The sequence below is a fragment of the Miscanthus floridulus genome, chromosome 1 (genome assembly GCF_019320115.1).
Source record: "Miscanthus floridulus cultivar M001 chromosome 1, ASM1932011v1, whole genome shotgun sequence".
NCBI lineage: Eukaryota > Viridiplantae > Streptophyta > Magnoliopsida > Poales > Poaceae > Miscanthus > Miscanthus floridulus.
The window spans coordinates 141,553,466-141,624,870 of NC_089580.1; the positions used below are offsets into that span (position 1 = coordinate 141,553,466).

The 71,405-nt window shown below is 47.0% G+C and overlaps 4 protein-coding genes and 1 pseudogene across 4 annotated transcripts; 3 read left to right on the forward strand and 2 right to left on the reverse strand.

Moving 5' to 3' along the window:
• Positions 1–7,918: 7,918 nt before the first annotated feature.
• LOC136542646 (U-box domain-containing protein 57-like) lies at positions 7,919–20,205 on the reverse strand. Its single transcript, XM_066535176.1, has 13 exons — positions 20,085–20,205; positions 19,791–19,913; positions 16,512–16,634; positions 11,172–11,228; positions 10,959–10,973; positions 10,756–10,847; positions 10,551–10,659; positions 10,379–10,447; positions 10,203–10,301; positions 9,913–10,000; positions 9,564–9,819; positions 8,780–9,515; positions 7,919–8,588 (listed from the first exon to the last, which is right to left on the reverse strand). The coding sequence occupies exons 1-13, from the start codon at positions 20,106–20,108 to the stop codon at positions 8,379–8,381; spliced, it is 2,001 nt and encodes a 666-aa protein (XP_066391273.1). The 5' UTR covers positions 20,109–20,205; the 3' UTR covers positions 7,919–8,378.
• Positions 20,206–39,902: 19,697 nt separating this feature from the next.
• Positions 39,903–41,918, forward strand: LOC136495825 (small ribosomal subunit protein eS19). Its single transcript, XM_066491645.1, has 4 exons — positions 39,903–40,102; positions 41,113–41,203; positions 41,292–41,475; positions 41,557–41,918. The coding sequence occupies exons 1-4, from the start codon at positions 40,013–40,015 to the stop codon at positions 41,627–41,629; spliced, it is 438 nt and encodes a 145-aa protein (XP_066347742.1). The 5' UTR covers positions 39,903–40,012; the 3' UTR covers positions 41,630–41,918.
• A 4,510-nt stretch (positions 41,919–46,428) lies between these two features.
• On the forward strand, positions 46,429–51,766 carry LOC136464374 (protein FAR1-RELATED SEQUENCE 5-like; annotated as a pseudogene).
• A 955-nt stretch (positions 51,767–52,721) lies between these two features.
• Positions 52,722–53,766, reverse strand: LOC136464385 (uncharacterized). Its single transcript, XM_066463344.1, has 2 exons — positions 53,476–53,766; positions 52,722–53,033 (listed from the first exon to the last, which is right to left on the reverse strand). The coding sequence occupies exons 1-2, from the start codon at positions 53,764–53,766 to the stop codon at positions 52,722–52,724; spliced, it is 603 nt and encodes a 200-aa protein (XP_066319441.1).
• A 5,154-nt stretch (positions 53,767–58,920) lies between these two features.
• On the forward strand, positions 58,921–59,301 carry LOC136464396 (uncharacterized). Its single transcript, XM_066463352.1, has one exon. It carries the CDS (start codon positions 58,921–58,923, stop codon positions 59,299–59,301), a length of 381 nt encoding a protein of 126 aa, XP_066319449.1.
• Positions 59,302–71,405: the final 12,104 nt, after the last annotated feature.

Genomic DNA, 71,405 nt, shown 5'->3' on the forward strand with positions numbered 1-71,405 from the left:
TCTCCCCTCCAATCGATCACAGGTTAGTACTGTACTAATTCACAGAGCATGCATGCGAGCCACCCGAGATCCTGCATCAGCATGTGCCCTTAATAAAGCTTTATGTCCATATCAATGGATATGGATCCTAAGCAAAATAGGAGTATAAAGTGAAACAGGTTATTAGGATAATTCTGATCTGTTGTGCGCTACTAGTAGTTAATATATACCCCCTCCTGTCAGCAAAGCTTCGGTTACGAAATAAAGGTACTCTATGTTTCTTGTTTATATAAAACATCAAAACTAAATTCGGAGGTGCCTCCTAATTAGCCTCTCATCCTCTCATCAAATTTAGTCTCATGCCCTTCCGTGCACAAAACATAGTCTTAGGGCTCGTTCGGTTAGCCGAATTCCACGGTTATATAAATTAGTCTAGCATTCCTGGTTATAACTGTTGCATGGCACGGTCCCTTCGAACCGAACAATGTCTTAATCTTTTCTGCCACTTCTTTCTTTTACTGCCGACAGCAAACATGTCCTGCAAAGTGTCTTAAGCACCACCCTCTGGCCAAGAGCTAGAGGACGGACCCACCGGACGATCTCTTCTTTCGGTGGCGTTAAGCTAAGGAGACCGTAGTGCGGGCCTAATATCTATCATACGTAGCCTGAGTTGTCAAGCACATGCAATTGAAGAAGCCTCATGAACCACAACCATATTGTTGGCTTCTAGCTCCCTATATGCCAATGCAAAGTGACACTGCTAGCTGATCTTTCGGGTCTACAGCAATCGCCACCATCAATAGGATCATATACTTGCAGTTAAGGAAGTTGCATCCACAAGTATCACCGGACAACAATGCTTGCAAGTTTCTTCTGACTGAGGCACTGAGCAAAGGTCCAAAACACACGTCGGAGCACATGTTTGGTGTCGCCATTGTCATAAATGAAATGCTTCTCACCGAAGCACGAAAACCATTTCATCATAGGGTTGTAGAAATCCATGACACACAATATCCTTGGAACCTAGTTGTATGCTTCCTTCCAGTCACCCGAATGCATCTCCAATTCCGGTTGCTTTCGCACGCCATGCCTTTTTCGTACTTCAATTGATGTCCACTAATCCCATATATAACTCAATTAGGTGGTGTTTGGTTGCCCCTCCTAAATTTTAGTCGTTGTCCCATCGAATGTTTAGACACATACATGGAGTATTAAATATAGACTAATTACGAAACTAATTGCATAGTTTGCGACTAATTTGCGAGACGAATCTTTTAAGCCTAATTAGTCCATAATTTGATAATGTGGTGCTACAGTAAACATGTGATCGATAATGACGGATTAATTAGGCTTAAAAATCCGTCTCGTGGAGTACTGACGGATTATGTAATTTGTTTTTTTTTATTAGTATCTGAACATCCCATGCAACATCCTCCCGACATAACTCCTAAATTTTAATCACCGGATCCAAATACCACCTTAGTGAGGACACAAGCATGTAGTGTCTGCATCAACAATGCCGATAATGCCATAGGCAATGTACCATGTTGTGTACCGAGAATTCTCTAAGTTGACCTCATTAGAGCCATAAATGTAAGTTTTTTTTTAGACTGTGTCACGGTATGGCCTATGATGCTTCACTGATAGACCTGTAAGAAGATATGCAATTTGTCCAATGTATCAAATACCACTCCCTTGATAATTACAACATCCTGTTGTCATAAGCCGACTTCCTTGCCAAAAAAAAACCCGATGACACATACGACCCTATTGTTAATTATGATATCCATATAATATGGTATGCTCTGAACCTTAACATGCACCGTCCTAAGTTGTCTCATCTCCTCGACTGTATAATTATGTGGCAACTCTATTTCATCATCTCATTCTAACTCATCCCCCACCCTCTTCCTCATTTATATCATCTTCCTCCTCAAGTGCATTCTCAACAATTTGTTCCACTCCCTCTTTGTCTCCATCATCATCTTCTTCCGAATCAAGAGAAATATCATCATCATCATCATCATCATCATCATCATCATCATCCATGCTGGTCTCAGCCTCAAATGTCCCTGCATCAAAGTCATTGTACATGTGAACGACGACATTTGTGTAAGCCCTATACCACCGAGGCCACTAGAGGAGACAACACTGATAGAAATTAAGTATGCTCCTCTAACAAGTTGGTCTCTTGAGTTAGGTTCTCCGTCGGCTTTTAACATTATCCCCCACTAGCTTTTCATTAACTCCAACGTCATGACTAGAGTCGACATGGTTTTTTCTATGCACATTCTCAACCACCATCCAATCTCTGTTGACAAGCTCATAACACATAAGGGCAAGTATAGTAATGAGGTGGAGGAAAGAGAAGAGGAGAGAGAAGAGAGGTAGGTTGTAAGCTTACACCCAGCCCATGCACAAACTCTAGAGATAGTTTGCAAATATCCTTACAGCCAGCAGTGGCGGATCCAGAAACGAGCTCCGCCCCGGGCTAACTAATATAAGGCTTAAAATTTTACTAGCCATACACTATTAGATATAACATATTTTTTAAAGAACACAAATAATTATATAATTCCCTAGATTCTAAGTGTTCAACCAATAGACTCAAACAATACGTAGAACATTGAAGGTAGAAAAGTACCAAATTAAGAGTCTTCCATGACAAAAAAAAGAACCATACATGTCTTCATGATTTAACACCACTTCCACTTGTACCGACATCCTCAATTCTACATAAAAATTTTCAACATCTCAGCCCTTTATAAAGCAAGATAACATTATGTATTGAAATAGACTAATACAAGTAAACGACATGCACCTTGAGCCCTCGTTTGGCAAATTCATCTTACGGTTTCTTAAGCCTTGAAAGCGCTTTAGAATTTTTTTCATCTTCAATCGACGCAAACAAATCCCGCTCAATATAGCACATCATGCTACTATTCAGCCAATCATCATTCATTTTATTTCTTCATTCGGTCTTGATAATATTCATAGCAGAGAAGGCTCTTTCAACTGTTGTTGTTGCCACCGGATCAAGTTCAACTAACTTCTGTACCTCAAAGTTGGCAAAAGAATCCCTCGGATCAAGACAAGCAACAATTCCTTTATCATTGACAAACCTACAAAAAGAAAAGAGAAAATAGTGTTACTTGAAAGCAACAAAACAAAACCAACGAAATAACCAAATGGAGAGGAGGTATATACCTCACAACCACAACCATTTGTTCCTTAATAGATGCATCACGAGCCTCATCAACAAGCACCGCAAACCAACGATATCCTATTTCATTTTTAATTAACTCACTTGTCTCCTCTGCACAAGCCCTAGCCAAATCTTTTTGAACCATTGTATTACTCATTTGATTATTCCCTGGAGCATTTTCACCGGTCACGAGTGTAGCCTTAGGATCCTCCTTAGGATCCTTCTTTCCCTGGAGCATTTTCACCGGTCACGAGTGTAGCCTTAGGATCCTTCTTTCTGTACCATTCAAGCATCTCCATAAAGTTCCATTTATTTCTTGATGTTTTAGACTCATCATGTCCATGAAAGGCTAGAGCTTGCAAAAGGAGAAATCTAGCAATGCCTAACATGATAGTTAAACGAGCTTTATATGCCTCCTCTTTCTGCTGCATTTGTAATAGTCCACACATGTTCAACACTTTTGCCTCTGATTTTTTAAATCAAGTGCACGCTTTCTTGCATTACTATAAAAGCCATCAATTGATTGAGCATGCTCCTTGAAAGAATCATTTGCATTCTTCCAATTTCTAAACCCAACTTTGGTGAATGTATCATTACTATGAAACCTAGCTTGTTGTGGCTTAAAGAGATAGCAATAAAAGCAATAAGCTGCATCCTTGGCTACACTGTACTCTAACCAATCAAATTGATCAAACCATGATCCAACAAATCCTCTTGATTGGTCTTTACCATCTTTTTTCGTTTTTGGAAACTTATGACCAGCTGACCTATATGGACCTATTTGTAGATATGCTCTCCTTGCCTCATCCCTAATGTCATGATGAAAATCATCAATTGGCTTCCGGTCTCCTGGATCAGCAACTATATCTCTCATAACAAGTTCAATCCGTAGTCTTTTTTGCTCAACCCGGCTCTCTATAGTATCGGCACTACTCTTTTTAGCATAGTATTTCTCCATTCTAAGGTATGAAATGTTGCAATTGCAAACTAAGACTCAAATACTCAATGACAGTCCTGCTCAATGAAATGAAATATTCATTACTTTGCAATGTAAAAGGTAGCAATCATGGAGCAATTTCAAAAGAAATGGCATCTGTCATTTGACCTGCTGCAGTGGCGAAGCAATTTCAGTAGGGGGCCGGCGTGGGGGTGTGGGCGCGCCGCGCGCGGCTGGCGGGGCGGCGGGGGGTGAGCCAGTGAGGGGCTGACCGGCGAGGCGTGACCTGGCGCGCGGCCGTGGGTGGCGGCGCGTGGCCGGTGGGGATGCGCCGTGCGCGTGGCCGGCGAGGAGCCACGGACTTGGGGGCTTGGGGTGGTCAGGAGTCGGGACGGGAGGGCGAGGCTGAAGGCGGATGGGAAGGGAGGCGCCAGGGTGGAGGCGGATGGGAGCCGGCCGAGTGCGATTGTGCGAACGGGAGCCGGGCTAGGGCGACGACCAGTTGCTGGGCTGACTTCTCCTCGGGGTGGGCTAATGGGCCAGGCAACCTTTTTATGCCATTTTTATGAAGGAACTTCCCACTGCTCTTGGGCCTCGCCCTGGGCAGCCCGGGGCCCAAATCCGGCCCTGATAGCCAGTAGCTGACTCTATCATGGACGTGGTTAGGGCGCGACCCGTCACACAAATGGAAAGCCCCACCCCCACCCCCACGCGAGCAACCAGCGCCCAATCCCATGATTCCCACCCCCGCTCCTCCATTTTCAGCAGCGCCCAATCTCCATCTACTGCCAGCCGCCACCGCTTGCTCAAAATCTGCTAACTGAAAATAGAAACTGAAATTACTAACTGAAATTGCTAACTAGAAATAGAAACTGAAATTACTAACTGAAAATAGAAACTAAGAGCATCTCCAAGGGTTCCCTAAAATCCTCCTAATCCTTATTTTTTAGAAAGATGAGGAAAAAACCCTCTCCAACAACTTCTAATATTTACTCCTAATCTTTTAGGACTGGGAAATTCCTTTCCCTTCAGCGTAACTTTATGCGGATGAAGCCACGCGCGGAGACGCCGTTCCCGCGGAGTCCTTCTTCCCGCGCCTTTGTCTTCCATCGGAAGCCACCGAGATGGGCCACCTAGGGGTCGCCGTGCTGGAGGCCGCCGCAGGCTCGGGCGTGGCGGAGGTTGAGCGGAGGCCGTCGGTACGCGGGATCGTGTGTGGCGGAGCTCGAGAGGAGGCGGGTGCCGACGCCCACGGGCCGACAGGAGGAGGCGGCGCTCTGCCCGATCTGCCTGGAGCCTGGCCCCGCGCTTCGCGGACGTGCCGGTGTGCCTGCTCGCTAGCCGCCGTGACCCGCGAGCTCGATGGCCTGGGCGTCGACACCGACGCACTCCGCCTGCTGGCACACCGTCTTCGACAACCACCTCGGCGTCGTGGTATGCTCGCGGGCTTAATTGGGAAGCCTCAAAAGCCACTCCATTGACGTAGAATCGTAGATGATACCTGATCCGTAGCTTCTTGCTGCTATACATCGATGATACCTGATCCGTATCATACACCACATTGCTGCTATACATCGATGATACCTGATCCGTATCATACACCACATTTCCACGCCTTGTTTCCAGCGTGGAGTTGATGACGATGGAGCCGTCGCAGCCCCGGACGAAGCAGAAGTGCCACCAAGGCGACGATGAGCGCCTGCTTGCTTGCGTGCAGGCTGGTGGTTGCCTGCTTGCCTGGTTGCTACCCGCCTGCTTGCTTGCATGGTACTGTATACATGCTCTGTTTGCTTGCCTGGTGGCCGGCCGCTGTTGCCTGCTTGCCTGGTTGTCGACCTGGTTGTCGACTGCTGGGCTAGGGCAACATGATGGATGCAGGCGGCGGCGGCGTGGATACGCGCGGCGATGAAGAGGTTCGCGTGGAAAAAAAGAAAACTGTAGAAAAAAAACGTCAAATGGGACCAGCATTTGATTTTTTAGAAGTTAAATATTATGAACTATTGAAGATGAACTTTTTTTCTCCTAAAACATTTTTAGAAGTTGGCAAACATAGACTTTTTAGAAGGAATATTTAGGGAACTCTTAGAGATGCTCTAAGGCCCTGTTTGGTTCCGAGCTCCTAAAAATTTTAGGCAGCCTTCTAAAACATCCTAAAAGAGTGCTTGATTCCACCTCCTAAAATTGACTAAAAACAATAAATGCACTGGTAAAAAGACCATGCAACCCTCCTCCTTACCCTTCCTCCTTCTCTGCATGCGTCTGGTACTTTTATCACCTACATGACGTGAGGGGTAGTGGGGGTCCAGGATGAACTTTAGGAGCTTTTAAAAGAGGTGGAGCTCCTAAAGTTTTTGGACCCTTCTAAATTTTTTATGAGCTTTTAGGAGAGGGTATTTGGTTCTTTAGGCAGAATTTAGGTAGATTTTAGCTCCTAAAGTTTTTAATAGGAGGAACCAAAACAAGGTCTAGAATGACAAACTGAACTAGCTGATTGTCTGCGACGGGACTGGATGGCCGGCAGACTACAAACAGCTACTCGACGGCCCTGACCCTGCGCTAACCGCAACGCCGCACCCTCCCACGCGCGTCACAGCCTACCCCAGCCGCAGTCGGTGTCGAGGAAGCAGGTGTGTGCAGTAGGCGCAGGCAGGGGCAGCAGCGGCAGGCGGCAACGACGGAGGCGGCGTGGCGTGGTATCTCTGGCGGGACTATCAGCGAGACAGGAGCGAGGGAGATTCATAGACGGCGAGGCGTACGAACTGACCTGCGACCACCACTCGCCGCGCTGCTGTCGCGCCACCACCCATCAGCTGAGCGCCGCCGGCCATTTGCCATATCCAACCGAGAGAAGAAAATTGAACCTTCTTTTTTTGGGGATTTCTAATTATTTGCCATCGATATGGTGACTGTCTATCTGATTGTCAGCTTTATCGTGCCAAATATAAATTTGTCCTAGAAAACAGTAACTCAGCTATAATTTTACCACTTTTGTTGAGGTGGCACGCCATTTTCTTTGACTACTATGTGAAACAAACAAATTAAACAATTCGTCTACAAAAAATAATAAAGGATAGTGTATCATAGATTATCTACAAAACATGCAAAAACATGAAGGCAACTAAACTACACTACCTGCAATACATAATCTATATCTAAACATATAAAGGACATGCAACTATTGTATGCGTACACATTACGGGAAAAGCCTAAATACCATTGTAGCAAAGGCTAAGATCTATCCGATCTTTTTGTTCTATTGCTTAGAACAACTCCACCAGATTAAGAAAGTGATCTCTTTCCGTATATTATTGTAAAAAGAGGTCTGAGAGGCAAAAAAAATAGCACTGACAGATCCCCTTTTCTATCTTGTTTCTCTAAAAAAATCAGATCCTCTCTCAGACCCTCAAAGAAATGAGAGAGCAATCCATCCCTTTTTTCCTTTCTATCCCACGCCGAGCCACACAACACGATACGCGATTCTCATCGCAGCCACCACGCTTCGTCTTCCATTCCAGGCTACCCGCTACCGTGCACCGCTCCTCTAAGCGAGATGTCACCACGCTGTCGCTCCTCTAGGCAGGCCGCCATCGTGCACTGCTCCTCCGTGCCACCTGCCACCGTCGTTGCAGCGGAGGAAGGACAAGAGAGAAAAGACATGCGAATCCTATGTATAAAGGGGGTGGAGATTTCTCAATCTGTTGGAGCACATCTTCCGCATAGCTTGTATTAGTTTTTCAGTCTCCTTTTAACCTGATATATGAGACTGAGTTTTCTCAATCTAGTAGAGTTGCTCTTAGAAATTCAAAACCATTGCATAACCTTAGGCGAGCGAGTTCAACTATTAAACTACCAAATACAACCTTGCTCAATCACAGCACCACAAGGGGAGTCCAAAATCGCCGGATTTCAGCCGATGGCAACAGCAGGCAAAGCTTGGTGGAACCCAAAGCGCTTCCATGCTGGCAGGCTGCACTAGGGTGGCACCCTTGCCGTGCCAGTGCATGTGGCACAGCGGCCACACCACAAGGGGAGTCCAAAGTTACAAGAGTTTAGTATTAAGATATTGATTACAAAAGGTTATAAAAAATCCTAGAATGTCATCCATGATTCAACACACGTCTACTGACTTTGTTATGTTGCTTGCAGATGGCTACCACTGCAAGGGTACAGATTTTTCTTGGCATCCAAAATCCGCTGGATTGAATTAACATAGTCAAGCTATGCACCTAAACGCAGCAAGTTCTATGGCAGAGTACCTTAGGGGTCCAGATTCTGTCCTTGTTGCCGCTGAAACTCAAGGTACTCTTGGATGCAAGACCGAAGGGCATGATTAGGGATGATATCTCGATTTGGAAGGGCGAGATTCGTCATCGGAGACCTACTGTTCCCACGATCAAGCCATTGCCTTATGGCTCCTGATTCATAGGTGAATCCATCAAATGCCACTTGAGGATCCTTCATGATCTCCTGAAAAATGCAAATGACCACTTCGTAAATGCACTTCAGTCTATTCAGAACTCTATGCAGGATTCTTAAGAAGAAGAAAAACACTGAACAGTCCAGGGGAAAGGGATTTCTTTGCATGGTGTAGAAAATAATTTCTCAGTAACTACCATTTGTCCCAACTGGTCTAATAAAGTGCTGGCAGAGTTAATTACCATGCGAATTGGACAGAAGAAGTGAGCCGGTGCAGAGCTTCCTCCAGAGGCTGATTGGAAGTAAGCCACAAGAGGCCTCGTGGCCATGGGCTCAATGACTTTCCAAACCTGTGTTAACAGATCAGGACGTTTCTCTGGTGTCATTTCCACGCAGCTCAGACCGAGGACTGCTAACTGCTTGGCCTGCGTGTAGGGCCAGTCCCCAGCTGATTTATCTATCATCAGATGCAAGCTGTCACTCTCCAGAGCTGACGCCACTTTCTTTGCTATAGACAGTGGAGACATTCCAGTCAAGAGACGCAGAATAATGACACCCAGTGAGTAGATATCAGATTGTGGCGTGAGCTCCCCCGTGGTGAGAAATTCCGGGTCCATGTATGGCAGCCTCACATTGAGGTTTGGTGGGAACGCTCCAGGCGCAAGAAACAGGTTGGACATACCAAAGTTGCAAAGCTTGCTTCTGTAATTGGCATCAATGAGGATGTTGCAAGGCCGGAAATCGCCATGGACCAAAGCACTGGGTTTATTTGCATGAAGGAATAGCAGCGTGCAGCAAACGTCACCAATGATTTGTGTACGTTTGCACCATGGCAGAGGTGGGGAGTTATTTGAGCTAACAATGCAGTCTTCAAGATTTCCATTCGGTAACCACTCGTATACTAGAGCAGAGGCTTCTGAGCATATTCCAATAATGGTGACTATGTTTGGATGTCTACATTTTTTTAAGAATAGAAACCTGCAATAACCAAGCATTAGAGAAAGGACTCATCTAAAGACAACAAACACACTCAGCAGACCTACCTCCTGTTGAAATAAGCTTTGGGAACATGATAGCTTGATTGCCACCATGGTCTTATGTACTATGCCTTTGTATACGCGCCCATATTCGGTGTCTCCAACCTTGCACACATCACTGAAATTCTCTGTCGCTTGTTCCAAATCCTCAAGGGAGAACTCGAGAATAATATGCCTGTTCTGATCACGTAACTCATCGACCTGTCGCAGTGCATTATCTCGTTCCTGTTTCAACTCATCACATTCTGCGTTACATAAATGGAAGTTATATGTTGCTGCTGCAAGTTTCTCTTCTAAATGCATATGAACCAAGATATGTTCTTGTGATATTGATCTACCTTTTTTTGCGTCCTTTTCACGACAAACCTGATTTTTTAACATAGCAGCAACCTCCTCTTCTAGAGCCTGTATCCTTATTTGTGGATCCTACATGTAATTATGGGAGTCATATTTATTCAAACCATTACAGCAGACAATGTCAAAGAAAAACACAACCATCTGGGCTCCCTCTGTAGTCTGTACAACCAAAGAAGGAAAGATCTAATGGTAAAGGAAGCATATAAGGGAGAACAAGATCTTGCCACACTAGGCAACAAACTGAAGATCAAGTTTTAGATAGAACAGGCACCTTCTGACCAAGAACATGCTTGAAGAACAATTCAACATTAGGATATTTGTCCTCTGAGTTGGCTGTTTTCTGGTAGCAAATAATGTCCCCATTTTCAATCTGAAAAGAGGGGGGGGGGGGGGGGTATATAAGGACACAAACAAATAGAAATGAGATGACAAGTACTATAAACAAACCTGACTATATGCAAAGGTACCATTAATGTCAATCCTCTCACACATCAACGTCGGTTCGAATTTTATTTCCTGCATGTTCAAGTGAGAAATCATTAAATATGATCGAGAATTACAACAAGACCATGTCAATTAGGATTAGGTTTATCTACTTTACAAAGGTATAAAACCAAACCTCATACAATTCAATTTCTTCGTATGCATGAAAACCAGCTAGAGTTCTTAGCTTTGGAAGAATACATGAAGGCCTTGACGAAGCTGTGACAAAGAGTGTGCCGACATATCTATTTTTCACATTCAAAACAATCAAATTGAGTGAAAGTTCTTAAGATTACCAAAGTAGGAAAAAAGAGAGGGGGCAGTCAATAAACCGCACTGACCGTAGCTGTCTTTGACCTGGGTCATACAGCTTTAGGAACACCAATATGTCGTCTTTGCTAATCATATTGCGCACACGAAGAGGATGAAGCACCTACAGTGAGCGCATATTAAGGAAAATTCAGTAAGCAGTAACTCATTGGATGGAGTGGGAAGCATTCTTTTAAAGAATCTTGATGTAACTCCCCGGGGGTCCAAAATTCACCAAAATACAGCCATCCTGCAGGACAGAAGAGCTAACCCAGAGTTACTATGTTTGAACCCTGTAGCATTTTTCTGCTAGTGCTGAACACTTCTTGGCCCATGTGTATAGCAGTGACCTGTAGGTATCTTGCTTCAGGGCTGGGCTTTAGCAAAACTTTTATCCTGGGATGCTACATAATGTATGAGAAAATATTTTTTGAAGTTAAAGTCTAACCTCCAAAAACAGATGCAGCTCACAAGCATTAGATTCTTCCGATGACTCCATTCCTACCTACAAAAGTGAATTTTCATAATCAATCTTTCATGAACGAAACAGATTATATAAATAGGTAACAACAAAAGGAAGCAAACAAAAAGGGCATGCATTGCCATCAAAATAAACCATATAAGGAACATATTAAACAAAGCTGGCATCTGACTACCAAGCTAACAAAACAGAAATTTCCATTCAAGAGTTGCTATGACCCAGTGCCAGGGAAAGAGTGGATGCACATGAGATGCAGCAGCAGGTGGCCACAAGGATTAATAAGACTAATTAGTTAGATTATCTATTGTTGTGATATTGCAATTTGCAACAGAACATAAACCCAAGGCTGTAGCTTCCCTGGTGGTAAGAGGTAAATTTGAATTCCACCTCAGTTGAATTAGAGACAGGCCTGAGGAGACAGGATGAGAGTTAAGCTTGAGTGCTGCTCTATGTATCTAGTTAAACTCTTAGCTATTTACTGTTTTCTGTCAAACTGTTTTCAGCTGCTGCAAGCCTAGTACTTAGAATATGCTCAGCATCCACTTTAATGGTTAGAATATGTTGTAGCAGGTAAGGTGTTTTTTCCTTGTAAACCAAGTTTGTTTTTCCCTATATAATGGAATAAGCGGCCTATGGCCAAGCTGCCCTCTGGCAGTTCGAAATCAGAGTTCCACTTTGTGTTACCTGGCCAACAATTGGTATCTAGACTCTAGAGCATAGGTTATCTTGAGAGTTGAGAGCCACCATGTCCAAATCTAACCACTCTAGTTTCTCTGGAGGATCTGCCGGCGCCAGAGCCCGCGCCGCCGCAGCCACCGGCACGGTTGTGCCAGATGCCGCTGCGGAGGCCACAGCAGCGTGTGTGGCTGAGACGGCCAGGCAGCCGCAGCCCAGGCTGCAGTGGCTGCTGCCGAGGCTCTGCGCGCGGAGATGGAGCAGCTGCCACCGCGTCGCGAGTCGCCATCACCTAAGCGACGTCGCGAGCGCCGTGGCCGATCACCGGTCGTGCATACTGTCTACAAGGATTCGGGAGCGGGGACGCCGTGGCCGATGCTCACCAAGACGAACTACCACGAGTGATCTCTGCTGATGAAGGTCAAGATGCAGGCCCTGGGATGCAGTCGAGGACGGCGTCGTCGATTTCCACAACGACCGGCGAGCACTCGAGGCTATCCTCACCGCCATTCCTCCAGAGCTGGGAGCTACCCTTGCCGACAAGGCCTCCGCCAAGCATGCGTGGGACTCCATCGCTGCGGCACGCGTCGGCGTTGATTGTGTCCGCCGGGGGACGTTGTAGCGGCTCCACCAAGGCTGGGATCACCCGACTTTCCACCCTGGTGAGGAAGTCGATGACTTTGCCCTTCGTCTTTCGGATGTAGCAGATGACCCGCCATGGCGATGACGACCTCACAGAGGCGCGGGCGGTGGAGAAGCTCCTGCGCGTTGTCACGACGAAGTACTCCCAGATCGCGCTGGCGATGGAGACGCTCCTCGACTTTGAGGATCTCACCATCGAGGAGGTGACAGGGAGGCTGAAGGGGGTGGATGATCGCGAGGAGGCGCCTCCCACCGAGCCGGTCACCATCGGCGGCAAGCTGCTGTACACCAAGGAGCAGTGGCTCGCTCGGCAGAAGGAGAAGGGGGAAGGCACCAACACGTCCAAGGAGCGTCACCGGCGTCCGCACAGCGGCAAGAAGGGCAAGCCCAAGGGCGATCGCGCTGGTGACCGTGACGGTGGCGGTTAAGGAATCAAGGCAGGTGTTGCCGGCGGCGAACGCAAGGCAGCCCGCGACGACATCTGCCTCAACTGCGGCGGAACGGGCCACTGGGCCAAGGAGTGCCGCCAGCCTCGACGCGAGCACGGTGGTGCAGCGCACATGGCGCAAGCAGAGGAGTTGTTCCTGGCTCACAGCTTCCTAGAGCTAGAGACAGGAGAGAGCAGAGGAAAGGCACAAACTTCAACCTTCTGCACCGTGCCCGCAGCCGCCAACCTCCACTTCAACGAATCGCGAGCCCGAGCCTTCCTCGGTACCGGCACCGGCGAGAAGCTCGACGACTGGTACCTTGATAGCAGCGCCACCCACCACATGACCGGCTGCCATGAGCTCTTCTTCGACATCGACTTCAATGTACGTGGCTCGGTCACGTTCGGCGATTCCTCAAGGGTGGAGATACAAGGCGTCGGCTCGATCGTGTTCGCGGGCAAGACTTGCGAGCACCGGTTGTTGCACGGTGTCTACTTCATCACGGCGCTGCGCAACTCGATCATGAGTCTCGAGCAGCTGGACGAGGGCGGATCAGAGGCGAAGATCGACATGGGCATCCTTTAGATTTGGGATCGGCGTGGTCGCTTCTCGTCAAGGTCCGCCGCAGTCCGAACCGCCTCTATGTCCTCCATCTTGAGGTGGCTCGGCCACTTTGCCTCGCCGCACGCGGAGACTATGAAGCGTGGCGCTGGCACGAAACGGTTCTGCCATCTCCACTTCGAGGTGCTGCACAAGCTGGGCAAGGGGGCTATGGCACGCGGGATGCCGGTGATCAACCACGTCGAGTAGCTCTGTGACACCTGCATCGCCACGAAGCAGAGGAGGCGCCCCTTCCCACGTCAAGCCCTGTACCGCACGTAGGAGCAACTCGAGCTTGTTCACGGCGACCTACGCGGGCCCGTGACGCCGGTGACTCCAGGCGGACGACGCTCCTTGTACTGGTGGACGACGCGTCCCGCTTCATGTGGGCGGTCCTTTTGCCGACCAAGGGAGCTGCTGAGCACGCCATCAAGCAAGTACAGGCAGCTACGGAGAAGGAGAGCGGTTGTAAGCTTCGAGTGCTGCGCACCGACAACAGCGGGGAATTCACTGCCGCAGAGTTCGGCGCCTACTACACCGATGAAGGCATTCAGTGCCACTTCTCCCCCCCCCCCTACTCGCCTTTAGCAGAACGTGGTGGTCGAGCGCCAGAATTAGACCGTGGTCGCAACGGCACGGGCGCTGCTGAAGCATAGAGGCATGCCAGCCGTGTATTGGGGGGAGGCAGTGATGACGGAAGTTCATCTACTTAATCGCTCACCGACCAAGAGCTTGCAAGGCAAGACCCCCTATTAGGCTTGGCATGGGCGCACACCGGTGGTCGGACATCTACGGACATTCAGCTGCATCGCCTACGTCAAGGAGCTGAACCAGCTAGGGAAGCTCGATGACCGTAGCAAGCTCGGCGTCTTCATCGGGTACGTAGAGGGGGCGCAGGCGTACCGCATCCTCGACTCGGTGACCTAGCGCGTGCATGTGGCGCGCGACGTCATCTTCGACGAAGGGCGCGGCTGGGATTAGACAAAGGTGGACCTCGGAGGCTCAGCATCGGCGGCGACTGACTTCGTCGTCGAGTATGCGTGGCCTGGAGGAGCAAGGGGAGCACAGAGTGCGCGTCCCAGCGGAACCTGGATCGTCCTCTCCGGCGTCGTCTTCATCACCAGCTCTGCTGCGCTCGCCGTCACCAAATCCGGGGGAGCCCGTAGGTTCATCGGCACTAGCGGCTACTCCACCAGCGCCATAGCCAGCCACTCCACCTGCGTCCCCGGCTGCTGCTTTCCCAGCTACGCTAGCTGCAACACCAGGACATGGCGGCAACCTCCGATCGAGTTCGCCACGCCGCTAAAGGATGACAAGGACCGTTCGGACGCCTACCACGACGACGAACCTCTCCTCTACCGCTACCACACGATCAGCCTCCACCAGCTCCAGCGCAGCGTGACTTCGATGTTCAGTTGCACCTGATGTTGCCGGCGAGCCTCCTACCTACGCCGAAGCTGAAGGCGATCCGGTGTGGCGCGTTGCAATGGAGCAGGAGCTCAAGTCCGTCGAGCAAAGCCGCACTTGGGAGCTGGTCAATCTATCCGACAGCCACTGCCCCATCACCCTGAAATGGGTGTTCAAGCTGAAGAAGGATGAGGCTGGGGCAGTGATCAAACACAAGGCACGACTAGTGGCGCACGGCTTCATCCAGCAAGAGGGGATCGACTACGACGACGCGTTTGCTTCGGTGGCGCGCATGGAGTCGGTCCGTGTCCTCCTCATGTTGGTGGCCAGGAGGGATGGCGCATCCACCACATGGATGTCAAGTCCGCCTTCCTCAACGGCGACCTAAGGAGGAGGTGTACGTGCGTCATCCACCAGGCTACGCTGTCGCCGGAGAAGAAGGCTAGGTGTACCGCTTGCGCAAGGCACTGTACGACCTGCGTCAGGCGCCGCGCGCCTGGAACACGAAGTTGGACGCCACGCTCAAGGACATGGGCTTCCAGCAGAGCGCGCACGAGGCGGCGGTGTACCGGTGGGCAGCGGGCGCTCTGTCCAACTCGTCAGCGTCTACGTCGATGACCTGATCATCACCGGCGCTAAAGAGGAGGTGGAGGCCTTCAAGGCACAAATGAAGGTGTTCGACATGAGTGACCTGGGCCTCCTCTGCTTCTACCTCAAAGTCGAAGTGCGCCAAGATGCCAGCAACATCACCATCCGCTAGACGCACTACACAGGAAACTGGACATGATAATGGGAGATTAGGCTGCATTGGGACCTCCATGGTGGAAAAACCACCATATAAAACTGACTTAGTGGAGAATTTGCACACGTGACACGTAGGGCCTCACATATCTTGTTTATGGTTCAGGTTACTAGAGGAACTGTCAAGCACATCAATCTTTTCCAAATATAGTTCCATACATGTGGGCACCCAATCCAACACATGTTCAGATCTCCATGATATTTTCTACCACTATGAAAGAACCTCTTCATTGTCTTGGACATAGTTGCGGGCCTCTTTGTCTACAGTAAAAAAATCAGGAACTATTAACAAAAACTAGATGGACATTCACCAGAAATTTTTTATAACATGCCAATCTTTTCTATACCAAATTTTGAATCCGTCGTGTAACAAACTCTAACCGGGTTGATCAATATGATATGAACAAAATGTGGGTCCCTTAACCAGGCGAGCAGGAGCACCATGTACTAGTAGTTATGACAAAGCTTTTAAACTTCTTTTACAAAAGCCTTAAACCTAACTTTTGACCAGTTGCAGAATATACCAGGACCCACAAGTAAGTATGGTTACTGGCGAGAATAACCAGTACACTGTAAGTAGAAATTCCCTTGGGTCTATTACTTTGTGACAATGCAGGCTCAACAAATCATTTGAATGAGGTGCTGGAGCAATGGAAGGAAGTCTTATTCTGACTCAAAAATATTAATTTATTATATTTATTAAAAGAACGACATAATTTATGCCAGAGAAAACAGACTTCAACCAGCAACATACAGATAGTTCCTCTTCATTGGGAGCTAAAGGCGTGCAAGGGCGGAATGTCCCATTTTGTTGTCGAACAAACAACCAGAGGCGTTGAGATTGAACTGGGATGCCAAATGCTTCAGCTAGTTGTTCCTGAGGAGCAAATCAAGCACTCAGTACTGTGGTTTTTTTTGAAAGGAAGTACTCTATCTATGAGCCACAAATAATGACAGAATCTAAGAATCATAAACATAATCAGACAGATTTATCTTTTTACAGCATATACAAGATAAACTGGAACACAAAATTAGGAGTGCATTTTTTAATCTTTGCTTGGGTCAAGTATTCATATGATGGAAAACAAACAATAATTTTCACAAATTTTAGTTAAAAAAATATAACTTCTGCAGACCAAAATATGGACCTAAGGTGACATATAAAGATCACATAATAGATCCACAATAAGGAGCATTATAAAGCGTAACAAAGAATTCCACTAAAGTATACCCAGCAAGCTCATGAGCATCAATCTCCTTTTTGTGTACAACAGCACAAGAAGTAAAAAATGGAACCATGAGCAATATGAAAAGATTTTAAAATTTCCATGATGTAATGTTGTGCGCGGTAGGATACTAGGATAAGTTAGTAAAGATGTAGATGACAACAGAAAGGTGTAACAAGCCCATTGCAATCTGGAAAGAATTGTATAAATTTCCACATAAGAAATATAAGATAATGAATTGAATTAAATTGCAAGAGATGTTTTGTGGCACAAGCATAGGCTTAAAACATACAGCTTTTTTTAAGCATACAGTTTCTTTTCTCGAACTTGAAACATACATTTTAGCATACAGTTTCTTTTCTCATTAGAGTATTTAAAAGGGCAGACCCAGTGCCGGAGGCTCCCACATGAGTGGGGTCTGGGGAAGGGAAAAACCGAGGCAAGCCTTCCCCCCACAAAATCTGCGGAGAGGCTGCTTCGAACCAACATGGTTAAATATGTTGTCCATATACCAGTACAACATTTTAGGTGAAAAAACTAACTAAATTTCAATTACAGAATCCCATCCTGTAGTCCAGGCAGTCTAATGAAATGAAGCTATGCATTAACATTAAATTATTTTCGGCTTGCAGAATTTATTTTTTTCTGCTGTGCTTGCAACAAACAAGGACCATAGGTAGGCAGATAGGTCAACACTTCAAGTACTTATCTAGGCGAATTATGTAAAATCAGATGATCACTATTGACAGTGATATCAGAAAAGCTATGTTGGTCTGATATAGGTTTAACTACCGCAAACATCAGCTTAACTTGTCAACTAGAGAAAAAATGAACATTAAAATTAGAACTAAAGAAACACTTCGATGTGAACTATAAATCAAGTACGCCACAAGATTCTCCTGAGGAAAAAAATAAATAATTTGACCAATAGCAGCTAGCATTATATAAGGACTACCCATATTTGCAAGCATGTAGCTCCAACCACACAAGGTGATAAGCATATGAATCAATTCACTAGTTTAGCATGCAAATAGAAAATAGAAAATACGAGTTAATACAATTGTCAGATATAAAACAACCAGTTGGTATTTTAATTCGTCCACATCTACAGGCAACAACAGCAACTTTGAAATATGAGGAACTTCTTTGGACTATAATATCACAATTTGCATAAAGCCGCAGAACCCAAACCATGTAAAGGGCCAAACAAACATGAATAATAGGTTGAAAAAAATATAAGCAGCATTGAGAGATGATTGGATGTGTGCCTTTAGGTAAATCTTGTTGCAGGCCACTCTTTTTATTTTGGAAGTGGGTTTATGTACATTTAGACCATGCTTAGTAAAGCTTGGTTTGTTGAATCGCATTATTAAAACAATGAGATCACTCATGGCATGTCACAACAGTAAAACAATACTACATTGGATGCCAGCAGCCTGGCACACCACATCATCTAGCACTAGCACAACACATGGCATATTGGCATGTGATATATCATGCCTATGTTGGCCCCTGAGGAGTCTGGGCACAGCCTGCCATATCCGTAATGTTTTAGCATCTCAAATTTTTAACAAATCTGCAGCAAGATATGGATCCATATTGAATACAGAATGAAATCTTACAGACTCAGTTGACAAAACTAGATGAGCAAACCAAAATTTAGGCTTCACTGAAAACACGCGCTGACCTTATAGTTCATTTAGACAAAAAAAGGAATAGTATAACTTGTCAACTTACAGGTGTTGCAGAACAGCAGAAATAATGTCCTCCCAAGTCACAAGATTAAGGCACTAAGAAGAGCAGCACTTATGAGTAAATTAGCAACTACTACATCACTATTTTGGTTTTTCAGGTTGCATAGCCAGATTGGCATATGGTCCCATGCTGTAAATTCCATTTTCTCCAGAGAGGAGTGTGATGCCCTTCTACAGAATTGATGGCCTATTCTTGGTTACTAATTTAGCAGTCAAACTACTTATGCAAAGTTACCTAATAGAGGACTAATCTAGGAATTGACCAGTGTCGATATGGCAGACTGTGCCTTCTATGGTTACCGATCATGAAACTTTTGAGTTGTTGTTGTTAGGACTTAGGATCACTATTTTCTACATACTATGTTTTTTTCCTTGGCACTATATTAATGATGATATTGGTCTGACAAACGAGTAGCATTGCATGATGAATATAAAGTACAAACAACCAAAGATTCGCAGCATGCCTAGTTCAGCTTAAATTTCATCTCCTAAACCAAAATATGTTTTAAGCTTAAGACCTAACCGTTGTGAGAGCACTTCTTTTGCATCTTAATCAGCAGTTACCTGCCTCAATGTTTTATACTGCTTATAACTGGGGGTTCGTTCCTACAATCCAGAATCTGCGCAGAGCAGTGCATGTTTTTCCAACTTAATAAAACGTAATAAAACGTAGTGTAATCTTATTAATTTTCTTTGTAACTTTCTTTGTTTCCTGATCCCTGTATTTGATACCTGTAACACTTAGTTTAGGCGCCGTTCGCTGGTCTGATTTTTTCAGACCAGCCGGCTGCTTCTCTCACAAATCACTGTGCATCTTTCAGCCGCTGCAGTATTTCTCTCGCATAACCAGCCAAGTTTCAGACCAGCCAGTTACCCCTCCTGTTTTCCCTAAAAAAAAAACTTAATAAAACGTAGGTAAGCAAGCAGAGGGCTTCCCGAAGAAGAAACTCCTAAAATAGAAAATCTAAAAGCCTAGCTAGTAGCAACCAAAATTGGAGGCTAAGTTCTCAGTCTCCGTCACCAGCACAGCTGTACAAGTATACAGGACGATACCTTGAAACGGCAGAGGGGCGTGTCTACCCCGACCAGGAAAGCCGGGACCCTGCTGAAATCGGCGAGATCAAAGTAGTGGCCATCATGCCCAATCTGCGAGCGCAAATCTTCTTCTCTCACCACCTGAGCAAGCCAAAAGTTGAATTGAGCGAAACCCGCGTTACGCAATGCTTTTTATGTCTCAAATAACCCGACATCCCAATCGATTTGCCTCAGTTCTTGTGCCGAACCAAGGCAGGAGCGAAGAAAACAGTAAGTCCATGGGAGATAAGAAAGAGGCGGGGATCGGCAAACCTTGACTGTGCAAAGGCGCGGCATGGTGGCGGCGAGGAGGGGACGACGACGATGGCCGCCGACGCCTGCTCGGTGTGGAATTCGCGTCTACCACCCGCGGAAGTCGTGTGTAGCTGCAACATAGGACAAGGACCTTTTGGCATTAGGAAATGGCCAAATGGGGTTTGGGGTTTCAAAATCCTAGGACTTTTTTTTAGAAAAAAAATCCTAGGACTTAGTATTAAGCCAATCTTAACAGAAAGTTCTGTTTGCTTCTTTTCAAGATTGCCACGTCAACAAAAAGGTTTAAGTTGATGAATAGAACCATCTCTTACAAGTTACAATATATATATATATATATATGTTATCTATATCCATATATATTTATAATCCTAAACCCCACTAGAGTTCTATATAATCTTTATGATTCTAAACTTCGCTAGAGTTCTATCTTGATACACAAGTTGCCCACCTCAACAGTTCACTATCAAATGCAGCTATTATCCACTAGCATCTGCAACTACGAGTGAGACACTATCCAACATGTATTTAGTTGTCCACCTCAACTTGTCATGACATCCCTTAACATTAATTTATAATAGTTTATCTATTCATATAAGGAATTATATATAGCATAATTTTATTTCATATCATTCAATTTTAACAGCAACATGTAGGTTATACTTCTAGTTTTATATTATTTCACAAGAATACATGGAATTGGACATAATCGAATAAGAATGAAATACTCTAGGCCTTAATGTAAGGTTCCATTAAGGGCCTATTTGGAGGTGCTCCGTGTCGCTTCGGCTTCGCAACTGTAGAGCCGCCAGAGCTCCAACAAGCTTCTTCATTTTCTTCGGTTTTTTGGCTCATAAACAGTGAGTTATGTGGCAGAATAGTGCGGAGTAACCAAGCATAAGGAACTAGAGGGCCTGGAAGCTGTGTGGGGCACTGAGTCTTAACAGCGTTGTATAGTTGTGCCTTTAAGACTTGTTTGAAACGCAGAAATTTCATATTGATTTAATTTCACACTAAAAATATATGAACATGATTTTTTTCCTCATGTTCCAAACAAATCTTTAGCCTTCATCAGCACAAGCTGCTTCGGACAATAAGGGCACCTCTAAGAGTAAAAAATCTTCCTATGGCTAAGATTCCAGCAGCAACACTGTATGAGACATGGTCTGGATACGCATGGGCTCGTGCCTCTTTCCGTGACCAGGCCGGCTCGCTTGAACTTATCAGCCGGCTTATCAGCTAGAATCTACAGTATTTTTCTCTCATAATAAAACAGCTTCAGCCGGTTTTAATACTAGCCGAACAGGCCCAAAAGAGATGACCAACCACATCATCATTCAATTGTTCCTTCACTTCTCAATTCTGTCATATATATAATCCTGGGTACATTTTAATTAGGAGCCCATTTTGTATTCTAAAATCAAATAAATCTTAAGACCTATTTAAGTGTGTTAAGTTCAGTCTTATATGGAACTCTAGCCGTCTGACGGACTTATGGACACAACTACGAGAACTGTGTATTGGCAATAGCAGGAGGATATTTTTTTAATTTTAACATTTTTTGGAAACTAATTTTAAATCTAATATGGTCGGGTTTTTTAAAAAAAAACTAACACTTTTGGCCGCGCCTATTGCCCTGGCGCGGTCAAATGCCTGTGCCGCGCCATGCATGGTGGCGTGGCAGAGGGCTGACGTGGCGGCGACCGGAATCGCTGACAGCTAACGGGGCAGCGCCTGCCGCGCCACCGATCTTGGCGCGGCACTGCCGCGCCCTGATCCGTGGCGCGGCAGAGCCGAATAAAACCGACCACTGCGGCCCGCGTCCGCCGGTGGCCGAGCAGCCGCCGTTGCCCGAGCAGCGTAGCAAGGCCGCTCGGCCGCCGCGCCCGCGTCCGCCCGCGCCAGCCCGCCGCCGAGCACGTCGGCCGCCGCGGCCGCGTCCACCCGCGCCAGCCAGCCCCCCGCCGAGCACGGCACGGCCGCTGGCCGCCCGGTGCGGCCGCCGAGCCCGCACGCCGACGCGCCACCCCCTCCGGCCACGCACGGCGGCTGCCCGCCGAGGACTGCGCCCGCGCCTCCCGGCCCGGTCTAGCGCGCTGCAGCGAGGTACTCCCCTAATAAAGTTAGTAAAATTATTAAAGTATAGTTAGTATAGTTAGTAAAGTTAGTTCGTTTAGTTAATATAGGTAATATAGTAAGTTAGTATATGTAGTAAAGTTAGGTAGTTTAGTTAGTACAGTTATTGAGTCTAGTTATACATTAGATTTAGTCTAATTAGTTATTGTAGTTAGCCTTGTATAGATGTTAATATTAGATTAGTTAGTATAGTTATAGTTAGAATATGTATTAATATTACTATAGACATTACGTACGACGATTTCGACGATTTGATGAAGTTTCTTGAAATGCTTTTACAGATGAATTGTTGTGTTAGAGTTTTGTATGGAGGAAGTGTTAGGAGAGAAGATGGTATATTTGAGGATATGGAAGAAGAATTGGAATGGTTTGATGAACCTCCTAGCTTCAATGACCTTTGTGTTCGTTTGAATGCAAAGTTTGATGGTGATTTCACACTGAAGGAGAGGTTTGATACTGGGAAGACTAGGGCACACTATGTCCTCATGCTCTTGCGCGACCCTGCTCACTGGTCCCGCTACACTAGGGTTCTCTAAGGTTCCAATGTGCCCATGGCTGAGGTGGTGGTGGAGAATGGGTACAGGATGCAGGGTGTTCAGGATGGCCCGTCCATTGACGGTGTTGGAGGCAATGAGTAAGAATTGGGGGTCAAAGGGGAAGCAACTCAGGGTAATATGGATTTGGATGGTCAGTTGACACAGGAGCAGTTTCATTCAACCATAGTAGGTTGTATAAGCAATGACTTCGATGTGAATGATTTCGAACGGGAAGAGGAGGAGCAGGAGGAGGAGGACAGGATCAGTGATGTAGTTAGCAGTGATTCAGATGATTCTGATGATGACCAAGGAGGTACAGATGTTATACTAACACCGGCTGATGCCATTCCAATACCGGTTCATACTATGCCATTACCAGTATCAACTGAGGTTTTGCATGGTGTCCAGGCTTAGGGTAGACTAGTCACAGATTTAGCTACAGATGATACCCCCTATGATTCATGGGCCAGAATTAGCGAAGCGCAGTAGTATGTTCCACCACCACCTTGCACAGCGACTGAGCTTGAGCAACTAAGGTCCAAGAACATACCTATTATGGGCGTTCCGAACTATAAGGATGTCAGCATGACAGATATGGCAGTTTGTGACACCGGTCTTCAGATGTGTAGGAATTCATTATATAACCATGAGAAAGAAACCCTTAGGAAGGGAATGATATTCAACGCAATGTCAGAGATGAAACTCTTCCTTCAGGACTATGCTGTGTACCACCATAGGCCGTACACCGTCACTCATTCGGACTAGGAGTTGAGGTACCACGTGATATGCAAAAACGGTTATATGTGGAGGTTAAATGCATAAAAGAGACAGAGTGATGGCAAGTGGAGGATAACTAAAGTTGTCGAACCCCACACTTGCCTAGACAATAGGGGGAAGGAAAATCATCAACAACTCACTACACGTTACCTTGCTCGTCGTATATTAGGGCTTGTTGATGATAATAACGATATCTCGGTGTATTCTTTACAACAGTCCATATCTGAATTCGTTAGGTACGATGTGACATACTGAAAGTGCATTTGCCCCCTAAGTGGGTTTTGGTGTATTGATGACATCCAAATTAGGGACTAATGTGATCTTAATGAGATATGTTGCAGCTATTAGTCCCATGAAAGATTCAAAGAGTTGATAAAGATGAAATGGCATCCCTCAATTCTTGAAGTTGTAAAGGCGGACGAACTCAAAACGATCTCCAAAGGTTTTAATTTTGTTTTTGAGTTTAGGATCCGCCGCACTATAAAGAGGGATGCAAGTTTAGTTGGTCATAGGAAGATAGAGTGCTCAACCATTTAAATAAAATCAAAAGAACGTCACTCTAGCACTTCACGAGCACATAGAATAATTTTTTGTGACTTTCGGTGTCGGAAGTCCCGATGTAAGTCGGAACTCCCGACAGTCAGAAGTCCCGACCTAAGCCAGGAGTCCCGGCACCTGTGCTTCTGACTGCTCGCTGTCTGTGCACGTCGGAAGTCCCGACGTTCACCGGGAGTTCCGACCGTCGGAAGTCCCGACGTTCGCCGGGAGTTCTGACACTGACCTGACCCAAGCCGGGAGTCCCGGCATCAGCGGTGCTGGCTGTTTGTTTAACTGTGCACGTCGGAAGTCCCGACGAACGTTGGGAGTTCCGACCATCGGAAGTCCCGACGTTTGCTGGGAGTTCCGACACTGACTTTCACCCGTGGACTTCTAACCCATTGGGAACAGTATTTTCTGCTAACGTCGGAAGTCCCGGAATCTGCGTCGGGACTTCCGACGTAGATCTGAACGGTTGGATTTTCACTTGGAGTATAAATACTCCTCTCTTCACTTCTAACCGTTACAGACTCATTTCACAGTTGACTCACTTCGTGCTGAACAGCTCCCAATCAACTAAAGCACCCCTCTCCTTCCTCCTTTGCTCAAATCTTCGATTCCCTTAGTTTTTGAGTGAAAGGAGAGTGGATTAAGTGAGAGCATCACTTTGGAAAGCTTGAGCACTTGATTTCTTCGTCAAGCCGGTTGTCTTTGCGTCTATTACTCTTGGGGCTTTGCCCCTAGCCAGCTAGGCATTGCCCAAGAGCTTCCATCTTATGGAAGAGCCTTGGGAAGTTTGTATCACCCTTCGATTTCTTAGTGGAAAGCTCAAGTGACCTTTGTGGTCGCTTTGAGAGAGGCAAGGAGGTGGAAAAGACTTCGACCTTAGTGGTCACCTCAACAACGAGGACGTAGGAGCTCCTTTGTGGGGTTGCCGAACCTCGGGATAAATCCTTGTGTCCCGCGTGCTTGTTGTTGTTGTGATTGCTTGAGATTACTTGTATGTGTTTGTCTCTGTCTCCAAAATCTCCATTTTAGGGTTTGGACTCGATCTACAGTTTGGAGGCATTACAGCGTCAAGGGAGTGACCCAATATGTTCACCAAACCACTAGGAAGTGAGGTTGTAAGATTATTTATCCGCAAAGTTAAATTTGGCACTACTTTTGTAGTTCACTTAGGCGTCGGGACTGCTGATGTTTGCGTCGGAACTTCTGACAACGTCAGGAGTTCCGACCCAAACGTCAGGACTTCCGACAGTGGCTGACAGATTTGAACTTAGCATTTGCAGTAAATTTTTAGATACGCCTATTCACCCCCCTCTAGGCATTGTTAGATCCTTTCAATTGGTATCAGAGCAAAGTCTTCTCTTTGCGTTTCACCATGTGAGAAGAAACAATGTCAGAGACCGACAAGATGCAAGCCGTTGCCGTTGAAATAGCCAAGAAAATAGCTGAAGAGTTGATGAGTGCTCAAGTCAAGCTCTTTCAAGATGAAATGAAAAAGATGCAAGAAGAGATGAGCAAGTTGAAGGACGAATTGAGCAAGAAGGTTGATGATGCAATAAGTGGCAAGAATGATATTAGTGATAAGAATGAAGCAAACAAAGATGCCGCTAGTGATATTGGAGCCGGTGAGCATGCTCATGGAAAAGGAATATATTCACACATGAGTTTTGACTATGGACAAATCATGAAAGGTTCAACACTACATACTCCGCCCGTCAATATTGGCAAGCCACCTCACTTTGATGGAACAAGATACACCGATTGGTCTTACAAGATGAAGATGCATCTAATAGCCGCAGGACTTTGGGAAGTTGTGGATGTTGGTGTGATAATTCCTACCGATGAAGATAGAGAGATAACTCCAGAAGAAGTGCACAACCTCCATCAAAATGCACAAGCCGTAGCATTGCTTGTGTCAAGCCTAGCTCCGGATGAGTTTAGAAAAGTGAATGGAATAGAAAGTGCAAAGCAAATTTGGGATACTTTGAAAGTATCATTTGAAGGAGATAAAAGTGTGAGAAAAGGCAACATAGAGTTACTTCATGGTGAATTGGAAAGATTTGTATTCTTGCAAAATGAAACAACACAATCCATGTTTGATAGGCTCATGGCATTGGTCAACTGTATAAGAGCTCTTGGTAGCAACGAATGGGATGACAACAAAGTTGCTAGAAAGATGTTGAGAACCTATAGAGCCAAGAACAACATGCTAGCGTCCGTGATCATGGAAAGGCCTGGTTATGATGAGATGACACCTCAAGAAGTTCTTTCAAAGCTCAAGCATCATGAGTGTCTAGATGAAGATGCAATCAATGCTCACAATCAAAATCCTAATGCAATGGGATTCAATAAGAGTGCCGCCCTTAAAGCAACTCAACAACATGAAGTTTCAAGTCAAGAAAAGAAGAAGAAAGTGAAGGATGACTCCTCAAGTGGAGAAGAAGATTCTAATGCGGAGGTTGCATTTGTGATTAGAAATCTTAGAAAGTTTATGAAGAAGACAAGCAACCGCAAGACCTATGGTGATGGTAAGAGAAGGTTCAAAAAGAGATTTTGCTATGGATGTGGTCAAGTTGGTCACTTCATAGCCGATTGTCCTAATGAGAAAAAGAAGCACAAGCATGACAAGGATAAAGATAAGAAGAACAAAGGCAAGAAGAGAGGTGAAGCTCATCTTGGGGAAGAATGGGAGTCAAGTGATAGCAACTCAAGTGATGATGAGAAGAAGAAGAAGGGAGCCACAAACATTGCCATCCACCACTCTTCTTCACCGACCATGATCTTTCCCGACTCAACTTCACCACCAAAACTCTTCTCCAACCTATCTTCACCACCGAGGCTCTTCTCCAACCTCATCGACAACGACTACTACACCCCAACTTGTCTCATGGCAAAAGGGGAGAAGGTACATACTACACCCGTTTCCTCTAGTGATGAGTATGATAGTTGTGATGATAACATAGAAGAAATTGAAGCAACCATGATAAAGGAATTTGGTAAAAAGGCCTTCACTAAAATAAAAATGCTAATGAAGAAATTAGAGAAGAGGGATAGATGCTTAGAGTTGCAAAGAGATATAATTACTCAAGAGAGAGAGAAAAACCTTGCACTTGAAGCATCTATCGCCGAGGAAAAGATGAAGGTTGAGAAGCTAACCGTTGAATTGTCTTTAGCCAATGACTCAATTGGGAAATTGACTAAGGAACATTCCTCGGTTAGTGATCAAATAGCTAGCCTTAAGAATGAAAAGAGTATAGCTAAAGAAAGCCTCATAAGCTTGGAAGAAAAATATCGAAATCTTGAGCTAAACTATAGTACTCTTTGGGCTAGCACTTCAACTTCTCCTAAGGCAACCGAAGTCTCTAATGTCTCCACTAGTGATGGTTGTAAAAGATGCTATAAAATTGATGTAAATGCATATGCAACTAACCTTGTTGAGTTAGAGAAGAAAAACAAGGAGATTCATAGGTTGGAGATGATATTGAAGAATGGGTGCAAGTGTCAAGAGCAATCTAACAAGACCATATACAAGTCATCAAGGCACCCATCAATCAAGGAAGGCATTGGCTACAATAGGTATGATGGAAAGGCCAATGGAAGGAATATGATAAATGGTGTGCCTTGTGTGAAGTTCAACAAGGGCATTGCTCTTGATGAGCTTATATGCAAGGCCAACAACAAGGTCTACATTCCAAAGATCCAACCTACAAATACCAAGACAATCAAGACAAAGCAATCCGATGTCCTCAAGCCACAAGCACCACTTCCACGGTGCTATGCTAGTGACTATATGTGTTGTTGGGGCAAGGATGGCAAGATTGTGGTTAAGTATGTTGGTGCCCAAAAGAGAAAGGAAATTATGAGGAGTGTTTGGATGCCCAAGTTTTATGTGACTAACCCCCTAGGACCCAAATCTTTTTGGGTACCTAAAACAAAAGCTTAATTTGTCTTTATAGAAATATTCCTCCGGTGGAACAAGTTGGGTGTTGGATAGTGGATGCACCAATCATATGACCGGAGAGAAGGACATGTTCACATCATTCCAACCAAGTCATGATCAAAGTGGAAATATTGTGTTTGGTGACAATGGAAAAGGTGAAGTACTCGGTTTGGGTAAAATTACAATATCAAATGATAATTCCATTTCCAATGTCTTACTTGTGAATTCGTTGAGATACAATTTGTTGTCCGTTTCACAACTTTGTGAGATGGGTTATAATTGTCTCTTTACGGATAAGGGTGTGAAAGTCTATAGAAGAGAGGATTCCTCTATTGCATTTACTGGTCATTTAAAGGGGAAACTCTATCTAGTTGATTTCACATCAAATAGAGTAAATCCTGAGACTTGTTTAATGGTAAAATCTAGCATGGGTTGGTTATGGCATCACCGACTTACCCATGTTGGGATGAGGAACTTGGCCAAACTTCAAAAAGGCGAACACATCATTGGACTAACAAATGTTTCTTTTGAGAAAGATAGGATTTGCAGCGCATGCCAAGCGAGAAAACAAGTTGGAGCTAAACATCCTGTCAAGAATGTTGTGACAACCAAAAGACCATTGGAGTTGCTTCACATGGACATATTTGGACCCGTCGCTTATATAAGCATTGGTGGTAACAAATATGGTTTTGTAATTGTTGATGATTATTCTCGTTTCACTTGGGTATTCTTTTTGCGTGAAAAGAGTGAAGTCCAAGGAATCTTCAAGAAGTTTGCAAAAAGAGCCCAAAATGAGTTTGATGTCAAAATCAAGAGAGTTAGAAGTGACAACGGGACGGAGTTCAAGAACACCAACATTAAAGAGTTTCTTGATGAAGAAGGAATCAAGCATGAGTTTTTAGTTCCATACACTCCACAACAAAATGGTGTTGTGGAGAGAAAGAACCGAACACTCATAGAAGCCGCAAGAGCAATGTTGGATGAGTACAAGACTCCAACCAACTATTGGGCGGAAGCGGTCAACACGGCATGTCATGCCATCAACCGCTTATATCTTCACAAGAAAAGAGAAAAGACCGCCTACGAACTTCTAACCGGTAAAAAGCCTAAGGTGCACTACTTTAGAGTTTTTGGATCCAAATGTTTCATACTTAACAAGAAATCCAAAAGTTCTAAGTTTGCACCAAAGGTTGATGAAGGTTTCATGCTTGGTTATAGTACTAACGAACATGGATATCGTGTTTTCAATAAAACCACCGGTTTGATTGAAATCGCGGTAGACGTGACTTTTGATGAAACTGATGGCTCTCAAAAAGAGCAAGTCAATGTTGAGAATGTAGGTAATGAGGAAGCCCCACATGAAGCAATCAAGAAGCTTGCTATTGGTGAAGTAAAGCCCGTTGAAGACAAAGATGAAGACCATGTTGTGCATGATGATCTTGATCCAACCATTCATCATGTTTCATCAAATGAACATGGTGAAGCTTCCGCAACAAGAGATAGTCAAGATGGGAGATCAAAAGAAGCACAAGGTCATTCTCATGAAGATGGTGTCAACAATGAGCGAGCTCAACCACAACTCAACAATGAAGAAAGTAGTGAGGTCAACCCTCCACAAGCTCATGATTGTGATCTTCCAATCGATCATGACCATGATGATGATGATGATGGCCCTATCCAAAGATCAACTCAAGTGCCACATCCTAGAGTGTATCAATCCATTCAACGGGATCATCCTGTTGATAACATATTGGGAAGCATTCGACGAGGGGTAACTACATGTTCCCGTTTAGCAAGTTTTTGTGAATATTACTCGTTTGTTTCTCCTTTGGAACCTTGTAGGGTGGAAAAGGCACTTGATGATCCAGGATTGGATGATAGCCATGCAAGAGGAGTTGAATAACTTCACTTGGAATGAAGTCTGGTCCTTGGTGGAAAGACCCAAGCAAAATGTGATTGGAACCAAGTGGGTTTTCCGCAACAAGCAAGATGAGCATGGCGTGGTAACAAGGAACAAGGCAAGGTTGGTGGCTCAAGGATTCACTCAAATTAAAGGCTTGGATTTTGGGGAGACCTATGCACCGGTGGCTAGGCTAGAATCAATTCGCATTCTACTTGCCTATGCCGCCCATCATGATTTTAAGTTATATCAAATGGACGTGAAGAGTGCATTTCTCAATGGCCCCCTATCCGAGTTGGTGTATGTAGAGCAACCACCGGGCTTTGAAGACCCCAAGTATCCAAACCACGTCTACAAGCTCGACAAGGCGCTCTATGGGCTCAAACAAGCCCCTAGAGCTTGGTATGATTGTTTAAAGGATTTCCTACTCAAACAAGGTTTTGAGATAGGAAAGGCCGATGCTACTTTATTTACTCGCAAAGTCAATAATGATATCTTTGTTTGCCAAATATATGTCGATGACATAATATTTGGTAGTACTAATGTGGTTTTTTGTGAGGAATTTAGTAGGATTATGATAAATATGTTCAAGATGTCCATGATGGGAGAGTTGAAGTTCTTTCTTGGATTTCAAATCAAGCAACCAAAGGATGGCACGTTCATAAGTCAAACCAAGTACACCAATGACATGTTGAACAAGTTTAACTTGGACAAGGCCAAGCCCATCAAGACACCTATGCCAACCAATGGACATCTTGATCTTGATCAAGGAGGAAAGGACGTCGATCAAAAGGTATATCGCTCCATGATTGGATCACTCCTTTACCTTTGTGCATCTAGGCCCGATATTATGCTTAGCGTGTGCATGTGTGCAAGATTTCAAGCTAATCCGAAAGAATGTCATTTGATGGCCGTTAAGAGAATTTTTCGGTATTCAGTGCACACTCCTAATCCTGGCTTGTGGTATCCTAAGGGCTCCACTTTTGAGTTACTTGGCTATTCCGATTCGGATTATGCCGGTTGCAAAGTAACCCAAAAGAGTACTACCGGAACTTGCCAATTTATTGGTCGTTCCTTGGTGTCATGGAGCTCTAAAAAGCAAAATTCTGTTGCTTTGTCCACCGCCGAAGCCGAGTATGTGGCGGCCGGCGCTTGTTGTGCCCAACTACTTTGGATGAAGCAAACACTAAAGGATTTTGGATGTGAGTTAACCTAGATTCCACTTTTGTGTGACAACGAGAGTGCCATTAAGTTGGCAAAAAAACCCACTTAGGGGGCAAATGCACTTTCAATCTCCCCCTTTTGGCACTTGTTGACAAAGGGGGAGTGTTAGGCTTTGATTTATTGTAATAAGTTAGTTGGTCTTTATGTTTTGGAACTTAAAAACCTTTAGCGTGTATGAACTATGTCGTGTGGTGGCAACCGTGTGATGGACAACTATCTATTTATATGTGTGTGATGGATGATTATAGGATAAGTAATGTTTTAATCTATCTTATTTGCTTGTGCTTATCTCTACTTGTCATGATGAATGCTTTTTGTATGGCCATGTGTTCCTTCAAGTTTCTACTTTGGAATCTTGGCCATCATACTTCTTTTTACTTGTTGTGTGAAATAACATGTCATATTGCATCTCTTTTCACCAATACTTATTTGTTCACACACACTTGTTGCACCCCACGGATTGCAAAATTTAGGGGGAGCTTTTGTCTTGAGGTATGCAAATCATGTATAAGTGATTCTAGTTGATATTCAAATTCATGCATACATCAAGGGGGAGCTCTTCATAAATTTTGGGGTTCAAAAGCCTTAAATTCTTTCATTCTTATAAAAGCCTAAGTTGTTTGTCATCAATTACCAAAAAGGGGGAGATTGAAAGTGCATTTGCCCCCTAAGTGGGTTTTGGTGTATTGATGACATCCAAATTAGGGACTAATGTGATCTTAATGAGATTTGTTGCAGCTATTAGTCCCATGAAAGATTCAAAGAGTTGATAAAGATGAAATGGTATCCCTCAATTCTTGAAGTTGTAAAGGCGAACGAACTCAAAACGATCTCCAAAGGTTTTAATTTTGTTTTTGAGTTTAGGACCCACCGCACTATAAAGAGGGATGCAAGTTTAGTTGGTCTGAGGAAGATACAGTGCTCAAGCATTTAAATAAAATCAAAAGAGAGTCACTCTAGCACTTCACGAGCACATAGAATAATTTTCTGTGACTTTCGGTGTTGGAAGTCCCGACGTAAGTCGAAACTCCTGACAGTCGGAAGTCCCGACCTAAGCCAGGAGTCTCGGCACCTGTGCTTCTGACTGCTCGCTGTCTGTGCACATCGGAAGTCCCAACGTTCACCGGGAGTTCCGACCATCAGAAGTCCCGACGTTCGCCGGGAGTTTTGACACTGACCTGACCCAAGCCGAGAGTCTCGGCATCAGTGGTGCTGGCTGTTTATTTAACTATGCACGTCAGAAGTCCCAACATTTGCTGGGAGTTCCGACACTGACTTTCACCCGTGGACTTCTGACCCATTGGGAATAGTATTTTCTGCTAACGTCGGAAGTCCCAGGATCTGCGTCGGGACTCCCGATGTAGATCTGAACAGTTGGATTTTCACTTGGAGTATAAATACTCCTCTCTTCACTTCTAACCAGTACGGACTCATTTCACAGTTGACTCACTTCATGCTAAATAGCTCCCAATCAACTAAAGCACCCCTCTCCTTCCTCCTTTGCTCAAATCTTCGATTCCCTTAGTTTTTGAGTGAAAGGAGAGTGGATTAAGTGAGAGCATCACTTTGGAAAGCTTGAGCACTTGATTTCTTCATCAAGCCAGTTGTCTTTGCATCTATTACTCTTGGGGCTTTGCCCCTAGCCGGCTAGGCATTGCCCAAGAGCTTCCATCTTGTGGAAGAGCCTTGGGAAGTTTGTATCACCCTTCGATTTCTTAGTGGAAAGCTTAAGTGACCTTTGTGGTCGCTTTGAGAGAGGCAAGGAGGTGGAAAAGACTCCGACCTTAGTGGTCACCTCAACAACGAGGACGTAGGAGCTCCTTTATGGGGTTGTCGAACCTCGGGATAAATCCTTGTGTCCCATGTGTTTGTTGTTGTTGTGATTGCTTGAGATTATTTGTATGTGTTTGTCTCTTTGTCTCCAAAATCTCCATTTTAGGGTTTGGACTCGATCTACAGTTTGGAGGCATTACGGTATCAAGGGAGTGACCCAACATCTTCACCAAACCACTAGGAAGTGAGGTTGTAAGATTATTTATCCGCAAAGTTAAATTTGGCACTGCTTTTGTAGTTCACTTAGGCGTCGGGACTACTGACGTTTGCGTCAGAACTTCTGACAACATCGGGAGTTCCGACCCAAACGTCGGGACTTCCGACAGTGGCTGACAGATTTGAACTTAGCATTTGCAGTAAATTTTTAGATACGCCTATTCACCCCCCTCTAGGCATTGTTAGATCCTTTCACATACGGAAAGGCTTAGCGTGCTAAGCAAATTGCTCTGGCGATTCGATGGGGTACTTGGGAGGAAGCGTACAACAGGGTGCCCCGCATCTTATGTGCAATGCATTACTACAACACTGGCTTGAAATGGTTTGTGGACACTGGAGGGATGTTTTTTCAGGACCCATTGAGGCATGTCCTCTATCGTGTGTTCTGGTCGTTCGCGCAAATGGAACATGCATTCTAGTTTTGTCGGCCAGTCGTACTTGTTGATGGCACTTTCCTGACAGGAAAGTATAGGAGCACCTTGATGATGGTTGTTGTTGTTGATCCTGAGGACCAGATAGTACCCATGGCTTTTGCTTTGGTAGAGGGAGAGAACAATGAATCATGGTCATGGTTCATACGACTTCTACGTGTGCAAGTGCTTGGCCCAACTCGCACTATATGTTTGATCTCGGACCGTCACACAGGGCTTCTTAATGCTGCAGATGAGCATATAGATGGGTTCCCGCCTCTAGTATATAGATGGTGCATGAGACACTTTGCCGCTAATTTCTGGCGGCATCAGCAGAAGCAGGAGGTATGTGACAAGGTAAAGGCTCTATGTTGTGTACATATAGAGCACCAGTTTAAGGAGACAAAGAGAGAACTAGACAGATGGTAAATGCAGTGGGAAAGGCCTGGTTAGAGGCATAGATGGAACAGAAGGCTGAGTGGGCGTTAGCATATGATGAGGGGGGTTTCAGGTATGTCATCATGACCACTAACTCCTCAGAGTCCTTCAACCGTGTATTCACCGGAGTTCGATCGTTGCCTGTGTCTGGAATTGTTGAGTTCTCGTTTCATAAGTGCAACGAATATTTTGTGAAGAGGTGGGAACTTACACAGAGGAATATAGCTGAAGAGGGGCATTTTGGAAAGGCCGGAGTTGAACATTTGAAGGAGTCCGAGGAATTGGCCAAGCAGCACACCGCCGAGTCATATGGACCCTACCGCCATATCTTTAGTGTACGGGGCAAGGGTGGCACAAGCTTGGGCGATGAACGTTATGGTGGATGAAACTACCGAGTTGATCTTGAAAAGGTAGAGTGCAGTTGCAACATCCCTCAGATCATGCATGCCCCTTGCTCTTATATGATCACGGCCTGCAGGGTTCGTGGGTACAACTATAAGGATCTGCCATATATGTCACCCTTGTATCTCCACTCGAACACCGTTAGTATTTGGGAGATGAGCTTCGAGCCATACCTTGACCCAACATAGTGGCCACCTTATAATGGTTATGACTACGTGCTGCATCTGGATCTAATGAAGGTAGGGAAGGGTAGGAGGAAGAAGAAGAGACTCAAGGGGGACATGGACTCTATGAGAGGGTACGACGAAGACATGTATGGCGGATGAGACTTCAACGAGACCCATGACAGGAATCTTTGCTCTGTTTGCAAACAATCTGGTCACAAGGCTAGCCGGCATAGAAGATGAGGGCAGCAGGTGATTTCATATTGTGTTCGTACTGCATAACAAGTAGTTCAAATTTTGCAATGCTACATAATGTTAATCTGAATATTGTTAATTTGAATACTCTAACCCTTTTTTATCAATTTGTAACAGGATGGCCCCTCCCACGCCGTACCAGCTGTACCCCCTTCTTGAGGTGGAGTACGACGACCCCCTTCTTCCACCGGACGACAAGGTTTCCAAGAGGCGTTCGAGGGATCCTTACATTCCTAGGACTTATTTCATTACGTCAAACTTATATCAAACGAATATTGTCATCGAAAACTTGCAGACTCATAAACCAATGAAAATGTTATGTGGCAACTTGTCGTCCATTTATTTGATTCATGTTTGTTTCAACTTGCGCATGGTCCTGGCACCACTTGTAGTTTTGTACAGCACTGACAACAACTCAATTGAAGCTGGATGTTGTCTGTATGCGTCACTGTCGCGCCGTCGTCTATGGCGCGGCACTGGCGTGCCATGTAGTAGGGCGCGGCACTGATGCGCCATGGACTCTGGCGCGGCAGAACCTGGGCTATGGCGCGACTGAACCAGTGGGCTACGACGCTGTATTCGAGATAATTTCACCCGATTACGATCATTTTAGAAATTTTGAGCGTATGATACAAACAGATGTGATCACTTAAGATCGATCATGGGTAATCCAAGTACATGACACATGGGTACAATACATTAGTAGTTCAAATGGAATATAAGACAACACAATAGAATTTCTACTATATAGCTATATTAATCATTAATAAAGCATGGAACTAACAGTCGGCGCAATTAAAAACCCTCAGTCAGAAACATACTGAGTAAGCAACTCGTTGTCCGAGTACTAATCCTCAACCACAACCCTGTTGCTGTGGCTAGGCTCACCTGCATTGCCCTGATCTGCCTTTTGCCTGTAGTAAGCGGCCTCCACTTCATCTGCGGCCTCTACGGCCTGAGTGAAGAACGCGTCGTTATCCTCTTCCGCCTGCAAGCCCGCCTCTGCTAGAGCGATGAGCTCGCTCAGTCTGTCAGTGTTGTCCTCAGCCTCCTCTACTTGCAAGCCCGCCTCTGCTAGAGCGATGAGCTCGCTCAGTCTATCAGTGTCGTCCTTAGCCTCTTCTGCCTACAAGGCCGCCTCTACTAGAGCGATGAGCTCGCTGAGTCTAGTAGTGTCGTCCTCATCCTCGTCCCCCTCATCAGACAACACAATCAGTGATTCAACGATGCGACTAGCTCGCTTTCTATACTCATCTAACTTCTTTTCCTCGTACCTTGCACGAGCCACCTCTACAACATGGTCCTCGCTGCATCCAATCCCTTCATGTATAAAATGCAATCAGTTAGCAACGCGACTATATTACATTTAAAATCAGGCAACGAAAAAAAGGCTTCAAAGTACTTACTGGCATATAATGAAACAACATGCTCGTTCAATACATGCATCTGTACTCTTGTCTCCTCCCTTGCCTCCTTCCTTGCCCTCTATTCCTCTAATGTCATCCATCTCTCCAATCCCCATTTGACAAGCCCAACGTCGATCGGGTTACAAATACCACGCTGTCTAGCAAACTCACGTATCTTGTCTTTGTGATGTTTAACGAAAAGGTTGACGTAGTTAGGTCCATATCCCCTCTTTCGTGCTATTACTTGCTTCCCCTTCGGTTCATCCAAGAACTTAGCTTGACCATTATAACATTCCCACCTGCATTTTCTAGTGCTCTGTTCAAACGATAAATTATATCATATATGTCTTAGCAAAAGAAACAAAATACGATTTCATGGTTACCACAAAAATAACCAACCTCGTCATAGTCAATCATATAGCTGCAATAATGGCCTATTCCAAGCTCCGAAGGGACTAGACCGTAGTTGGATTTAACACCATATTCGTACTTGACTGGCGGTGCTTTGTAAATTAACCTTTCTTTCTTCTTTTGCTTTGCTTTTGGAGGTTCTTCGGGCCATTTGTTCTTAGGACCATACAACCACTCCTTGAAACGACACTTCGCCATTGAATACACCTAAATAATGTGACATTAGTACATGACACATATAGCTCAACATTTCAACACATACACTTTGCACTTACTTCATGCTTGTTTGGACACACAAACTCCAACGTATTGTCAGGGTTTATTACGGCTCGGTCTCCGCAATGGCACATAGGAGGTTCCTCGAGTCGTCTAACTGTGGCTAAGTGCTTCTCCTTAGCCATCATTGGAGGGGGGTTAGGGGGAGGTGGAATCCACCGCTCGAAGTGATCTCGTGGATGTTGCCCTCTCCACCAATCCTCGAAAAGGAGGTACCTGGGGTCAAACTTGTCTGCACCGTCGATCCACTGAAAGAAAAAGCACCTCTTATGGTCCTACACAACAAAAATTCTACAAAATATTAGTAACCAAGTAATACAAATGAAGAAGAAAAATATACAGAAACAATTACTTACGTTAAAACGACTGCACGTGTAGAAGCAACGAGCCGCTGTGTCTGGATGTCTCGATTGAAACACATCAGCCGGACGACCACAGTCACAGTTAGAGACAGGGAGTTCAGGAGGGACGGGGGCATCTTTGCTAGACTCGTCGGGGTACAATTCTCTAGGACGACCCCGTTTTTGCCATAACTGCTCCTGAAACATGTCTTCCATCTAATAAAACGGTTCAAATTAAATATCAATTAAAACAACGCAAATTAATGTAAAATATAATCATTTGCAATGCAACTAAAATAATATAACCGACAATTATAGCAACAAAAATATACATGGTAAACATACTTCTAACTAAATAATTAACCTTAACATTGACAAAATCAAACTAATATATTCCTTCAAACCATAGACCATAGTTCCCAAACATAATTTTCCTCCTAAACTTAGCTCCCATTCATAATATACTATCCACCATTCAAACAAAAATAAAATGTGTGTCATTACCTTGCACGAGGACGAGGAGGGAGGGAGGCGGCCGGGGAATGGAAGGGAAGGGAGGGAGGTGGCAATGGAGGGCTGGGCGGGGGCCAGGCTGCCGGCGTGCTCGGCGGTGGGCTGGTGCGGGCAGACGCGGGCGCGGCGGCCTGGCGGCCTTGCTGCTCGGGCAGTGGGACTGGCGGCGTCGGTTTTATTCGGCTCTGCCGCGCCACGGATCAGGGTGCGGCAGTGCCGCGCCAAGATCGGTGGCGCGGCATGCCCTGCCCTGTCAGCGGTCAGCGATTCCGGTTGCCGCCACGTCAGCCCTCTGCTGCGCCACAATGCATGGCGCGGCACAGGCATTTGGCCGCGCCAGGGCAATAGGCGCGGCCAAAAGTGTTAGTTTTTAAAAAAACCCGACCGTGTTAGATTTAAAATTAGTTTTCAAAAAGTGTTAAAATTAAAAAAAAATTATAGTAGGAAGGGGCTGGACTGCCTGGACACGCTATTTACTGTCTCAAATAGTTCTCATTGGACCGTCCGGATATTCGGAAATAAGCGGTCAACCATGCATAAGCTCTTAGCAAAGATCAATTTTGTAGTACAACTCGCAGCGAGGCGCCATCCTGGCTGTGAAGCTCCGGCGAGGTCCTACCGCGCCCGCAGCATCCTCCCTCTTCCCCTTCCTCCCCTCCTGCCCCCGCTTTCTTCTCCAACTCTAGCAAGAACAGCCGCGACGCCCCCGCCCCGACCTAGCCCGGCTGCCTCCAGCGCCGCCAGGGCCCTGAAGCCACCCGGCCGCCGTCCCCACTGCCTGGCCTGCCTGCCTCCCCCCAAAACCCCTTCTAGACCCATCGGATTTGGAGAAGAAAAGAAGGGGAGGGGCCAGAGAGAAAGGGCGTTGAACTTACCCGACGCCGTCGAGGTCGTCGTCTCCGACGCCGACAAGGTCTCGACGAAACCCTAGCCGCGGGTGTGGGCACCGGTTGAGCGCGGGCGTGTCGGGCGCGTGGGAGTGGGGGCGCGGGTGTCGCCTGAATCTCAGGCGACCGAGATATAGGAGGTGTGGCAAAAATATAGTTGCAGTGTGTGGCACAATAACTTCTATACAGAAAGCATGAAACATTAATGACATATCGTTTCAATATTCAGCGGGTATAATGGTTGCCTTTACAGGGTGCTCTGGTCTTTTACCTTCGACACTATTTTCAGTTTTTCACCTTGAGATCTTAGAACGACTGGTCACAATGGAATCGAGGCAGAAACAACCCCTGAAATAATTTTTTATTCATTTGTGCTTCTACATGTCTCGCAAGCTGGATTTTCTTGTTCTAGCACGGGCGCATATATCGGTGCTGAATTCTTCTCTCTCCTTGTCTTAGCATCAATATTTATCACATTGTGAGTAGTCTAATATTATTGGATAGAGAAAGTAGGCTCAAATGGAAGTTTTGTTTGAGCTGAGTCATGTAACCTCAAAACATGTACCTTGATAAAAAAAGCGTAAATCTTTATAACTAAAATGCTCATATCGTAGTGGACGGATGTTATAAGTAAAATGGGGCATCATATAAGCACCCACGTCAAGTATAGGAAATAAAGCCAAATTAAACTATAATCTAGGGACAAGGGACTGAGCGCTCGCTGCAGCTTCTTGAAGCCGGCTGCTGCTGTTTTGGCTGCAAAAATAAACTAGACTATACTGCAGGTACTACAATAAGCTGCAGCCACAGCCAAATAATTACAGCCGAGCCGGTTAAAGACGTTATTAATGTCTTTAAAGAAAAGCTAGGGCTTCGAAAAAAATGGTTGCGGAAGAGTGCAAGACCAATTGCTTCTGGAAGAGCACTTTCTCCACGTGTGGACGAGAGACACCAGAGAAGAGAGAGAGAGAGAGGAAAAGAAAAATGGAACTCCTCAAAGCCCTCACGCGAGGAGGCCTAGCAGCCCCCAAATACCAGAGAAGAGGCCGTTCTGAAGATTTGTTTTTGACGAACTGGGCCATTCTGACCTCTCAGCCCAACTTGGCCCGCTTACACCGTGCTCAGCCCGCTCATACCATCCCCAACCCTAAACCCAGCCGCTCACCCCATCGCAACCGCCGGATCCCCATCCGACGCCCAAGTGCCGAACCCCGTCATATACGCTTCGCCTCCGACGCCGCTCCCCCGAACCCTCCTAGCCCCAGAGCAGCCGCATCCACACCACCTGCCTCTCTCTCGTCCCCTGGCGGCGGCGGCAGGATGGCGGCATCTACGGCGAGGACGGTGAAGGATGTCAACCCCCACGAGTTCGTCAAGGCCTACTCCGCCCACCTCAAGCGCTCCGGCAAGGTAACGGTGCCCGACTCGCCCCCTTCCCATCTGATTCGACGTTACAAAGAATGGTCGCGCACCACGGCAGGGCAGTCAGCGGAGACAAGCTTGTCGATTGCATCGGATTGCCGTTGCCCGAGCAGTTAGGAGCTGTCCTGTGATTACATGGATCCATCTCGCGTGTTACTGCATTGGTTATACCTGGCTTACTGTAGTTGGCCTCATGCTCCGTAGCATGTAAATAAGTCATCTTTTTTGTGGTATTGCGAACTGTATGACTGATGGCATAGGATGATCCTCAGCATACATGATACATGCGAGTTATAGGATGCAGTGGTGCAGGAAACAGGTTCACCTTTTATGTTGTGTGCCTTCTGAACATTTGATTTGTAGGTTGGAGTGCGATTCTCCCATAACTAACATCGAGTTTATTTCAATAGGCGTGGTTTATTTTATTCAAATCTAGATCGTCTGTGCAGAAAAGCCTGTTTGTAAAGTGGTTTTTGTTGTCTATATACATAGGTTTTAGGCAAATTTTAACTGTATGCTGAAAATTCCCTGACCACTCATCTATGCAGTCCCTGACCACACTAGATAAGGTGCGGATGTGTGATTTATTTTGTTTCTATCGATATCTGTCAAAGATAGTATGTGGTGAGCCTTGGATCTGTTCAGAATGAGGTATTCTGGAGTGAACCTTGGCTGTGTTAGAACGGAATGGGTCTTTAAGGATCCAAATCTTTAGTATTTAGGAAGTTGAACACTGATAACACCATTTATCACATGATGAAAAGTGGGCTGCTTACTATATTTGGCTCAGGTGCTGCTGCTATTATTGAGCTTTCTTTTTTATTAGGCTATGGATTCAAAATCGTAGTTAGGAGAATGTGTTTGTGTTCTACGAGCATGCAATTAGTTTAGTGGTTAGGACAATGTTTTCTTCATTGCATCGGTTGTCCGGTATCGATAATAACTATATTCCTATGTTGGTATGTGTAATTCCTTATAAGTATCCTGTCTTCTGTTAGATGGAGCTCCCTGAGTGGGTTGACATTGTGAAGACTGCGAGGTTCAAGGAACTCCCACCGTATGACCCTGACTGGTACTACACCAGGGCTGGTGAGGGATCTTGTTTCTTCACCAAAATCATTTATAAACTTTTATTATCCAGATTTTGCACTTATATGGGATTTTTTTTCTCCTGCAGCATCCATTGCAAGGAAGATCTATCTGAGGCAAGGCATTGGTGTTGGTGGCTTCCAGAAGATTTATGGTGGCCGCCAGAGGAATGGCTCCCGCCCACCACACTTCTGCAAGAGCAGTGGTGCCATTTCACGCAACATCCTGCAGCAGCTACAGAAGATGGGCATCATTGATGTCGATCCCAAGGGGTAACTGAACTGCTATGTCCCTCTCTTGATAATAACTTTTCCTGGTCGTTGGAAGTTTGCTTATCGGACATCGTGTTGCAGCGGACGGCTCATCACCTCCCAGGGCAGGCGTGATCTGGACCAAGTGGCCGGAAGGGTTGCTGTTGAAGCTTGAGCAGTCTCATCTTCGGTTTCAATGATGTCATGTTTGATGGTTGAGATGGCTGCACTTTATTTGCACTTTTGGATTAGGATTTTTTAGTTCAGAGAACTTTAAGGTTTAATGCATCCTAGCTATGGCGCCACACTATATTTTCCCTGAGTACCTAATGTGATATCAGGACTCATTCTGGAACCAAAGATATATGTTTGCAAAGTGTCTGAGCTGGTATCCTTGACCAATCTTCCTTTTGGTACAAATCTATGTGATAATACATTGCAAAGTGTTTGAGCTGGTAACCACTTTTCCTGTCCAATCTCTTTAACGAAAAGCAAAATAGGGTTGGGTATGGTTAATGTCATTGTCTGTATATTTTGTGTTGCAATGAGTGTTTCGCATGCAGTCACTCTGTCTGTTGTGATTGAATCAAGGTCTAACTTGGACTGATTGGGCTCGTCACCGGCATTATTTATTGTTACAAAATACGAGATAATGCTCATGACTCTGTTCAACATTATTTTGCACCCATTTGCTGAAAACATATCGAGCATGGTGAGTTGCTGTATCAGTTCAGCACAACCATGTTTTTGAGCTAGTAACAAAAAGTGTTTCAGAGAACATGGACAACTATTTGGTAAACCAGCGACATTTGTTATTGTTATTATCATTATCATTTATAATAGTGATGATGATGACTACAGCCAATGTCATGGGGCAACATTCTGAATGACCAAAGCAAACTGCGTCCTGGCAAATGCAGCGAAAATAGCAGGAATGCAGGAGCTGCTGGGTTTTCCGAAAATTGAAGGAACAAAAGAAGAAAAGCCAATTCTCATGTCGTTGTATCTGATGCAGCATAATTTTGATCTTTCGAAGAGATGAATCGCATGGAGGTTAAAGTTGTTTTCTTGGAAGCATTTGGATTCCGCAGCTAAATTCGCAACGCAAGGGAGCAAATCTGAGAGCGAATTTGCTTGCAGCAAGTGAAACTTGTACTGAACTGAACACCTTGGGGCTTGGGGAAATGGATTGATTACACCTGTTCAATTCTCACGATCCCATGCTTTTACATACTTGGAGGCAGCGGATGCTAAGAAGCAAATACCCAGAGTTGTACACCAAATGGAGGGAGAACCCCACAAATTTTCATGTTAATGGTATATACACAATTAGGGAGCTGTGGGGAACTGCAAGACAAGCTTGGGAGGAAATCTTGCTCACTCCTGTATGAACCTTTTGGTGTCCCTAGCTCTCTTTTTTTCGGTACCCACAAATCTATTTTGCGGGCGCTTAGGTCTTCTTCCTCCTGAGAGGTAGGTTTGACATGCCTTATGCAAACCTTGTGCAGTAGAAAAAAAGTTGGTGGTAACATTACTACTTACTCCAAAATGTTATCTCGCTGGGACTTATGCATCCCAATGATCTTTTCTTCCTTCCTGAAATACCACGTGAATTTTGCAGGTTTCGTGCCATTGATTGATGTAAACAATGGGGGCATGTGTGTCTTCACAGTTAACAGGCAAGGAGAAGCTATGCTCCAAGTCCTCAATATGACAGCACACGTGTATAGTTAATCAGTATTAGTTCACTTTCTTGCACACATCATTCTGAAATGACTTGGTAAATGTTACCATAGGCTGTATAATGACAGGCTACACAATCCATGTCAGATGTGATTGTGGACGAATTAATGAAAACTGAACCGTGTCATGTCATTTGACCTTTGAGTAAAAGACAGTTTTACTATTATTTTCACCTATATATACACACCGCATAGAGACACAATCCACGACAGCAACGGTATTCTGTTTAGGAAAGCTAGATTATTGACTTGAAAGGAAGTGAAACAAATAACGGCACACAATATCTTAAGAAATATATATGATTCTATACGATCAATGTTAATGGATAACCAGCATTTTAACTTAATACCCAGTTGTTGCTACAAGAGAACATGATTGCTCTCATCTCCTACTTAAATATACTTACAATTACAGATTTGCTGATAGAATCAGCAAAGATAGGGATTAAACTGACTCGTCGGGGGTGAAAATGTTTCAGCTAATCTCATGCCCATGGGGTCTTCACTCGGAGAAGTGGACACAGGAACTGATTGCCATCACCATGATAAAGATGCTTGGGCACTCTGCGACGTCACGGGCATCACAGGCAGAACGCTGTGTTCATAACTTTGTAGGTTATTAATAATCTTGGCAAACTCAGCATCACGGTCAGGTTCAAAATAGATATAGTCTTCACTCAGCAAGCTTTCGAAATCTTCCTCGTGCAACTTGTGCACATCAGGCCGGTACAAATCAGTAGTGGAGCCATCAATATCCCCAAAATAACCTCCAGATGGTGGATGCAGAATCTTGCCTAATTTTTTCTCACAAATGGAACAACGACCTGATCACAAAAAAGAAAGAAACAAAAGACATGAGAAATTGAGTCTGCCAGTGTGAAAGAAAGTGAAGACATGAGAAATTGAGTCGCCAATGTCAAAGTATTATCAGAAAACAATAAGTTCGCCAACTATACATAATCCCCAGCTATTTCTATAGATTAAGGGATTATTAAAAATGATTCATGAAAAACTACTATGATTTGAGGAATGCAAGAAACCTCCTGAAGATTTCTAGATTGTTCACTAAATTTTACCACTAGCTGTAAAGAGTTGTGTTTTAGATAGCGCATCACAGCATTATTGGTGGCCAAAACTAAGCAATAGACCTATGTGCTCATGCTTATGAGGTAGGATGCCTGATGCCATAACGTAAAACATATATGACTTATATGCATTCATGAAGAATTGGATATGAAATGCGCACTGCCATGCTACTTTCCTTATAATTTTCATATGATAGAATATGATACTTTGGATTTAAAAAAATAAGTTCATAGTGTGTAAGCAATCTGTAGAAAAACTACACTGAGGCACTGAGCTCTGATGCTTGTTGCTGTTATTTATAGGTTCTTGTCCCAGACATTACAAAAATCATACAGGATGTTTATGGCATGGTTTTCAAGGTGTGTGTATGTGTGTGTGAGGTAAAGGAGTGGCGGCTGGAAAGTTGAGGCGTGGTAGGGAATCAACTAGACCCTTGGAGGTAGCGGCCTGAGATGCGAATTAGCATGATGTATTTAGATGGGCTGTGTTGAATAAACAGTGAGAGTGGGTCGCCTCGCCTTACCGCCCCAACCATGGTTTATGTCTATTAAACTGGAGTTGTGGTTCCAAAAAGACAGGCTAGATAGTATTATCCAAGCGGATGTTTACTATGTTTTTGCTTTTCCTACGCTTATCATGATAAGAACATGAATATCATGTAGAAGCATTTTAGATTTAGGAAAGAAGGCTCACCAGTACATTCACTATAATCTACAGGGCAGCATCTGGACAACTTCGATTCAACTTCGGACAAAGGTGAATCCGTGAATTCAGCAAAAAAGAGTGTTTGCTCAGCATCACCTATGCTTGCCAAAAAGTTTACATGATAGTGCTTTGGGCCACAGCAAGGTGTGAATTCCATCACTCCACAGATAATGCCAGGCTGAAAATCCGGTTCCTGCAAGATGTACAAGGGTAGAGTTTATTTCAACAGCCTCACAGAAGCATGTCTCCGAAGTCATAGAATCAGATGGGCGCTACACGAGCATCGACTTTTCAACATGGATTGTTAGTTCATGGTCAGTCAGTGCTCAAACAGGGAATGTAAGAGCAATCACAACTAAAACCAAAGTATGCAGTGTAAGTGTGTAACAGCACGGAATAAAGAGGAGCATCATACTTAGCTTTGGCCTGGAGATGAAAAATGAGTTGCTAGTGGAATGAAGTGGTCTAGTGTACATACCAACAGAGCAGCACAGTGACACATCACAAAAAACTAAGCCTAAGAGAGCAGGGACGGAGCTCAGTAGAGGCGAAACTGGGCTCCGGCCCCTGCTTGCCTTCGCAAAATCACGAAGGACTAGTAGTAGCATGCTGATGAAGACTAAAGTAGGTAACACCTAATAGTATCTGGGAAGGGGCAGCAGAGAGCAAGAGACGTAGGAGTAGGTAATACTGTAGTATTTAGCATTAAATTACCCCCCCCCCCTTAATATTGAGTCACGCTCCGCCACTGTAAGAGAGGCTACCCTATATATATGTATGCTACCCTGTATGTCCTCATAGCACTAACGTGCAACCAATAACCAGTGAAACATATTCAGTTAGTCAGTAGTACACTACAAACGAGCAACCATTAACCAGTAAGAACTAATCACCACTAAGCACTAACCAAAGACAGGGCAATGGCCACAAGAAAATTGGATAGAACATGTGGAAAGGCAGAGCATGCACAAAACTACATAGAAGAGATTTCTGGATAGAGTAGGAAGATCATTGCCCAAGGATGCTGGTAGCGGTATTTGTATAGCAATTCATCCAGCTTGGCACGAACAAAGATCAGCTTGTCCTTGGAGGCCGTCTGATTTCTTGACACCGCGATCGAGGCACGCATGGACAAGTAGGGCTTTTCTGCTGGCACTTCATTAGAGGATAATGTGAGATTTGTTCCGAGTTGCCTGCATGCCTCTAGCCAACAAGCATAAGAAATCCTGCCACCATCTCGCCGCTCTCCCAGCAGGAAAAGCAGATGCCTCGCACACTCAAAGCGCCCAAAGAATGATATCCAAACGCAGCATACTAGGGGTGCTTGGCAGCCTTGGCCGCATGAAGAAAGGTATCCTCATGAATGATGATGCGATCGGAGCAGCTAGTGATGTTGCAGTCGCAAGAGTTAAGGAGCTCCAAGGCTTGATGGTCCGAGAGCATGGCGGAACGTGCAATGGTAACAAGGCCATTAAGGGAGCGGGACTCCAGACGAGCCATGATTCTAGTGTTAAGGATGCCCTCTGGTAACTGGTCTTCTTCACCAGAATTTGGGAACGGGAAGGCGACACTGTACCACAAGGTGTTGAGAATGATGTTGGTCACAGGGTCAAAGTGTCCGTAACAATGTCCAGCCATAAGAAGAGAGCGAAGGAAGTGGCCGTTTGAAATTCCCTGGGGCATTATGGCAAGTGCCTTGATGTAAAAGGCATGGATGGTGTCACGCAGGACATTGTGACCAGTTCGCTTATGCTGATGCTTATGCTGAAATATTACAAGAGGAAAACGTTATTCCAAGGCTGAAAAATAGCTCAAGCGAACGCGCACACGCACGTGCACCCGATCCAGGCACTTGGCTAGCTTCTCTCTGTCTGAACCTCGTTGCTCCAGGTCGGAGATGTGGAGGAAACCTCCGTGAGAGTGGCCATGATCATCTTCGTCATGGACGACGATGGTGATTTGGGCGTAGCTGCGGCGTTCCCCAATACAGGTGTGAAGTCTCAATGCGCCACCTGTGAAACTGGCACATCCGCCACCGTCTTGATTGGGACGGCACCAGAACTCCACGTTGACCGGTGGGCAGGACGGCGGCCATTGCAGGGTCAAAAGTGTCCTGATTTCCGAGACGACGTCGGAGGTGCTGAGCACTTCCGTTGTTCCCCGTAGGAGGGGTACCCCGCCCACAACGCGAAGTGGGTGCCTCGGGGCTCATGTGTCCCCCTGAACGAACGGCTCGGACGAAAGAACGGAAAGTAAAAGAGATGGGATTACTAACGTTCACGGACAGGAGGCGTGTCCATAATGAAGAAAACGATACCGTAACAACTTAGGTGCAGGTGCATTTATAACGACCTATTACAAACGGAGCCGTCGGCTGGAAGGAAGGCTGAAAGAAGCTAGCTTGCAGTGTAAGGAGCATTTCAGATTCAAAAACAAGAGAGGAGTTGGCTTCGATGAAATTATAGGATTTGATATGGAGGTAGGAAATACAGCAGTGCAACATCATCCATCGATGGAACCAGATAGCTTGGTTCCGAGGAAGGGTTGCGGGAGATTGAAAGGGTCGAGGGAGGCAATGTGGCGAGTTCAGTTCATGAGGGGAGGCAGGCAATCACTGGAGCCCTGGAGACTGCATCTAATTCGACTGGATGCGGATCGTATGACAGCGATCTACAAAATCCAACGCTACTAGAAAAGGTAAGACTGCTGTGTTTTGAATCCGCCATTGCCCATGATCGCCAGAGTTAAAGGATTCGCGATCGATTTGTGTCGAAAAATGTTTTGCAGGACAAGGGGGAAAGAAGGTCCGGACGCGTGCTTGGCGCCAACAGCTAAACAGCGCGATTACACAAGCAATATCAACGGCTAAGGACAGGGAGGGTGAGCCTATGTTCTAGCCATACGAAGGAACAACATTTAGCTCATATGAAGAGGCAAAGGAGTTCTACAACCTATATTCTTGGGAGGTCGGATTCGGAATCAGGGAATCACGAGCAAAGACAAACAGCAATAATTACACGACGAGAAAGGATATAGTGTGCTCGTGTGAGGTATGAAATCATATACGAATGGGATTTTAATTTGAACTAGTGCAATGTTCAATGTGTTAGTAATTATGTTGTTGTCTACAGGGATTCTGCAAGAACCCAAGAGCACCTTCGGCAAGATCAGGCTGCAAAGCAATGCTGCGACTCCATCGAACTGAGAACCATTCATGGATAGTGAGTAGAATTATTTCAGAACACAACCATGCACTTTCAGTGACATGTGGGGAGAAGAAACAGTGGGGATCTCATGGATATATAGACCCAATGACTAAGGAATTCATAAAGAGATTGAGGAGAAACAATGTTGCATTAGGACGTGTATGCAGCATAATTGGTGTGCTGTCTGCAGAAAGTGTAGTGCCAATCAGAAAGCAATCGGTAAAGAACCTCTGTGCAAGAATGGCGCAAGAAGATATACAGGACGATATGAAGAAAAACTATGGAGCTCCTGGGAAAGATGAAGGAAGAGGACCCTGATTTGGAAGTCAGATTCAAGATGGATGATGAAGGGAGGATTGAGTCGATGATAGGGTGCACTGGGAAAAATCAATGGGATTACAAGCACTTTGGGGATGTGGTTACTTTTGACACTACATACAGAACAAACTTGTACAACCTGCCGTTTGGAATATTTGTTGGAGTTAACAACCACTACCAAACGTTAATATTCGGCGGCGTGCTGCTAAATCATGAAAGAACAGAAGACTTCGAGTGGACCTTCAGAAACTTCACTGAAATTATGGGCGGAAAACAGCCTCAAACTATACTGACAGGTCAGTTTGTGGATGCACGTATATGAGTGTTCGGTTTTTTTTTATCATAAGATTCTATGGTAGTCGTAGTTATTCTCATGTGACATGCCAATGCAATAAAATCTGCTTACATACGTGTACCAAATTTAGTAATAACTGCATTACAATTATGACAAACTAACAGATTTTGTTCACTAACTAATCGTGCTTGTAACCCAGATCAATGCCAGGGGATGGCGGCTGCAATAAAGACAACGCTGAAGGGAACACGGCACCGGTGGTGCAGATGTCATGTGCTTAGAAAGGCTAAGAAGAAAATAGGAACACCATACTCAAAGAAGAGTGCATTCAAGAAAAAAGTTCAACAGGCTTATAACCGATGAGATATCGCCAAGTGCATTTGAGAAGAAATGGCAGGAACTAGTAAAGGAATACAAGCTCGAGGGAAACAATTTCATGAATCGCGCATACAAGATGAGAGGTTTGTGGGCAAAACCGTACTTCATGGACATCTTCTGTGCAGGTATGACTAGCACTCAACGGAGCGAGAGTGCGAACCACATGCTGAAGAGGTTCATTCAACGATCAGCACCAATGCATATATTCATATCAAAGTTCAGGGATTTCCAGTTCGACCGTAACCAAGAGGAAGAAAGGGAGATCCACTTAACTAAACAGGTAATGCCAGGTTGGCATGGGTAAGATCCAAGAATCACCTCCGCTGATATGATTTGATTGTGTAATTGCACATGAAATTAGTAGTACTGCAAACTATGAACTATTATTGTGAAGAATAATACATGCTATATATTACAATTATTAGGCGGTGAATACTATTCCAATGATAGACTTTACCAATGTTTTTAAGGCGTCGCTTTGGCGTCGCCTAATCGCCAAGGCGCTCCAGGCCAGACGATTTGGCAGACGACTCGCCTCAAATTCGTATGGCGTCCGCCTTAGGCCTGTGGCGTCTGGAAAACGTCGCTTTGGCGTCCGATTCTTCCCAGATCGAGCAAGGCGGGCGCCATACGGGATGCTCGCGGCGGGAAAACGCGGGAGCGCGGGAGAAAGGATGGGGGAAAAGAGCAGTCCCGCGCGCAGAGATTAGGCGCGCGTGGAGAGAGGAGCGCGGGAGAAATCAGAGAGCAGAGAGAGGAGCGCTCGCGGGGAAGACGGACCTACCTGCTCGCCCGCGTGAACGCGTTCGCCCGCGCCGCCGGGAGAAGCTGCTGCCGGCGAGCCTCCGCCTCAAGAATAGGCTCCTCCTCCCCCTCCCCTCTTCCCCATCCGCGCGAGGAGCAGCCGCCGGCGGGCTGCTGTTTCCCCGCCGCCTCCTCTGGTCCTCCATCGAGCAGGACACGAGCCGCTCTGCCTCCCCCTACCCTCTTCCCCATCCGCGCGACAGGCTGCTGTTTCCCCGCCTCCTCTGTTCCTCTTCCACTATCGAGAGAGAGAGAGAGAGAGAGAGAGAGAGAGAGAGAGAGAGAGAGAGAGAGAGAGAGGTGGGCGGAGGCGGAGGGAACGGGAGGGAAGAGACAGAGAGATGGGCGGAGGCGGAAGCTGCGGCGGCGGCGCAGTGCAGGAGAGACCGAGAGAGATGAAGACACGCTAGGGCTACTAGGGTGAGGGCCACATGGGCTGCTTGGTGCACGTGGGCTGGGCTTCTTACTCCTTTCTTTTTCTTTTTTTCCTTTCCTTTTTTCTTTATCATCTATATACTGCTCCGAGTTTGCTCAAAAAAATCTATATACTGCTCTGAGCTGCTGTTTTAAAATTTCCTTTAGTTGGTAAGGCGTCGCCTCGCCTTACGCCTTACTCGCCTAAGCGTAAGGCGGTAGTCACTCGCCACGCCTCGCCTTACCGCCTTGAAAACATTGGACTTTACAGGGGTTGTTATATACCAATAAGATTTATGTGAAACGTTGGAGTAATACAAACTGTTGCGTTGTCTTGCGTGTGCTGTGATTACATATCTAGGATGAATTCAGAAGACATTAACAAGGCACGCGTACTTGTTCAATGCAGATGTCTAGAAGAAGGAGAGTGGGTGTACCAATTGAAAGACATGCAGAAGCTATTTACACAAGAGAAATGCATGAAAGATTCTACAATGAGCTATATGAATCAGGTGCTTACACAATAGTGGATAAGTCAGTGAATGGTCAGAGATTTACAGTGGTACACACGAATGAACTCGGTGCTGAAGAAGCTAGGCAGTACAATGTCATTTTGACAGGAATTTGAGAATATCAAGTGCAGCTGCGGCCTCTAGGAGCATGCTGGACTACCATGCAGGCACAGCTTAAAAGGTAAGGTGTGCAAGTCAATGATATTATGCTATGTACATTCCTCCTGGTGATTTGCAGTACTGTAAGTGAGTCATGAACAATAAGCGAAAATATAGAAGTAGCTCTGTTTTGTTTGATGAGTTATTTCTGTGTAGGTGCTGGTGCATTTAGACAGGACGGAGATACCAAAGGGAAGTATACATCAGAGGTGGACTAAAGAAGCAGGTCCAGATATCATTGCTGGGTCGGGATGTTCAGTAATGGAACAAATAACAGCACAGAGTGATGAACTGAAGAGGCGAGTCCTTGTAATGAAAGAACTGGAGCTGTCACGAACTAAAGGGCCGATCAATGACGAAGCATATAGCGATGCTCTGCGTGCAATGGAGAGCATCGTACCAGTCAGGCAAGCTTCCATCGAAACGATCAATTCAGCTGCTAATGATGAGACATCTAATGTTTGTGCCCCGTCTCATGAGTTGACAATCGCATGCCCTCCGAGGGCAAAAAGAGCAGGCAGGCCTAGAGACACGTCGCTGAAATCTTGGAACAAACACTACAAGCTAGAAAAGGAAAACAGAAGGAATGAAGACGAAAATATCGCAAAAGAAGATACAAGCGCAGAGGGGAAGAGGCCATCAAAAACGAGAAGGTTGACACTACAAGCTAGAAAAGGAAAACAGAAGGAATGAAGACGAAAATATCGCAAAAGAAGATACAAGCGCAGAGGGGAAGAGGCCATCAAAAACGAGAAGGTTGACTGATTTAATGCAGGTTACATAGTTGATAGTGACTTTGCCTAGTTAGAGCAGCATGTGGCGGGGAAGTGCAACCTAGGGTTGAGAGTCATTGGAAACAACCGATTCTGCTATGTCTTTCTAGTTGCATAATTCAAATTTATGTGGATCTATGGTAGTTGCTGAATTATAGAAGGTTTCTGACGAAACTCCTATGCGGCTAGTTTGTATCGTGCAATGTTAATTTGTCAAATGTAGGAGTCTGACAAGAAAAAACCTAGGTTTAGTCAACGATGAAGTATGGCGTGAGATTATAATAGTCCTTAGGAATTGCATCTTTGTGGACATATCAAAGAACTGCAAAGGCATATGCTGAATGAACCAACAGGTCCCACAGGTTCCTGGTATGGCAAATGTACCAATGCTGCCTGGGTTTGTTGATTAAATTTCAAGCAGAAGAAATGGGCACAGGACAAATGATATAATAGAGTACTGGGGTGGAAAGGAGATTGAAGCATGCACCCAAGCATGCATTTGTACCAGCAAAACATTTGAACTTGTGAAAAGAGGGGGGGGGGGGGGGGGGGGGGGGGGGGGGGAAGAGAGCAGAAACCAAAAAAGCAATAAACAATTGTAATTAAACCGACATACTGGACCACAGAGAAATAGACAGTGCTACATGATTATAACCATGACTAGTTAACGCCATGAACATAGCTGCAAGTGCGGAATTAGAAGGACCATTACATTGAGAGTTCTGCGATAAACTTGTTAAAGATTTATGTTAAACAGTAAGACCTGAACTAGGATATGAGCTGACACATAGATAACCAACTTGAGATAGAGAGATAGAACATGAGCCAAAACACTGCCAGATCATAGACTTGCTGAGTGGAGTTGTCCAGACGATTCAGCGTTTCTTCTTCTTCGATGCCTCCTTCTTGACATACTTCGGCATGAGCCTCACGCAGACAATGCTATTATAGAGCCGATTCAGATTCTTCTTCAGATTCTGCTTCGACTTCTCTGGATCATCATCAATGTCCCTGCATATTTTCTTTTCTGTGATGTCGAACTTCTCCCGGAGTTCAACCATCATCTGCTGCTCCTCCTCTTCAAGTGATTCGTACCCATCATAACGATGCTCGCCTTCAGACATGGCATCATCTACACTGTTGACATCAGAGTCATCATAGTACTCACCTTGGTTGGTATTGATCTCCTTAAGGGAACATACAAAGAATAGTGCAGTTAGTTCATGAGTACTAATAACACATGATGATGGTAAATAATAAATATATGACCAACTTTAATATGACGTGCTCTGAATAATTAGAGGTCTGCCGTGCAATAAACATAACTATTGCAGAAATTGATTCCATGTTTCGGCATTCATATGCATCCGATGTGTGCAAAGTAGTTTACTGGGAAGCAATTCCATGCGCAATTCGTAAGCGTAGCTGTCGATGTACTTCACAGAAGCCTAAAGAAACAATTTAGCGAGTAAACCTGGAAACCGAATGGAAGGTACGGTACTTGAATTCTAAAGATTAACATACAAGCAAACTTAGAAGTTGCTAACTGGAAATCTGAAACTAATGGACACAGATAAGGGGCATGATTTAGAAAACAGTAAGCGAGATGAGGGTCTCACTAGCGATTACCTGCTTCTTGTTGCTGTTGTTGCTTGTACCGCCTCTGGAGCTAGATTGGGAGGGCTTCGTGCTCAACCCGGCGCCCCGAGACATGCTGCGAGTTTGACGGACAAGAGATTTCAGGTTGGGCTTGACATCCTCCTCAACCTGTTCGACTACCACGGGCGTCCGGCGGGACTTAGTAGATCCAACAGCAGAGGCAGAGACCCGAGCTGAACCACCCCTTTCGGTGGACGCGAACTGTCCCCTCGCATTCCGCGGTTGGGTGGCGGAGCTGTGCACACGCTTGGGAGTAGCCATACACCCACCGCCATCCTCCCGCTCAGCGCCTGCAGCCTTCTCCTATCCTCACCGCCGGCAGCAGCGCAGATTGTGATGGATATGTTTCATCACAGGCAGAAGCATTCAGATCAAACCCTCTACATGGCTTCAGTTTCCTAAGAAGTGAGTAGAACTGAGACATCGCCGTGGCAACACGAAGATTAACATTTAGATAATGTGGCATATCGTCGACACTTGATAGAACTGAGTTGAACGACCTTTGCACGTGATCACCGGTAGTTGTATAGTCAAGCGTTGAGCAACTTTGACTGGATGACAAAGCTTCAGAATAGTTGGAACAGCTAGCCCTCTGACATGGAGCAGCATCCTGTGTATTCTTCGAGCATTGTCCAGCGGCCATGGTACATAACTTTTTCCTCTTGTTTCTTAATGGAAACGACATGAGCCTTATCCCATTTGTTATTGCAGAATCAAGCACCTCAAAACCTGCTTGCCATAATAATAGATAAGATTGCAATTGGAGATGACAGATTAACATATTCACTGTGGGTGAGAATTAAAGGTGTAACATCTACATAGATTAAAAAATCTAACATAGATTAAAAAAATCTAACAGTGAAGCATCAGCAGAAATTGATAAGTGTGGCATGTGCCATTCAGGTGGTTGAATAAATCGATGACTTTTTCCTCTTGTTTCTTAATGGAAAAGGCATGAGCCTTATCCCGTTTGTTATTGCAGAATCAAGCACATCATAACCTGCTTGACATATTCATTGGTAAGGTTGCAATAGCAGATGATAGACTAACATTTTCGGTCTCGGTTACCATCATAGGTGTAACATCAACAGAGATTAAAAAAATCTAACAGGGTAGCATCAGCAGGCATTGAAAAGTGTGGCATGTGTCATTGAGGTGGCTGAATAAATCGATATTGTGAAGAAATACTCATGATAGATATAACACGTACAGGCCAAGAAAATTGAAACATTGAATCCACTAAATTAAGTTAACAACGTTTATCTTCAAGATCATTGAAAGCTTAACAATAAAGGAATGTAAATAAGCGGGTTAAAAAAGGAATTAATAAAAGGAAAAAGGGCGCTGAAGAATATATTGATGCAGGTGGTACAGTTCAAATTACAGTGGTTCTACTACTTATCAACCATGTTAACGAAGGACCTCGACGACGAGGCCGAGGGGGAGACAGCGGACCCACCTCACATGCGGGTGGAGCAGCTGAAAGCCCGACACCAAGAGCTCGATGAAGCGCGACTCCAGCTCGAGCAAGAACGCGCGGAGCTCTATCGGGAGATCGAGCGCCACGGAGACGGTGGGCGCGCACGCGCCATGGCCCGCAACGTGAACCGGATGATCATCGCGGACAATGAAGCCCTCCCTCACTTCGCCCGGGCGAGCCAGAACATCGCCGCTGCGGCGGCCTTGCTCCATGGTCTTCTAGAGGCCGCGACGCCCAAGGATCATCGGGCCCACCGCGAGATTCGCACGCTGCTCGAGCGTGCGACGACGCAGCAGGCCGAGAGCTCGTTGTCTCGGCGATGCGAGCTCGACGCCAGCCAGTGCATGCCCTCAGAGCGTCCCGACAGGGACGCGTCAGTCCATTAGGCACCACAAGGCGGTAGGCAGCGCACCGCGGTCCCGGTGCATCAGCGTCTCAGCCGCAACCGTGACGCACGCGACACCCTCGACGCCCGCAGGCGTACCTACGACGACCCAAGAGAGGGAGCTAGCCACGGCTATCACCCTTGTCGTGGCGGACGCTACGACAGCGGTGAGGACCGAAGCCCGAGCCCCGGCCTGCTGGGGCCTCAGGCCTTCGGCTGACACATCCTCAATACTGCCTTCCCGTCATGGTATCGACCACCAACCAACATCCTGAAGTACTCTGGGGAAACAAACCCCAGACTATGTCTCGAGGATTATCGACCTGCCTGCTAAGCCGGTGGTGCGAATAATGACGATTTCATTATCCGCAACCTTCCATTGTTCTTGGCCGATTCAGCACAAACATGGTTGGAACACCTTCCATCCAACAGAATCCAAAGTTGGGTGGACCTGAAGGAGATCTTCATGGAAAACTTCTAGGGCACATACAAGCGCCCTGGGAACCCATGAGACCTCAAGAACTGCTGACAGAAGGCCGAAGAAACCCTCCGCGGGTACATCCGGCGCTTCTCCCGGCAATGCAACGAGCTACCTAATGTCGCCGACGCCGACGTTATAGGAGCTTTCCTGTCTAGGACCACCTGCGAGTTCCTGGTTCACAAGCTAGGACGCAAGGGCCCGTGAACCACCAAGGAACTCCTCAACATCGCCACTAGCCATGCCTCGGGCAAAGAAGCAGTCGGAGCGATCTTCGACCGCCTTAAGGGCAAGGCGAGGTGGGACGAGGACGCCAACGAAGGCGCCTCCAATCGTCCCGCCAAGAAGAAGAACAAGCAGCGGTGTGAGGGCTCGCTCGTGGCCGCCGCTAACCGTAGGGGTGGTCGGAAGCCCACGGAGGGCACTCCGAACCACTTCGAAAAACTACTCGAGGGGCCATGCCTGAACCATGCCTTCCCCGTCAAGCATCTGTACAAGGACTGCGGCCTCATGAAGCGGTTCTTGTTCGGAGGCTCCAACAAAGAGGAGCACGGGAAGGACCCCAACCCAACCACGGACGACGACTTTCTGACGCCGGATGGCTGCCTCATGATCTTTGGAGGGTTGGCGGCCTATGACTCCAAGCGCCGCTAGAAGGTCGTGCGCCATGAGGTCTATACGACCGAACCGACCACGCCTACCTTCCTCTAGTGGTCAGAGTCCACCATAACCTTCAATCAGACCGATCACCTGGGTGTCCCGTAATCGGGGAGGTACCCGCTCGTGGTCTACCCGATCGTCGGCACAAAGCGACTCACCAAGGTACTGATGGATGGAGGCAACGGCCTCAACATCATGTATGCCGAGACACTCGACACTATGGGCATCGACCGAGCGCGCATCCGGCCAACCGAAGCACCTTTCTATGGCATCGTGCCTAGAAAGCAGGCCATTCTGCTTGGGTAGATCGATCTGCCCATCACCTTTGGGTGTCCATCCAACTACAGGATGGAGACCCTCACCTTCGAAGTGGTTGGGTTCCACGGAACTTACCACACCATCCTGGGACAACCATGCTACACGAGTTCATGGCCGTCCCCAACTACACCTACCTCAAGTTGAAGATGCTGGGCCCAGCAAGGTCATCACCTCCTTCTAGTGTGCCTACAAGTGCGAGGTCGAGTGCTGCGATCACGCCGTGGCAATCGTTGCCTTCGGAGAGCTCGTGGCCATCAGGAAGGAGGTCACCGAAGAAGCGCCCGACCCCAAGAGGTCGATCGAGTCTTTCGAGCCAGCGGAGGGCTCCAAGGAGGTCCTCAAGATCCCAGCAGCCCCGAGGGCAAGGTGGTGCACATTAGCACCATGCTTTCCTCTAAATAGGAAAGCACACTCGTCGACTTCCTCCGCGCCAACAAAGACATCTTTGCGTGGAAACCCTCAGACATGCTAGACATTCCAAGGGAAGTCACTGAGCATGCCTTGAAGATTTGCCTAGGCTCCAAGCCGGTGAAATAGCGCCTACGCCACTTCGACGAGGGGAAACACAGAACCATCGGCGAGGAGATCGCAAAACTTTTGGTGGCCAGATTCATCAAGGAAGTGTACCACCCAGAGTGGTTAGCCAATCTCGTTCTTGTACAAAAGAAGAGTAGGAAATGGAGGATGTGTGTTGACTACATGGGTCTCAACAAAGCATGCCCAAAGGATCTGTTTCCTTTGCCGCGCATAGACCAAATAGTCGACTCTACCTCAGGGTGCGAAACCCTCTGCTTCCTTGATACGTACTCTGGGTACCATCAAATCGCGATGAAAGAGTCCGACCAGCTCGTGACATCTTTCATCACCCCCTTTGGTTCATTCTGCTACGTCACAATGTTGTTCGATCTGAAGAACGCTGGGGCTACATACCAGCATTGTATGCTCAAGTGTTTCAGGGACCTCATCAGGCGAACCATTGAGGCCTATGTTGACGACATCATGGTCAAGTCCAAATAGGCTGACCACCTTGTAGCCGATCTTGAGCAAACCTTCACAAAACTCTGAGCAAATGGCATCAAACTCAATCCCAAGAAGTATGCTTTTGGGGTCCCAAGGGGCATGTTGCATGGTTTCATCGTCTTCGAGCGTGGCATCGAAGCCAACCAAGAGAAGATCTCAGCCATCACGAGGATGGGCCCAATTCAGAATATGAAGGGGGTACAACGAGTTATAGGGTGCCTCACCATGCTCAGCCGCTTCATCTCACGCCTCGACAAATGAGGTCTCCCCCTTTATTGACTTCTGAAGAAGGCCGACCACTTCGAATGGACGTCCGAGACCCAGGAGGCACTTGATATGGTCAAGTAGCTTCTAACGAAGACTCCGATCCTGGTTCCTCCTAACAATGGAGAACCCCTTCTGCTCTACATTGCGTCCACCACGTAGGTGGTTAGTGCCACCCTAGTAGTGGAGCGAGAAGAAGAGGGCCACGCCCTTAAAGTACAGCACCCTATGTACTTCATTAGCGAGGTCCTATCCGACTCTAAGACCCGCTACCCCCAAATCTAGAAGCTCCTGTACGCCATCCTCATCGCCAAAAGGAAGCTATGCCACTACTTCAAGTCACATCTGGTAACAGTCGTGATATCCTTCCACCTCGGCGAGGTCATCCAAAACTAGGATGCCACGTTGAGAATCGTGAAGTGGGCACTCGAGCTGATGGGTCAGGGCATTGTGTATACCTCCTGGACGGCCATCCAATCCCTGGTATTGGTTGATTTTGTGGTAGAGTGGACCGAGGTCCAAATGCCACCAATGGTCGTCGACCAAGAGTACTAGACGATGTACTTCGATGGATCGCTGATGAAGAAAGGCGCCGACATGGGGCTAGTCTTCATGTCGCCCCATAGGGTATGCATGAGGTACATGGTTCACCTCCATTTCCCCTCCTCCAACAATGTGGCCGAATATGAGGTGCTCATCAATGGCCTGCACATCACCATTGAGTTGGGCATCCAATGCCTCGACGTCTAGGGCGACTCCTAGCTGGTCGTCGACCAAGTCATGAAGGAGTCAAGCTGCCATGACGCCAAGATGGCTGCATACTACCGAGAAGTCCGCCAGCTAGAGGACAAGTTTGATGGCCCTGAGCTCAACCACATCCTAAGGTGCCTCAACGAGGTGGCTGATGCGCTGGCAAAGGCGGCGTCCTACCGGGAGCCGGTGCTAATGGGTGTCTTTGCTAACGACCAACACAAGCCATCAGTTCGTTACGAGGGGTCAGAACAAGCCAGTGATGGTCCACCCATTCTAGGCTTAGGGGCTGACCAATCGTCAGCTCCATCCGGTCCCGAAGTCATGGAGCTTGAAGAGGACCCAGCGATAGAGCCTGACCCTCTGGTTAATTGGAGGACGCCCTACCTCGACTACTTCCTCCGTGATGCACTACCGACAGACAAGATAGAGGCTCGATAGCTTGCACGTCACGCCAAGTCCTTTGTTCTTGTGGAGAGAGAACTCTACAAGCAAAGTCACACTGAGATCCTACAGCGCTGCATCCCCATCAAACAGGGGAACCCTAGTCAGAAACATGTTCCGACAGGGCTTCTACAGGCCTAGCACGGTAACCGACGTCAAGCAGATTGTATGCACCTATGAAGGGTGCTAGTACTACGCTCGACAAACCCACCTACCGGCCCAAGCACTCTAGACGATCCCCATCACCTGGCCATTTGTGGTCTAGGGGCTCAATCTGGTTGGACCTCTCAAAAAAAGAACCCGGAGGCTACACCCACTTGCTTGTCATCATAGATAAGTTTACAAAGTGTATAGAAGCTCGACCGATCTCTGTGATCAAGTCTGAGTAGGTCGTGCTGTTCTTCCTCGACATTGTCCATCGCTTCGGAGTCTCAAACTCCATCATCACAGACAATGGCACGCAGTTCACCAAAAAGAAGTTCCTCTAATTCTGCGATGAATATCACATCCGCGTCGACTAGGCTTCCATAGCACACCCCCGAACGAACGGGCAGGTTGAACGCGCAAATGGCATGGTCCTATAGAGCCTCAAGCCTAAGATCTTCAACCGGTTGAACAAGTTTGGCGCTCGATGCGTCACCGAGCTTCCCGTGGTGCTCTGGAGTCTAAGGACGACCCCCAGCCGGGCCACCGGCTACACGCCATTCTTCATGGTCTATGGTTCTGAAGCCATCTTCCCAACCAACCTCGACTATGGAGCACCAAGGGTCAGGGCATGCGATGAACAAGGAGCCGAGGCGTCTCTCAAGGACGCCATGGACTAGCTGGACGAAGCGCACGATGTTGCCCTTCTTCGCTCGACCAAGTACTAGTAGGCGTTACGATGATACCACAGTCGTCGAGTGTGGGGTCATTCCTTCAATGTCGGAGACCTAGTTCTCCACCTCGTCCAGAGCAACAAGGACTGCCACAAGCTCTCCCCACCATGGGAGGGATCATACGTCGCCGCGGAGGTGCTCTGGCCAGGCACCTATAAGTTGAAGACCATCGACGGCGAGATCTTCGTGAACATCGAGCAGCTATGTCGTTTTTACCCTTAATAAATGCACACTTTCTCTTATCAGTTTTGTTATCAAACTCATTGATCTTTCGTGACATCTGACCCCAGCAACGGTAAAGGGTCGGGCCTCACTCGGGGGCCGATATGAGCACATTTATCCAGCAAACATTCTCTGTGCCTGCCTCTCTTTTTATATTAAGACCTAGGAGCAAGGTTTGCGGGAACAAGCTCTAAGTATAACTGGTCGGACTACAGGAAACCTATGCCCCAACGGCTGTGGTGTCTTTGCTCACTAGCGTGATCAGAATTGGCTTATCCGCACTCTGAGCTTTTACGACCTTAACGACAAAAAAAGTCGGAGTGCGCTAACCTTTTTATTCAAAAAGGAGAAAGGAGCTCAAAAGTCATTTGCTATAATAAAACCTAAAAGCTTGTCCATTTGTTACAAGTTTCTTCGCCTGGCTTATCTGCCTAACTAAATTCTTGCGTGGGATGTTCTCATCCTTTATCTCCGCAGGAAAGTCTTGTCTCAGCAGGTAGCACAAGTTGACTTGATGGCTTAGCCACCGCCAAGAAATGGGTAGGGAGCAGACATGATCCCGCTCATATCCGATGGAGGCTTCTCGAACCCATCACTCTTACCATCGAGGTAAAACCGGTGCCCAGGTCGATCGAACGGCACAAAGCCGCTACCGAGAGACAAACACCTTTACTTTATGCATTAATTTTGCTACCGAGCCTCCAACCCCAGCAACGGCAAGGGGTCGGACATCGCTCGGGGGCTAGCGAGAGTGTATATCCGGTAGACATTCTTTATGCCTGGCCCGTCCTTACATTAAAAATTGGTAGTAGGGTGTGCGGACACAAACTCTAAGTAAACTTGGTCGGACCCCTAGGACCCTATGCCTCAATGACTATGGTGTTTTCGCTCACCAACGTGACCAGAGTCTTTGTCTCTGCACCCCAAGCTATAGCCTCCACCTTCTCGGGAAGGGTTTGGAGGGGCCTACTTGCGAAATCTCCATCGAGGAGGGGCCGATAGGTCACCCAAGTCAATCGAACGGCTTGGGCCACTGCCGAGAGACATATAGGGAGTAGTGGGATACCCCATACAGGTTACGCTGGCTTAGTCATGAATGTCAGACCCAGACCCCAAATGGACATATCCGGTAAGAGCTCCCCGAACCCGTCACTCGAGCCATCGAGGTAACTTTACTGACCCCCACTTTTTCTTTTCCATTACATGATCATTCATTCTCACGCATGCATTCATACATTCATTCATTCATTCATACATTCATCCCATACATCCAAGCATTGCATATGCAATTGCTACATCACAACACTTCGCATCGTGTCATGAAGCAGCAGTCGTCTCATTCGATATGAGTGGCGACTGACCGAGGTTCGAAGGCCGGCCCATGAAGGGATCGAGGCCGCCTCATGTCAAACAGAGTCGGGGGAGAAAATCCAAGATGAGCCCCAGCGGCCTTGCCCGATCCCATTCAGAAGCGGATAGAGACACCTCGACCTTTCTCATTCGATTCTAACCTCGAGCCAAGCCCACAAAATCTCCATCGAGGAGAGGCCAATGGGCCACCCGAGCCTATCGAACGGCTTAGGCATCTGCCAGGAGGTGGGTTAAGAAGTAGTGGAATGCCACATGAGGGCTCTGCCGACCCCATCAGTGGATGACGGACCCAGATTCCACTCGAACATGCCCATTAGCAAGCTCACCGAGCGTAACACTCGAGCCATCGAGCCAAGTGTCGTTAGCTCAGCCCCTCCGGTTGTGGAAACCGAGGATGGGGTGACGCATGAAACACGGTCGACCCCTACCGAGACCCACTGGGCTTGGGGACTTGAGCCACCTGAACCTAAATTGGGAGACCAAGGTTCTAAGGCCAGCCTATGGAGGGCTCGAGGCCGCCTCTCATCGAACAAGAGCCAGGGGAGAAAACATAGATGAGCCCCTGCGGCCTCATCTCAACCTTCTCATTCGATCCTAGCCTCTAGCTGAGCCCATAGAATCCCCATTGAGGGGGCGTCTATTGGAAGGTGGGTTAAGGAGCAGCAGAATGCCACACGAGGGCTTTGCCAACCCCGTCATAAACGATGGAACCAGATTCCGCTCGAACATGCCCGTTAGCGAGCTCACCGAGCGCGTCACTCAAGCCATCAAGGCTACTGATGATTAATTCAACCCCTCCGGTTGTGGAAACCACGGATGGGGCGACAAACACAAAGACAAGCTAACCCTCGACCAAACCCTTGCTACGCGTGGGAGCTCAAGGAAAGTTGGACTCACAAGGAGACCGAACACGCGGTCGTAGAACAATAGCTTAGATCCTAGCGAGGGGGTGCGTGAGAATACAAGAGATGCTTTCTCCTACTAGTCTCGCTATCCTCTCCTCGATCTTCAGTGACATCCGACCCCAGCAACGGCAAGGGGTCAGATCTCACTCGGGGGCTGATAAGGGTATAAATACACCCTTTTTTGAAATAGTTGCCGCGCCCGGCCTCTTCCTCATGTTAAACCTAGTGGCAAGGATTGTGTAAACGAACAACTGAACAGGCCTGGTCGGACTGCAAGAAACCTACGCCTTGGCAGCTACGGTATCTTTGCTCACCAGCATAAATAGAGTATCCCTCCAACACCTCGGGTCCTACGGTCTTAACGAACAAAAGGGTCAGAATACATGAGCCCCTTTTTCGCATACAAAAATGGAAGAAAACAAGTTCAATCAAACAAAATGAAATGATAAGTTTGTTTTTTGCGATACATAAGGGTCGACACTTGTCCACTGATTACAATAATGATCATCCAACCTATTTGACAAACTAGCCCCTCCGGGGGAGAACTATGTCTTCAATTTTGTTCGCCAGGTCACACGCAAGAGGAGACACCACCGTCTCTATCTCATCCAGCTCATGGGCTTTGTAGCCAGGAGCGAAGCCGAGGCTCATCATCTCCAAGTCGATGCTATCCGCGTAATGAGAATGAGCAATTGCAAAGGCTTGGTCGACCCCGACGCGAAGGGCGTTCCTTTCAAGCTGGCGCACTCGTGCCGTGATCTCGATGGCACGGGCCACGAGCGAACTGGTCCCCTCCGACAGCACCACCTCCAGGTCATCACAGACAACTCCGAGGGTGGCGCTTAGATACTAAGCTCGTCGCTCTTCACCTGAAGGTTCATCCTCGCCTCGGTGAGCTCCACGGCTAGCCTGATAGAGACGCCCTATCGCGGTTCCAAGCTCGGCCTAGAGGGAGCCGATCTTCTGCTGCGTGTCGTTGCGCTCTCGAATGGCCTGGTCACGCTCCTCACAGGCCACACCACGCTCTGAGCAGAGCCTCTCTGTAGTTTGGAGTAGCTCATCCTGCTCCTTACATAGCCGAGTGACCGCCTTGGCATCCTGACTTACCCTCCGCTCTAGGGCCACGAGCTTCTCCTCAGCTCCCAGCCTCAGCTCCCGCTCCCTCTCAGCCTCAGCCAGAAGGTCAAGGATCCACTGGCGGGTCTCGATGTCCTTCTGGAGCAGCTTGTCCTGCTCCCTCCTGACTTTGGTGGCCTACTTGTCATCCTGCCATGACCTTGCTAATAGGGTCTCAAACGCCCTCTTGGCCTCGTCCACATACCGACAGGCCTCAGCCTCCCACAGTCGAAGATTGTACGCCTCCTCGGCAAGGGGAGTCAGCTCGGCCACCCTCTGTTGGGCGGCAACGAGCTGGGCGGTCACATCCCCACATAGCCACGCCTCTTTGATGAGGCGATCCTAGTTCTCCTTCTGCTCGTGAAGGAACTAGGATTTCTCCCGGCTGCGAGCGATAAGGGACTAAAAAAAAGATGATGGTCAGGACACAAAAATACATGAAGAAAGAAGGGGGCGAGAGGCAAGATCTAGTGAATACCTGGCCAGTGGGAACGATGACTTCGCACAGGGCGCCCTAGGCATGGTTCAAGGCTTCTAGCATGGCCACAATCCCCTTGTCGAGACTCTCTCACTCCATGCTCTCAGTGGCATCGTCGAGGGTGAAGAGTGTCGACATCGGGTCCTACGAATTCATCCACCAGAGCAGGGGCTCATCGCACATGGCCGAGTGGTTGCCCCCCAATGTCAGGGCTAGGGACGATTCCCCACCAGTCCTCTCTGCCACCACCACGACGTTCGGGGACCCCCTGGCCACGTCCCACTCCATTCAGCTCACTGAAAGCTCTAGTTTGGTTTTGGTGAATTGATGAAACCCTAAGTGGTAACCTAGTTTATCAAAGTGGTTATGAGATAGGTAGCACTACTCCAAGTGGTGAAGCAAATGAAGATCATGACATGATGATGGTAATGCCATGGTATTGATCACATACTTGGACTTGGAAAAGGAGAGAGAAAAACAAAAAGCTCAAGGCAAAGGTGAAATTGATAGGAGTTTTTTGGTTTAGTGATCGAGACACTTAGAGAGTATGATCACATTTAGGATCGATAACCATACTATTAAGAGGGGTGAAACTCGAATCGAAATGCGGTTATCAAAGTGCCACTAGATGCTCTAACTCATTGCATATGCATTTAGAATCTAGTGGAGTGCTAACACCCTTGAAAACATTTGTGAAAATACGCTAACACACATGCACAAAGGTGATACACATTGTGTTTAGCACTTGGGAGCAAGGATTTGAAACTTCACCGGTGGAGTGTTCGCCTGTAGAGTGCCATCGGCGCCCTGTACAGAAAAGATAGGGTTTCATAGAGTGCACCGAACGCTGGTTACGTAGTGACCGGACGCTGGTCCGACGTTCGGTCAGTGGTGCGCAGTGAAGGCCACCCTCGGTCTCTTGGCCGGATGCAGGATGAACACTATTTAGTGTCCGGTCATGCTGATGTCACGACGCACAGAGGAGACAGTGAGTGACCGGACGCTGGGTGAGTCTGATCGGTGGTGACCGGACGCGTCCGATTGTGAGTGGAACCTTACTGGAAATGACCAGACGCTGGGGTCCTATGTCCGGTCACTTTGAGCAGCGTGTTCGGTCATAACTTAAATGTACTAATGACCATTGAGATCGGGCGATCAGCATTTGAAGCAGGGGCCACATGGCGTGCATCGCGCGACCGGACATTGGGGTCCTGTGTCCGGTCGATCTGACCGATGCGTCAGGCGGAGTGCCGAAAGGTAACACTAGTGCATTGCTCATTTCATTGAGTTACCTCACTTGTGGGTAGGTTCTTACGGTGTCCAATTGTGTGGACAAGGTTCGTGCAACACCTCTTAGCTACCGAACCACCAAGTGTTGGTCGACACAACGGAGACATAGCGTGTTGGCAAGCACATGAACCTCAGGAGAAAATTGGTTGTCTCTCGCCCTTTGATATTCTCCCTAGTGATTGATTTAGCATTCATCTTGTGATTGGTTCACTCCTCTACACGGTGGTATAATTATCCTACTCACTTATTTATATTCTTGCAAACTAGTTGTAGCAAGCTATTTAGTGTAGCTAGAATTGAGAGCTTGCTTTGTAGTTTGAGTTCATCTAGTAGAGCTCTTTAGTGTAGCAAGTGTGAGAGCTTTTAGTGAGTAGTGACTTAGCAAATTATGTGTCTAATGATCATAGTAACTAGAATTGTTGGATAGGTGGCTTGCAACCCTTGTAGAACTAGGGCAAGTTTGCATTTCACTATTTGTTATACTAATCAAATTGCTCTAGTTGGTTTGTAGATTTTTAAATAGGCTATTCACCCCCCTCTAGCCATATTAGGACCTTTCACTCACGTCGGGCACCGTCATTTGGGCCGCCGGTGGTGCGGGTCACGCCACTGCCTCGGGCACTGCCACGGCTACATCCAGCTGTGTCCCGCCTATCACAGCCGCTGCCACCTCCGCCTGCATTGGCGGGGCCTCAACCAGCAGCATCGTGCCCGCCGTGGTCGGTGCCACAAGCGATATCACCTCCGTCGCTAGCTGCTCAGCGACCTCCGAGGGCGTCCCTCGAGCCCCAGCGCCCGCTTATCCCACCGAGGGCACGGGCGCCACTGTGGGTGGCGCATGACCGACCGGCGAGGCAGTCGCACTGGCATCATTCCTCCCAAAATGGGCACAACACCAACTGACGGTTGCCGCTCTGATCGGAGGGCGACGCTCTTCTTTGGCACCAGCACCAAAAAAATTACACTGCCTCAAGACGCTGCGAGAAAGAAAAGCATGAGTCATGATGAAAACAGAGAAAAACAGAGAAAAGCAGAGGAGTTGGTGACTTACATTGGCACTGTTGAGCGGTGGATACGTTTGGGGGGTGAACCCCTAGATCCCTGCTCCACCTCGTTGAGGTGGGGCCATTTTGAGCCCGCCCCCTGCTCCTGAGCAGAGGGGCTCGCCCCCCTTGCATCTTGGGCGCGACAGTAGAGCCACCCTCCTCTGCTAGCACTTCGAGCACGGCGGTAGGCCCACTCGCCCCTATTGGCTCCTGGGACAGGCTGATGGTCTGGCCCATCTTCGCCAGCCTCTCGAACACGCCCTCCCCCATGGAACGGGAAGGGCCCCGACCCCTACATGGATGAGCGGATAACTATCAGCACATCCTCGCTCTCCAGGTCATCACGCTTGGTGTCGTCAACTACCTCATCATCGTCTTCCTCATCGTCGTCGTCGTCGTTGCTGTCAGTGTCATCCCCTCACTCCCGCACCTGCAATTTCTGCTGCCTATTCTTCCTCTTGTCCTCCTTTGCCTTCCTCTGCCGCTCAGCCTCGGCACGATTCACCGCCCTCACAGACAGATCCCTCGGCAGCGGAGCCAGGTGATCCATAAGGATGAAGTCCCTTAGCTGGTCCTCCCATCTCAATGTTAGTGTCAAGGGGTCGGGAGATCAATTGAAGAGGAGGCATGAGGAAAGGAAACTTATAAAGATGATGTAGCTCGGTTCTAGCCGCATCGGAGGGTGCCCTAGCACCGGGTACACAAAATCAAGGGGAGCACCCACGTCGTCCCACGAAGGCTCCATCACCTCCTTGATGCATGGTACGGCTTCAGAGGGGGAAAGCGCTCCCTCAGCAAGCATCGTCTAGTCGAATGCTGCCTCGGGCGCCATCACGTACAATAGGAGTGCGTGCCTCATCAGTGGCACCACCCTCCTCGTGTGGCAGGCCCTGATGATGCCCGACCCCTTCAGGCCTCTCTCCTTCAGGATGCGGAGGGCGGCGAGGTGGTCCCAGATCTTCTTCTTGTCCTTCTCCAGGACACCCCACTTCCTCCATGAATTCGGGGCCTCATCGATTAGGCGCCCGGTGAACTCCGGTAGGGGAGCGGCTGCGTCGTTCTTGAGATAAAACCAAAGCGAATGTCGCCCCTTGTTGGAGGTCGACAGACGCATCGATGGATACTCACCGACCCGGTTGTTCTAGAGGTGGATGCCGGCGCATTCCATTAGCATGTTCAGCTCTTGCTTCTTCTAGAGGGTGACAGCAAAGAAGTACCACCACAGATCCAAGTGGGGACTGATCCCTAGGAATCCCTCACACAGGGCGACGAACACCACCATGTGCTGGATTCCGTTGGGATTGAGGTGCTGCAACTCGATCTGGTAGTAGTGCAGCAGCCCCCAAAGAAATCTATGAGCAGGGGTAGCAAACCCTCGCTCATGGAAATGCGCGAATGAGATGACATAGCCGTCAAGCGGCGATGGCATGTCCTCCTCGCTGGGCAGCAGCCACTCCTCAGCCACGGTCCATGCACAGAGAAGACCGTGGTGGACAAGGCCCTCCAAGCGCTGGAAGATGATGTCAGAGTGGCACCACGGATCCATTGGAAGATGAGGGTGAGAGGATGCGAGCTCGATGGCGGCTGAGACGTGGATACGGGAAGCCTAGGCGATTGGTGGCGGAGGTTGCAGATGCGAAGGCAAGAAGGCAAAGTATGAAACCCTAGGGGCGAACCCTTTGGTTTTATAGGGGCGAAGGATGCGAGGAAACCAACCATCTGCCTAGATCTCTATGCCTGCCATGATCTACCACAACATCATGCCGGATATGCGCACGCAATCCCTATCCTTTCCTTCAGAAGACTCACCGGACATTTTGCCTCCTCGGGTGGACCACGACTCGTTACTAGTAAGAGGAATACGGATAAAAAACGCCTCTATGGCCCGTCTGGGCCTAGGAGTTCGACGGATGGCCCATCAAAGGGCCCAACAGCCGCTCCAAGCACCCCTACAATGAGGGATGGAAAAGGGATGGGCCCCGCAAGCGGCCAGTACCTAGGCGCACGAGCGCCACGGGCATCTCGGCCCACGATCGAGTCTCAGCCAGGCTGACCCTGGCCGGATCCCCACGAATGGGATGCCAGGACCCCAATCAAACTATCTGGCTAATAAACCACCAAATCCTACGACCATACCCACGAAGGGTCTGACCTCGGCAAGAAGGAATCACTGTCTTCAGGACACGCCATGGGCAACAATAGAAGGCCAAGTCCCTCAGAGTCCTCTCTTTCGGAAAAACCTCCAAATGAGTATTCTACTCCTCTGCAGGCTCGGGGGCTACACCCACCGGGTGCGCTCGCGCGCACCCGCTGGCAAGTCAAAAAATCCCCTAGGCAATTCTACTCGAATCGCCCGGGGGCTCAGGTGCTACTACCGGGGACCAATACTAGGGTACCCAAAGAGGAGGAGCTAATGACCATCAACATTGATTTGTCCACGCGGTCAAGAGCGCGACTACGCCTCTAGTCGGGCTCTGCCTCGTCCGGCCATCGAGGCCATGGGCCCTGCCTCGTCTGACCCCCGAGGGTTGGCTCCGCCTCGGTAGGTGGCTGCGGGATCCACCTCGCCCAACCCCCGAGGGTTGGCTCTGCCTCGGCTGACTCTCGAGGGCTGGCTCCACCTCGCTCGATGTTTGGGGGCTAGCTCCGCCTCGCTCGACGTCTGGGGGCTGGCGCCCCTCGCCCGACATCTGGGGGCTGGCTCCGCCTCGCTCGACGTCTGAGGGCTGGCACCGCCTCCCTTGACGTCTGAGGGCTAGCTCCGCCTTGCCCGATCCCTCGGGCATGGATCCTTACGGAAGCTCATGACAACCACTACGGTCCAGAAGGTGTGACCGAAGGTTAAACTTCTAGAATCGTGTAGGGAGCAGTCACATCTCAGCATGACCCGTCCCCACGGCATGTCATTCCAGGGAACTCACATCGCCCACAGTGACGGACGCGTGGTCACTGTGCTGCCTACTCTTTGTATGGCCGCTGATCAGCATGCTGGTTCGCCGCGCCACCCGCCGGGGTGGAGTGGGACATGACGGCCCGCTGACAATGGCATGTTATGGCATTGTCAATGAACAGGAGCCCCGCGTGGCCCTGTCATGGTCAGCGGACAAGCGCCTGGCGTGGGGCTATCCCTGTCACCGCCTGCCATGCCAGCGGGGCCCACATAGAGGAAAAGGAAGACCCGGCGACCCTAAGGCGACCCTAAAGGACTTCCCTTGCCTCTCATGTCCCTCTCTCTACCATCTGTAACCCGTGCTCTTCCTTGGCCTATAAAAGGAAAAGCAGGGCACCCCACTAAGGGGCATCGATTCACTGCATCACATATCACACCGCATCACAGCAGAACCACTAGCCCCGAACCTTGAACACATAGCTGAGCAGCAACCGAGCTCTCAGCACCCATTCGACCTTTCCATCAGAGACTTGGGACCTGACCCTCTATCGCCCGTTTGTAACCCCTACTACGAACTTTTCGGTGCTAGTAACACGAGCAGTAGCCACGAACTAGACGTAGGGACATTCTGCCCGAACCAGTATAAACATTGTGTCTTTTTAGCACATCATCCGGGTCAGACGCGCAATAATACAAATTTACTCGTTAGTGTTTACTCGAAAAACCAACGTGTGGTGGCAGTCAGTAGTAGGGTGCTCTGCTGTCTTTGTGATTGTCATGATCATGCGTGGAATTGCTGTCTTTAAAGAACGAGATTGCTGTTGTTTAACCATCATGCTGATTGCTGAACATGGTTGGCCATGCTATCCATAAGCTATTGTCTTATTCTAGCTATTAAATTGACTAGCAGTGTTCTTTCTAAGTGTGGATAACAGTAGTGTACAATACATGAGCTCTGGGTAATCTTTTAGTTGTGAGATGATACCCATACACAAACGGTTTCAGGCTGCTTAGTGGCTATGTTGGTTCTTGTTTATCTCAATTCACTAGTTTCCTGAGCAACTCTTATTTGTAGGTGTGAACTTTTCAATAAGCATCTCGATCAATTTTTTTTTCATTTTGGTGTAGTTTCTGTCCTTGGTGTTTTGCACAACGCCTCATATAGAGTTTCTTTGAATGTTTGGCACTATCGGTTGTGTTGAGTACACTCAGCATGTAATTTTGGTCTGGATGTTTGACATTCTTTTGTGTGTTTACTTGGGGGGGGGGGGGGGGGGGGGGGGGGGGCTGTTTTGGAATGTACACATATCAGGTTTCTTCCCATTTGGTCAGATATATAGTATTATTGATATACGTATTGAGAAGTCCTCCCTAACAGGTAACAATATTTCATATGATTTCCTTTATCTAGAAATGAGCTTTAAATGTCAAGTATCTCCTAGTGTTTGATTCATCCCTTCTGTATACGATCTGTCAAATGATTGATCATGGTGGTGACTTGTTAATTATATTTTGTGTGTATGTCATTGATTGGGTCATTATTATTAAGGGGGTGAAACATATATATATTTGCTATGTTAAGGGCATGTTTGGTTCGCCTAATAGCTACTAAATTTAGTAGTTTTTAGTCACTTTAGTAACTTTTTAACCAAACGCTATGACTAAAAGCTACCAAAGAGCTTTAGTCATCTCTAGTAACTCTGGAGTTACTAAAAGTGACTAAACCGTTTAGTAGCTACTAAAGTTTAGTAGCTCGAACCAAACACCCTAAGGCCTTGTTTAGTTTGCAAAATTTTTGGCGAAATGGCACTGTAGCACTTTCGTTGTTATTTGGCAATTAGTGTCCAATCATAGTCTAATGAGGCTTAAAAGATTCGTCTCGTGAATTTCGTCTAAACTGTGTAA

Bases quoted from the DNA above. Each gene is read 5' to 3' on its own strand.
- LOC136464385 (XM_066463344.1), bottom strand. From the start codon at position 53,766: ATGGCTACTCCCAAGCGTGTGCACAGCTCCGCCACCCAACCGCGGAAT. The intron at 53,034-53,475 runs GTAATCGCTAGT...TGTTCCCTTAAG, and splicing joins ACAACAGCAACAAGAAGCAG to GAGATCAATACCAACCAAGG.
- LOC136542646 (XM_066535176.1), bottom strand. From the start codon at position 20,108: ATGCCGCGCCTTTGCACAGTCAAG. The intron at 16,635-19,790 runs GTATCGTCCTGT...TTTGCTCCTCAG, and splicing joins CGCCCCTCTGCCGTTTCAAG to GAACAACTAGCTGAAGCATT. The intron at 10,302-10,378 runs GTTTGTTTATAG...CCCTCTTTTCAG, and splicing joins GTACCTTTGCATATAGTCAG to ATTGAAAATGGGGACATTAT.
- LOC136495825 (XM_066491645.1), top strand. From the start codon at position 40,013: ATGGCGGCATCTACGGCGAGGACGGTGAAGGATGTCAACCCCCACGAG. The intron at 41,204-41,291 runs GTGAGGGATCTT...TTTCTCCTGCAG, and splicing joins CTGGTACTACACCAGGGCTG to CATCCATTGCAAGGAAGATC. The intron at 41,476-41,556 runs GTAACTGAACTG...ATCGTGTTGCAG, and splicing joins ATTGATGTCGATCCCAAGGG to CGGACGGCTCATCACCTCCC.
- LOC136464396 (XM_066463352.1), top strand. From the start codon at position 58,921: ATGGCTGCATACTACCGAGAAGTCCGCCAGCTAGAGGACAAGTTTGAT.